This window comes from Bremia lactucae, linkage group LG7, assembly GCF_004359215.1.
Source record: "Bremia lactucae strain SF5 linkage group LG7, whole genome shotgun sequence".
NCBI classification, from domain to species: Eukaryota; Oomycota; class Peronosporomycetes; order Peronosporales; family Peronosporaceae; genus Bremia; species Bremia lactucae.
The window spans coordinates 525,587-594,065 of record NC_090616.1 but is presented as its reverse complement, the minus strand read 5'-3'; the positions used below and the strand labels follow the sequence as shown (position 1 = coordinate 594,065).

Here is a 68,479-nt window from a genome sequence, read left to right as displayed (position 1 = left end):
TCTTGCTATATATATGCTAGTGATTAGCGAGCCCTAGGAATTGGCGCAAATCCTTCACATGCCATGGGATTGGCGATTCCTTTACCGATTTTACCTGTCTGGGTCTGCTCGTACACCATGTGTACCTACGATGCAACCCAGCACAGGTAGTTCAAGGACTCCTATGACGCACTTTTGCAAGTTGACGTACAATTGGGTGTCCTTTAAAGTCTGCAACACAGCGTCTAAATGACGCTTGTGCGACTCTATTGCGCTGAGCCCGTCCTCGGTCCTACTATGCAAGAATACATCGTCAAAGTAATGAGGCGCGTAGGCACGGCGCTGACGCATCAAGTGAGCCACCACTCGGTTGAATGTCGCTGGTGCGTTTTTCAAACCTTGGGGCATCACTAGCCACTCCCAAAGCATACCCTTACTGCCGTTTAGGCTACATCATACTCTCTCATGAGTACCGGATAGTAGCCATCTTTTAAATCCAACTCGGAAAATATAGTTGACTTCCCCGTGCAGTTCAACAAAACATCTTTCCGCGGGATTTGCGTTTGAGCCGGTATGGTCGCCGTGTTCAGCTTATTGTAAGCATGACGCACACAAAAAGTCCGGCTGCAGTGAGGCGATTTGCTCTCACCCACATATCCCGATTTGACTCGTTTGTCGAAGAACTCATCGATATAATCGACTTGTTCTTTCGGCAACGGCCATTGCCTGTTACACAATACTTGGTGCCAGGTTCGAGGTCTATCTCGTGCGCAATGCCCCTATCTGCTGGTAGGCGGCTCGGCGCTTCTTCTGGGAACACATCACGATGTTTCCACAGAACCTCAAAGAACGGACTGTCACTCAAGGCATCCCAGCCTTGAGCAGCGTACCGCTTCTTTTTGTCCGTTTCTAGGACGCTCTCGTCCATTGTGGACGACGAGCAGCAGTCCACCAAGTTCTCCTCTGGAACTGTTGTGACTATTTCGTGGATCTTTACTTCCTTTAATTCGGCAAGGAACAAATCCCCCGACATCCTCGGGAGATTTTCTATCTCTTCGGCAGATTTAAAGACTTGCCGGAGCACCTCGACTGAGGATGCCTCCGCAATTTCGTCTTTGACGACCTCGAACACCTCGTTCGAAGGCCCGTCCTCTTCGATTGGGACCGATTCGAAGGTCACTCGTATTAAGGCGTCTTTGATCGTCCTAACTTGTCGGACACTCGTTTTTCGAGTCACCACGACATTTGACTAGGAAGCGGGTGCCGTTGCACTCCTGGATAACGCGCCCCTTCCTACCACACCAAGCGCTAGGCACTGTGCCAGTTCATGCGACGCTTGACTTCCTGTCAGCTCGCCGTCTACTGCCACAGGCTCTCGACTCTGTGCAGGACATTCGGACGCATGACTATTTGTCATCGTCCTTTTCACTACCTTAGTCTCCACGAGCTGGGTAGGAATTGGTGACGTTTGACATCCGTCAACGCACCTCAACTGTGTTCGATACGACATCAGTTGCATACGCCTCTCGCAGGAGCACATCCTTTCCGGTGTCCTCCTCCGTAGAGTTCACAGCTATGCGTGTACGCCAGTCTATCCATGGTTGGTACTTTGCCAACCATGGCATGCCTAGGATGAGGTCATACGAGCTCTCCATACCTAGCACTGTTAACTTTTCTTTACAAGAGAAGTCACTAAAGCTGAAGGCAAGTGCTACCTGAACTCCCTCAGACTTAACAAGCGCGCCGTTCGCTAAGCGAATGGTCCCCTCTTCTTGCTTGCCATCCTGGCAAAGCGACTCAAACACCGCCGGTCTCTTTCTCAGAGCCGCGAGTCTTACAAAATTTTGTGATGCACCCGAATCCACGAGGAGGGTGGTCACCACCTGGTCATAGCCTCTTACACTGACATGAGCGCTATAGACCAGCAGGGTTGAGGTCCGAAATTTCGAGACCTCAGAGACTATGCTACCAATTTGTTCCACAACTCTGAACTTAGGGGTAGCTTCAGAGTCCGTGTCAGAAGGTCAACCCGCCCTACTGCACTCCTGTATTTCCCGACCCCTCAGCGGTCGATGCAGAACTCATGTGTCTCGCGCGCTGGTTCTTGCCATCGCCCTTTGGGAAGGGAGTCCTCTTGCTGGGCATCTTTGCCCCAGCAGGGACCCTGGCATAGCAGCGAGCCCGCATTTGTAACAGACAACGTCTACTTTGCCCAACTCCATGGGAGTGGCATCTGTCCTCTCGCCGACGGCTTATACCAAGCTCTTGCCGAGGCACTGTTGAAGGATTGCTCCTCAACGAGAGCTATTTGGATTGCCTCTTCCATCGTCGACGGCTCCTTTCTAAAAAGGGCCTGCCGCAATGGGTCATGCCGTAGTCCGTTCATAAACGTGGACACCTTAATGTGCTCCGGAATCGGACCTACGGTAGTGTACGCCGACAGCGAGCGCATCTCATGCACATAATCTTGCAGAGATCGCTTCGCCTGTCGCGCTCCAAAGAAGCGCGCCTGAAGCAACACTTCGTTGTTCGGCGGCTGGTACATGGCGCGAATCTTTTTCTTAAAGATCGCCCATGAATGAAACGCCTTTGTATCCGCCATAAACGCCGAGTAAGCTCACTCTAAGGCCTTACCGCGCAGGTGCGACATTGCGTCCGACGCCATCCGGCTGTCGTCCTCGATGAGCTGCACGACACCGCATTGTTCCACGGATAAAAGCCAGTGGACAATTGTGTGCGCTGCAGTTCCATCGAACTTGGGCGGGTCCATTCGGATTGGCCTCGTCTGATGCGGCCGTGCAGAATTCATCTCAACAGTCATGTTGAGAGCCTTCTCCAAGCCTGCTCATGCTTTAGCTCATCCTGAGTCTGATTGACTGACTCCGCCGCAGCATGGCTCTGTGCCTCGGACGCTGCTCTCCGCTGTCCGAGCACGAATGCCACAACCTGCATCAACTGAGCAACGTTGCTCCAGAGGACTACCCAGGAGCCTGGCCAGGGCTTGTTCACCAAGATCCTGCGCCTTGTGCCCTGCCACCTCCCGATGATGTTCGGAGAGATGGGGAAAATGAGACCAATCAATATTGAGACTCATCCTCACGTACAAACGCAGAGATGCAGGTCGTTGGAAGGATTTCAAGTGCTACCAAGTGTAGGCGGGCACGTCGTAATGCGGCCACGCTCTACTTAGACACACACCATTGCTCAGCGAGGAAGCAATTTAACTAGCATCTCTTGCGTGCAGCGAGATAGTTGTGGTGGGTGCATTTAGCGACCTCACCCAATGCACTAAGTACTTTGGTTTAGTGTCTTCACGGGAACGGTAATCCGGCTCCTCGTGCGCACTTACTAAGTAAAAAGTAGTTTTCAGACTGATTTATATTATATCGCATTAAATATAAATACCTATTTTTACCAATCAGAATGCAACTCTGAAGATAACGCTAATATGTATTGCGAGCGTATCTTTCTAGATTCCTCGCGTAACGGATGACGCTAGGCGTCATCCCTCCTAATGTGAATGCACCTATGTGCATCACAAACACAAGGGTTGGTCACAAATATGAACCACACCCGAGTGGTGGGTTTAATTACTTTATTTAAGCAATTGGCCATCCTCTTAAGTACACCAAGTGTAATTAACGGGGCTGTGTAACATTAGAGCACCTTTAGCCCGTCACAAATATTATTAGCGTCGACTTCTGCAATGATGTTAGACTGGATCTTGTTGCAATTCGTGGTTGCGAAACAGGCGACGATGAATTCTCACGCTTGGCTAAGTACTTCAAGACAGATATCTCCAGACGTGTAATTCAACGTAAGATAGAGATATAAGTCGTTTTCGCACTTTAAAATTGGACACACGAGATCAACTTCATCTGCAGATGACGAGTGTAACGGGGTGTACGTTACATGAGATTGACAATTTAAGGTTGTTAATTCATACATTTTTTAAGAGGTAGATAATATTTTGAGAATATTACTTTACATTGTGATATCCATTAGCAGATATAGGCCATTAAATCTACTTGCTCCGCGGACCAGTCAGCACTGGACGCGCGCAAAGAGATAGATTTAGCATGCTTTATTACATGTTTTGTATTAGTTTTTAATTAAGTTAGTATTAAATAGATAGAATTAGAAGAACTTATTTATATTAAATAGAGTTTACTTTTAACCACTCTCTAAAGCAAGTGTTACAAAGAGAGTCTTTCTCTGCACATATTAGTGACGTGAAGCACCACTCGCACTGAAGCAGCAGTGCCCCGTTACACCTAGTAGCACTTAGTAGTCCGTTCAAGGACCACAATTCAATCATCTAACACGGACATGTTAGATGATAATGGAAATATGCATCACGTTCGCGTGATAGCTACTGCACTACACTCATGAGCGTAGTGACCTAACTTTTGACAGCGATTGCATTTCTGCAATCGCTTATTGTTCGAAAAGCGAGGTTTCTCGCTTTCGACATAAGAAAGGTCCATAGGTTCTGGCCTCCAAGCTCGTAGCGTCTTGGAGGACGATACGATGACGAACTAGCTTGATTATGTCTGAAGCTTAAGTCCTCATGTTCCGCTACGAATATTGCTTCTTAAAGCGTATCCAGTTCCAAGCGGAAAAGGTGAGTCTTTACGGGTCCATCCGCAAGACCTTCCATGAACACCGTAATCAACGTGTTTTCATGAACTGGGCTTTACGTGGACCAACTCGCTAAGGGTCGTATGTGCTGGGCAGAAGCGTGAACATCACCCTTGCCTTGCTTGAGTTTCAGAAGCTCAGATCGAGCTCTAAACTCAGCCCTAGGCAGTTCAAACGTCTGTTTGAGCCGGTCTTTAAAAGCATCTAGCGACTTAAAGACATATGGGTCGCGCAACTTAAGGCCTAGTGCCCAAATTTTGGCCCGACCTGCCAAGTTTGGCTGAGCAGATGCGACTTGCATTTGCTCGTCAACGATGTGACGAGCCCTTATGCCATCGTCCAATTCGACAACCTACCTCAAAACGGAACCCTCTTCGGCTCCCTAATAATTAGATATGTCTATCATTACGGTTTCTGGACGACACGTGTGCGTCATCTCAGGTACAGAACCTACCTTCTCCTTCGCCTCGTCAAATTCATGTTGTATGAACATGGCGATGGCTGAATGGAGGACATCTCTGTCCAAACCGGACAGCATGGCCAAGATGGCATCATTCCCTACGGTCGAACTCATTCGTTCGACTATACTCGTTTCTATGTCACTTAAAAAGGGGTACTGAACGTAATTATGGCCAGAATGCCAAAAAAGGCAACGGCCGCGGGTCCGACGTTGTGGCAAAATTGCAACAGGGAGGTGGACGCCAAAAAATCGTCGGGGTCAGTAGGGGCGCAACGCCCTAATATTCCAGCAACCTCAAGAGAATTTGCAAATCTCTTGACAAAAGTTGCTCCAGACACAGTCATTATGTGTCCTTGCACCTGGCGATGAGGTATCCCTCATCACCTTGAAGTTAAAAGTAACAAATGATTGGTTACTTAGAGCCCTAGTGGTTTGTGGGGCGTCGAATAACTTTATTTGTCGCCAGTCGCTAAAGGGTCGTAGGCTCAAATATGTTGAGCGCGACATCCTTCCAACGAGGATGACGGTGCGTGTGCATCTATAACACTGATAAACGCGTAGTGAAATTTCACTACACGTTATAAGACTCTCGGTATGATGATGATTTCATCGTACTGGATTTTTGTGACAAATTTGATTTCATCCTAGGTTAACCTTGGCTAAGAAAATATAAGCCAAGAATCATCTGGCAGAATCGATCCGTAAAGATGCCTGCCACTTGTTCATCAGATGGACATCTGATGAACGTCTTGTACCGTCCACAAGCGTGTGGATGTATTACGAGTGAGTGCGAGGCCTCACTTGTGGTACGGTCGTTAGTACGACTGCAAAAGATCACAGTAGTATTACTAATCCCACTGTGGAGTCAGCTGCCGGCGGCTGTGCAAATGCACAGGCAGCGCCGAAGTTCCACCGCTCGTATAAATCGATGGATTGAGACATGAATGTACGCCTAGCGGGCGACATTTAAGTAAAATATTGGTTGCTTGAAGGGACAACACGATGATCCTACGTCGAGTAGAGAGTCGACTGTAGAGGACCCGACTGTATTAGCGCAATCACAGTCGGAAGACGTTGAGAAAACTAGTACGCCGCTAGCCCAAGGAACTTTCTTAGTCTCTTGACATTGACCGGAAATGGCAAGTCAGTAATTGCCTTGATTTTTCGGGTCTAGGGCGCACGCCGTGTTTATCGACGATGCAGCCAAGTAAGTGGTATTTTGCTTGCAGCAAAAATACAGTTCTTGAGATTTGCGTACAACTTATGCTTTCGCATAAGCGTAAGAACCTGATGAACGTGAGTTTTATGAGCTTCCACGTCCGTCTTTTCGTCCATGGACCAGCTATGGACGAATACATCGTCAAAACAACTCGGTGCGAATTCTCGCACCGGTTTTGACATATTCATTACGCATCTGTTGAATGTTGCAGGAGCCTTACTAAGCTCCTGTGGCATTACAAGCCATTCCCAGAGCATCCCACAGGATGTGTTTACTGCGGTGTACGGGATGTGTAGCTCACGCATAAGGATCTGATAAAACCGATCCATCAGATCCATAGACAAAAAGATGGTATTCGTAGACGTATCTATGATTATGTCTTTTATAGGTATAGGCGTTTGAGCCGGTAACGTTGCAGCATCCAGTTTATTGAATGCGTGCACTATCCGCCACCCTCCTGTGGCCTTTCGAACACAGAAGGTCGGAGAGCTATGTGGGGAGGTTGACTCTCTTTCATGGCCCGTTTTTACCCGATCGGCAAAGAATTGTCGATCGCAGTACTTGTTCACGAGGCAGTGGCCACTGCTTCATGACGCAGTACTTCGAGCCCGGTTTGAGCTCGATCTCATGTCGAGTGCCTTTATCCTTAGGCAACTCGCATGGGACTACAACTACAGGGAATTTATGTCTGAACTCAATCAAATCCTTGTATAAAGGATTTGTCTTAAGCGACTCCCAGGATTGAGTAGTATCTCTCTCATGCCGAGTCTTCACATCGAGGACACTTTCGTATTTAATGTCTCGGTTTCAGGACTCCTTTTTTATCCTCACCGTCACTGCTGACGATATCGCGACGCTGTCCCTGCGTAAATACACCCTGACTAGTCTGAAAGACTTAGACCAACCCTGGAATCGAGCGGAAGAATACGGAAAGGAAGCGACGGCACGAGTAGTGACCAATGTACTATTGAATCTCCCACTTACTCAACTACTAGTGCTAGAAGCCCAAACCCAGCAACAACGGACCAAACTTGGCAAACTGTCCAATTTAGTCGTCGAACGGCTCTTCCACCCCAGCAGATTCCAAACCCGGTAATTGTGGACTCCACACGGAACCCAACGACCATTTTAGCACGGACGTCGAGCCTCGCTAAACCATGCAAAAGCACCCCCTCTTGAATCAACGGAGAAGAAGCCGACCACAGAGTTACCAGAGGAACCGGAAGAGCCACTAGCTATCAAGGACTAGACCCGGATAAAACGTAGCATTCGGTCTGGACCTACATAGCAAGCAGAGGCCTATCATGCAGGACAAAATGACCCGGTTTCAAAAGGAAGTGACCAACGCAAGCATGAATTTGGACACGATTGACCCGAATTTGAGGAAATGTACCGAGGATCAGCTCCTGGAACAATGTGGACTGAGTGAGGCGGGCTCCCCAACTGGAAACTGACAATACTACACTGTGGCTATGGCGCTGCTCCAGAAATAATGCAAAGGACCGACTGCTTAAAAAACGCTTACAGCACTGACCAATAGGCTCAAAAGAGGCATCGTTGCAGCTTCGAACCATTTCTTCGACGATGAATCCTCTCATAACAACAGCGCTTGGGCTCGACGACTACCCTGAAAATAATGTTAAAAAAATCTACCGTAAAATTTACGTAGCGAAAGCTAGTGAAGGATTTGAAAATGCAAGCTTCTCGATGATCACGGCGGCAGAAAAAGTAGCCAAGGGAAAAAAATTACGACTTATGACGGTCAAGGAAAGAGTTTACAGTCATGGCGAAGCCGCACCATGTGTAAACAACTTGCAACAAGAATGTGCGCTAAACCCTCAACTTAATGGGCTCCCGATCGTGCTACAATTTGACACTAACCATTATAATTGGTTAGGCTTCAAGACGCCAGTCGGAGCCTCGTCACCTCGTTCGAAGGTCCGTCCTTTTTAAAAGGAACTGATTCAAAGGTCACTCGTTTAGACGTGCATTTGATCGTCCAAATCTGTCGGGTACCCGTTCTCCAAGTCATGACGACCTTTGACTGGGAAGCGGGTGCCGTTGCTCTCCTGGCTAACGCACACCTTCCAACCGCATCAGGCTCTATGCACTGTGCCGGATCATGCGACGCTTGACTTCCTGTCACAACGCCGTCTACTGTCACAGGCTCTCGGCTCTGTGCAGGACTATGGGACACATGACTACTTTTTATTGCCCTTTTCACTACAGCTGTCTCCACGAGCTGGGTTGGAATTATTTACGGCTAACAGCCAGTATAAGTCGCGATTTACGGTGGAATAAGTTTTCCCACGTCCACGATGCCTACTTTGTTGGTGCATCGCAACACTCATACATGATGCTATATCGATCGGAAGACGATCGATATAAAGCTAATAAATCTTTCAAAGATCTTTGGATGGATACATCAAATGCTCCATTAAGTGCAGAAGATCTTTATCTTCTGTGTAGGCTTTTTTGATGTCATCAAACAAAGTTGATGAGGACACTTGGAATGAGTGTTGCAACAGTAGGATTATTACCACTGCCGGAGTGCGGAGCCGGCCCGAAATCGGGTCGGCGTGATAACGTTTCAGCGACGACATTAAGTAATCCTGGTTTATATTCCACAGGAAAATTATATTCCGCGAAGAAGGATAAGCCACCTCGCAATTTTTGCGAGAGGTGTGACGCATTGTCCGTATATACGATGAACGGTGTATCTCCTAGGAGATAGACCCTAAACTTAGCCAGTGCATATTTCAAGGTAAAATTTCCTTGTCATGCGCTGAGCAATTGCGTTCAGCTGGTTGCAGCTGACGCGATTGGTAACAGGCGCCACGCTCCGCACCGTCTGTATCGTATTGCACTAATGCACAGCCGATTACGAAATTGCTAGTGTCACAGACCACATGGAATGGTCTGTCTTGATCAGCAATCGCAAAAAAAGATGGGCGATTGCATCACGCTTTGCTTAATTCCTCAAAGGAACGCTGACAATCAGCGTTCTGTAACCAGTTCTCTCACTCGTCCATTCTACTTCCGGCGTGTTGCATATGTTGCGGATGTGACCGATGGAACCATGGGTAAGCGGCCCGTTGACCGACATGGTGAACAATGATTAAAGCCGTTCTAGTTGATGAATCTTTTTCAGCCAGGAAACTCGGACATTCCGGCAACTTGAAGAATATTTCCAAGTATCCGGAAGCAGGCTTACAATCTCCGTAGTCGGTTCCTGCCATGTAACGTACTTTCCGGCGAACTTACTGCGAATATACGCATCAATTGCAGCTTCAAACAGGCTTCGAGATGCATTGAGCAATCGCACATGGTATCTTCGCGAGGATTTTCATTCTTGATCCCATCCGCACCAAATTGACGGTTCATTCGGACTGCAGATCTGATTGATCTCTGGACTGGTCATTGTTGTCATCTGGGTGCTCATTGATAATAGGGAAAGCCCTGTGTCGAAAAATTAAGGTCCGAATTTCCCGACTCCATGTTGCTGTTCGTTCTCGCATCCAAAAGATTAGGCGTATCACGTGTGCTGTTCTATCAAATTATACTTGTTTGGTATCTTGTAGGATATGGATCACTTTCGCCTTGTCGTGATTGCCATTGTCTAGGGTCATTGTGAACATCCCTATCAGCTGCGCCCTGTTCAGGAATCAGCGCACTCTGGAAACTCATTATGTATCTTAATTATCAGGTCGCCTTCGACTTGAGTATGGATAGTATTTAAATCAACCGTAATGATTCATTAGTGCAGACCCGCTTCAGGAATTCAGGGAGTTTGGCGCAGAGGATAGATCCCTTTACCAACCCTTTAATATTCTTAGCTTCTGCTGCAGTCGGTTTCCTGAGTTGAGTTGGAAATCCGAACGGGGTTTGACATTGTCGTCTCAGTTCTTGACTCTCTTCTGGAGTGTATACACTGCTTTGGAACTTGTACGAGGAGGTGGGGTCGGCACTCATGTCAACATCTTGGCTTCCTGTTTTGGCCGATTGCTCGGCATTTTGCTGTTCGTTCTTGCATCCAAAAGATCAGGTGTATTACGTGTGCTCTTCTATCAAATTATACTTGTTTAATATCTTGTAGGATCTGGATCACTTTCGCCTTGTCGTGATTGCCATTGTCTAGGGTCATTGTGAACATCCCTATCAGCTGCGCCCTGTTCTGGAATCAGCGCACTCCGGAAACTCATTATGTATCTTAATTATCAGGGCGCCTTCGACTTGAGTATGGATAGTATTTGAATCAACCGTAATGATTCATTAGTGCAGATCCGCTTCAGGAATTCAAGGAGTTTGGCGCAGAGGATAGATCCCTTTACCAACCCTTTAATATTCTTAGTTTCTGCTGCAGTCGGTTTCCTGAGTTGAGTTGGAAATCCGAACGGGGTTTGACATTGTCGTCTCACTTCTTGACTCACTTCTGGAGTGTAGACACTGCTTTTGAACTTGTACGAGGAGGTGGGGTCGGCACTCATGTCAACATCTTGGCTTCCTGTTTTGGCCGATTGCTCCGCTGCATATTGGGTCCACATGTTGGCCATGAGCTGCGACGTAATCTCCATATTGGTGATTCGTTGTTTTACCAGGTTTGTCAGTTTTTTTTACTTGAAAATAGATCTCGTAATTACGTGCAGGCGCGTTCTCCACTTCCGGGCATCCACTCGACTAACTTTAGCACTTACCGCGTATAATTGGAGAAGCGCCTCCGTTCTTCATCGTTTAGTTGCGGGTAGTGACTCTTGCTGGCTTCGAGCCGTTTGTGCGGCTGCGTGTCGAAAGACTTCGACAATCATTCGCTGCGTGTACTTTCAAGCACACTATCGTGGTCAAGTTCAAGTTCTTGTTTTCCGAGTCTATAATTTCCTCGTGCAGATAAACGAACATATCTGGAAAGGTTAGTTCCTCTTCTTGACCGTGAACGATTTGCAGTGGTTGTACCAGGCTTTAAGTTACCCTGATGTTACACAGTCCCCGTTAAGTACACTTGGTATACTTAAGGGGATGGTCAATTACTTAAAAATAAGTAATGAGGCCCACCACTCGGGTGTGGTTCACATTTGTGACCAACCCTTGTGTATGTGATGCACATGGTTGCATTCACATTCGGAGGGATGAGGCCTAGCGTCATCCGTCACGCGACGTATCTAGAAAGATACGCTCGCAATACATATTAGTGTTATCTATAGAGATGACATTTTGATTGGTAAAAATAGGTATTTATATTTAATGCGATAAAATATAAATCAGTCTAAAAACTACTTTCTACTTGATAAGTGCGCAGGAGGAGCCGGATTACCGCTCCCGTGACGACTTTTGATCACAGTACTTAGTGTGTTGGGCGAGGTCGCTAACGCGCCCACCACAACTACCTCACAGCACGCAAGAGAAGCAGGTTAAACCGCTTTCTCGCTGTGCTAGGGTGTGTGTCTAAGTAGAGCGTGACCGCATTACAACGTGCCCGCCTACACTTGGTAGCACTTGAAATCCCTTCCACGACCCGCATCTCTGCGTGTCTAACGTGAGGATGAGTCTCAACATCGATTGGGCTCATTTTTTCCACCTGTCCGAACATCACCTGGAGGTAACAGGACACATGGCGCAGGAACTTGGTGAACAAGCCCTGGCCAGGCTCTTGGGCAGTCCTCTTGAGCAACATGTTGCTCAGTTGGAGCAGTTTGAGGCATTCGTGCTCGAACAGCGGAGAGCCGCGTCCGAGGCACAGAGCCATGCTGCGGCGGAGTCCGTCACTCAGACTCATGATGAGCTGAGGCATGAGCAGGCTCGGAGCAAGGCTCTCAACAGGACTTTTGAGATGCTCTCTGCCCGGCCGCATCAGCCGAGGACCATTTGGATGGACTCGCTCAAGTTCGATGGAACTGCAACGCGCACGATTGTCCACTGGCTTTAAGCCGTGGAGCAATACGGTGTCGCCCAGCTCATCGCTGGCGACAGCCTGATGGTGTCGTACGCCATGTCGCATCTGCGCGGTAAGGCCTCAGAGTGGGCTTACTTGGCACTTATGGCGGACAGAAAGGCGTTCCCTACATGGGCGATATTTAAGACAAATATTCGCGCCATGTACCAGCCGCCGAACAACGATGTGTTGCTTTAGGCACGCTTCTTTGGAGCGTGACAGGCGAAGCGATCTCTGCAAGATTATGTACAAGAGATGCGCTCGCTTCGGCATCTTTTACCTTAGGTTCGATTCCAGGAGAACATAAAAAGGTACCCACGTTTAAGAACGGACTCATCTCATGGCCCATCGCGACAGGCCCTTTTCAGAAAGGTGCCGTCGAAGATGAAAGAGGCAATCCAAATCGCCTTCGTTGAGGAGAAATCCTACAACAGTGCCTCGGGGACAGCTTGGTATATTTTGTCGGCCAAGAGGTCAGATGCCACTCCCATGGAGTTGGGCAATGCAGACGTTGGTTGCTATAAATGTGGCCCACGAGAGGATTGAGAGAGCGAGCCACGAGTGAGAAGAAGAGTAAGGAAACTCAAAACGTTTGGGTGAGAACTGCATGTAATAACGATAAATAGCGAAGTCACCTGAAAAATGCGATCGACAACGTGAGAAGAGAATGGCCGTCGCAAGAAAAAGTTTCAAGTAGCACGATTTAGCTCGGCAAGCGCGGCCACATTATAGCTCGCTGCTACGTCAGGGTCCCTGCCGGGGCAAAGATGCCTAGCAAGAGGTTTCCCTTCCCAAAGAGCGATGACAAGAATCAGCGCGCGAGACGCATGAATTCTGCATCGCCACTGAGGGGTCGAAAAATGCAGGAGAGCAGTAGGGGTGGAATGCCCTACTGACGCGGACTCTGAAGCTACCCCTATGTTCAGAATTGTGGAACAAATGGGTAGCATAGTCCCTGAAGTCTCGAAATTTTGGACCTCAACCCTGCTAGTCTATAGCGCTCAAGTAAGAGGCTATGACTAGGTGATGACTTTCCTAGTGGATTCGGGTGCATCATAAAATTTAGTAAAATCGCGGAATTAAGAAAGAGACCGGCGATGTTTGAGTCGCTTTGCCAGGATGGCAAGCGAGAAGAGGCGACCATTCGTTTAGCGAACGGCGCGCTCGTTAAGTAAGAGGGAGTTCAGATAGAACTCGCCTTGAGCTTTAGTGACTTCTCTTGTAACGAGAAATTTACAGTGCTAGGTATGGAGAGTTCGTATGACCTCATCCTAGGCATGCCAATGTTGCTAAAACACCAACTATGGATTGACTGGCGTACATGCACAGTTACGAACTCTACGCAGGACACCGGAAAAGATGTGCTCCTGCGAGAGGCGTGTGCAAGTGATGTCGTTTCGAATACAGTTGAGGGTGCGTTGACAAGATGTCAAACGTCACCAATTCCTACCCAGCTCGTGGAGACTGGGGTGTTGAAAAGGACGATGACAAGTAGTCATGCGTCCGAATGTCCTGCACAGAGCCGAGAGCCTGTGGCAGTAGACGGCAAGCTGACAGGAAGTTATGCGTCGCATAAACCGGCACAGTGCCTAGAAAAGAGCAAAGGCACCTGCTTCCCAGTCAAAGGTCGTGGTGACTCGAAGAACGAGTATTTGACCGATTAGGACGATCAAAGGTGCGTCTAAACGAGTGACTTTTGGATCAGTTTCTATTAAAGAGAACGGGCCTTTCAACGAGGTGTTCGAGGCTGTCAAAGACGAAAATGCGGAGGCATCCTCAAGTGAGCTGCTCCGACAAGTCTTTAAATCTGTCGAGGATATAGTAAATCTTCCGGAGATGTCGTGGTTTCTGTTCCTTTCCGAATTAAAGGAAGGAAAGATCCACGAAATAGTCACACCAGTTCCAGAAGAGGACTTGGTGGACTTTTGCTCGTCGTCCACAATGGACGAGAGCGTCCTAGAAACGGACAAAAAGAAACTGTTCGCTGCTCAAGGCTGAGCTGCCTTGAAATACAGTCCGTTCTTTGAGGCTTTGTGGAAACATCGCGATGTGTTCCTAGTAGAAGTGCCGAGCCGCCTATCACCAGATAGGGGCATCGGGTACGAGATCGACCTCGAACCTGGCACCAAGTACTGTGTGACCAGGCAATGGCCGTTGACGAAAGAACTAGTCGATTATATCGATAATTTGTTCGACAAGCGAGCCAAGCCGGGACATGTGCGTGAGAGCAAATCGCATCACTGCAGCCCGACCTTTTATGTGCGTAAATCCACAGGTGGATGGTGCGTGGTTCATGCTAACAATAAGCTGCACACGGCGACCATACCGGCGCAAACGCCAATCCCGCGGTGAGACAATTTGTTGAATTCCATGGGAACGTCGACTATCTTTTCCGCGTCAGATTTGAAGGATGGCTACTATCAGGTACTCATGAGAGAGTCCGATGTAGCCAAACGGCAGTAAGCACCCCACGCGGTATGCTTTGGGAGTGGCTTGTGATGGCGCGACGGTTCAAATACGCAACAGCGACATTCAATCGAGTGGTGGCTCAGGTGACGCGTCAGCACCGTGGCTACGCGCCCCATTACTTTGACGATGTATTCATGCAAAGTAGGGCTGAGGCCGAGCGCAATCGACTCGCGCAAGTGTCATTTAGACGCTGTGTTGTAGACTTTAAAGGACGCCCAATTGTACGTCAACTTGCAAAAATGCAGCATAGGGGTCCCTGAGATACCTGTGCTGGGTTACATCGTAGGTACCCATGGTGTACGAGCAAACCCAGACAAGGTATTATCGGTAAAGGAATGGCTTATCCTACGGCATGTGAAGGATTTGCGCCAATTACTAGGGCTCGCTAATTACTAGCATAAATATAGCAAGAATTATGCTGAGCAAACTAAAGCATTATATGACCTCCTTAAAAAGGACACAGAAATGGGTTTTGGTTAAATAACAAGATGATGCGTTCAAACCAGTGATGCAATCTCATGTTGAGGCACCAGTCTTGCCATTGCCAGACGCGAATAAGCCCTTTAGCGTCGTCTGCGATGCAAGTAATTTGCAATCGGCAGCACGCTCGTGCAGAAGGATGACGACGGTGTTGACCGTGTCATCTCTTATCAGTCCCGGTTTTTAAAATCCGCGGAACTAAATTACCCATGCATGACAAAGAGCTACTTTCAATAAAGTATGCTCTTGTCAAGTTTCGTGTGCACCCTACTAGGCACCGAGCTATTTGTGTTTTTTACGGATCACGCATCACTGCGGACCGACAACAAACTCACATCATTTCTCGCCTTGAATGGCAAGATGGCTTACATTCTTCTCTGAATTATATTTCAAAGTTTAATACAAGCTGGGTAAGTCAAATGTCTTGGCTGTCGCCTTATCGCTTAGACCAGACTTCGAGGTAAGACACCAGGAAAGTGTGTCTAGTGCGAAAGCACAATTTCAGCCGTCAGCGTTGGCAGCCATGAAGACATACCACGTGACGAGCTCATTAGCCTCTGAAATAAAAGAGAGCTACAGTCAGGACGACCATTGTCACCTGCTGTTAGATCGCATTGGTGGACAAAAGGTAATTCTTCCGTCGCACCTGAAAGCCATGCTTAATCGGTTTAGCTACAGCGATGGCCTGTTATGGCATCAGCTGTCACCTTGTGATCCCTTGAGAATCTATGTGCCTCATGACATAGAATACAAGCTGATGATCCTTCACAAGCTCCATTATGCGCCACCTAATGGGGATCTGAGCCGTGAAAAGATAATCTTACAAGTATCAGAGGAATTTTGGTGGCCACACCTATATAGATGGATGGCCAACTATATTCGCTCTTGCGAACAGTGTAAGCGCATTAAGCCTGCATCATTGATCAGGGTACCGCTGAAGCTGCTATTGATTCCAACCAACTGTTTTGGAAGTTTGTAAGCCTGGACTTCATGTTTGGCATGATGCCCCATCACTAGGGTCGGACAGGGCTTGTCGTCTTTGTAGACAGACTGAGCAATATGGTGCATTTGGCACCATGTAAAACATTGATCACAGGCAAGGAGGCAGCTCTCTTGTTCCTGGATCATGTTTACCGACTTCACGGATTGCTCGAGTCCATAGTATCGGATCGGGTCCACGTTTTACGTCTGGTTTTTGGCGACATGTGTTTCAGCTGCTACGTAGCAAGCTCCACATGTCGACCGCAGATCATCCCCAGACCGATGGCCAAACAGAACGTGCCAATCGGGTCGTGGTGGTTATCTTATGCACTATAGCAACTCCCAAAGAGCGGAGCAAGCAATTGCCCTTTGTGGAGTTCGCTATAAATAACAGTGTCCACGCCAGTACGGGTGAGACACCTTTTATATTAACGGACTGCACTATCCTCGGACGCCAGTCTCGTTTGTGCGCAGCCCGAGTCTAAGTGGAGGAGGGCCCCAGACTGTGCTCGGTGCGAAATAGGGAAACAGTTTCGTCAATATGACGATGACCCATGAGTGTATCATCTCAAAGACAAAACCTTGCCCTAGTGACCCTGCCAGTTTAGCAGTGGTCAATAAAACTACGCCTAATGACCGACCTCTCGGCGGTATCATAGGCGAGTTTGATGCTTAAAGCGTGAGCGAGGCTCAACGCTTTGTGGATCAGCGATTAGCCATCAGACGTTAAGTCCGTGACGCGATGGCAAGCGCTATGGACAAGCAAAAAGAATATGCGGACCGAAATGGTCGCAAGAATAATGAACGCTTTAGAGTGGGTGAAAAAGTACTATCAAGTACTGATACCCTACCTAAAAATGCAAATTATGTACTACCTGGAGGTGCTACGAAGTTGCTTCCGCGCTTCATTGGGCCCTTCACGGTGGTAGAAGAGGTTGAAGACCTAAATTATAGGCTCACGGTTCTCCCGTATATGAAGACGCACCCGTATTGTACATGGGTCGTCTGAAACGGTATGTAGACCCAAATAAGGTCACATATCCCCATCCGTCTAAGGAGACCGATGGTGATGCCGACTGTGAGTCGAGCGTCGTTCGAATGAGAAGGACGGTGAAGGTGAAAAACTATCGGGCCGACTCCTCCCACCACGAACAGGATTTGGAGAGCGGGATACATCACGCGAGTAACGCGGATCCCTCAGCATTATCCTTTAAAAGAGGTCCAAGCGAGTCTTCAGGAGTTCATAACCCTGACGAGCCTTCGCTCGGACATCAACGAGATCCGAGGTCAGTCGTGAGACTTGGCCCTCGAGATCCGCAATACGTTGTTCAGCAGCGCTTAACGCCGGTGACTTAACGGACGAAGGTAAGGCAGCCGCGAGTAGTTGGGCGAGATCGCCACTCCTATCGGGCCCGCCTGCACTAATGGATGCAAGTGGAAATCAACGCTTCCTTGTTGGAAGGATGCTTGCCCACCGCTCCATGAGGCAACGGTATCAGATCCTCGTCCAATGGAAAGGATACCGGAAGAGTTTTGACTCTTGGGAACCGATCGATACCCTACGTATTGATGTGCTCGGCTTGGTGGCTGCCTATGAAAGTAGAAGCACCAGTTCAAATCTCTTCGCTTGTCTCAAATGGACTAGCAGAAGTAGCGTTGTCAGAAGAAGCAGGGGTACAATAGCGCCTATGATTTCTTAGGGGGCGAAATTAACTCGCTGCGACCGCTGTTTCAGCGCATCGGAATGCGGATGAATGCGTGTAAAATTTCCGCCTCGAATTGGTTTGGCGTGTCATTTGTATGCAACACGACCGGGATCGGGAAAAACACCTAAGCGATTTTCCCTGAGCCCTCCATGATTTAAAGACGCCATAATAATTATGAGTGTCAAGAAGAGCACGCTTTAGGAGCGACGCTCTTGACCTGTTTAAACGACGTTATTTAGATGGAGGGGGCATCAGTAATATGCCACCCGTCACATAGCCACGTCTAAAACGACTGGCTTGTGACACCGACTGAGCACGTTCACGTGTCCGTCGGCGGAGCTTTAGACTCTGAATCCTCTATGTCCGAACCATTACGGATTATGGTCTGATCATAAGACGTTGAAGTTTCACCTAACGGTGAAGCGACTGCGCCTTCATGGGCAGCGTTCTCATTACCTGTCGCTGCGCTATCTAGCGTAGACGACGAGAAAGCATTCGTGAATGTTACTGTCTCCATGTTGTGAGCCATGCGAGAAGTATGGATGGAAAATAATGCGCCATCATCCTTCTTCATGTGCTCGTTGTCTGCATCACTAATATGAGGTGACGGCAACGGTGTCGACTCAACGTAGTCGACAATGAGCGACGGATGAACCCCTTCACTGTTAAAGTGGGATGGATTTTTAGCCCCGTTAACGCGACAGCAGCAGTAGCTGTCGGCGTGTTAACGCGGCGAGTGCGCTTAGCGCGAGGTCGAGTGGGCGTCTTCGCAGACGACCCACCAACGTGGCCCCTTTTAAGTGGCATCTTTGGCGCCGTGTATGAAAACGCAGGTCGCTAGAGTGAATAAGAGAACTAGCGGCGCGTAAAGGAGCTCGCAGTTCCTCCTTCCTCTTTAACGAATTTCATAATGTAAATTCGTTCTTAAAGAGGGAATATTGTAATGGGCTAAAGTTGCCCTAATTTACACAGGCCCCGTTAAGTTATGTAAAAACTGCCAATAGGTATATTACATAATGGTAAAGCATTACCTATTTTTAAATCGGCATTTGACGAACTTTTTATATATTGGTTAATTTTTAATCCGTCGGGTGCTAAATGTAGATATATAAGAGATTATAGCTGAACGGTATAGGTGCATTTACATAAGGAGGGATGATGGCTAGCGTCACCCGTTACGCGAGGTATCTCGGAGAGACGCTCGCAATACATATTAGTGTTATCTACAGTGATGACATTTTTGATTGGTAAAAATAGGTATTTATATTTAATGCGATTAAATATAAATCATTCTGATAACTTGTAGGCGACTTAGACACACACCCTAGCACAGCGGGAGGAAGCGGTTAAACCAGCTTCTCTTGCGTGCAGCGAGGTAGTTGTGGTAAGTGCATTAGCGACCTCACCCAACGTACGAAGTACTCTAGTAAAGTGTCGTCACGGGAGCGGTAATCCGGCTCCTCGTGCGCACTTACCAAGTAGAGAGTAGTTTTTAGACTGATTTATATTCAATCGCATTAAATATAAATACCTATTTTTACCAATCAGAATGCAACTCTGAAGATAACGCTAATATGTATTGCGAGTGTATCTTTCTAGATACCTCGCGTAACGGATGACGCTAGGCGTCATCCCTCCTAATGTGAATGCACCAATGTGCATCACAAACACAAGGGTTGGTCACAAATATGAACCACACCCGAGTGGTGGGTTTAATTACTTTATTTAAGTAATTGGCCATCCTCTTAAGTACACCAAGTGTAATTAACGGGGCTGTGTAACATTAGAGCACCTTTAGCCCGTCACAAATATTATTAGCGTCGACTTCTGCAATGATGTTAGACTGGATCTTGTTGCAATTTGTGGTTGCGAAACAGGCGACGATGAATTCTCACGCTTGGCTAAGTACTTCAAGACAGATATCTCCAGACGTGTAATTCAACGTAAGATAGAGATATAAGTCGTTTTCGCACTTTAAAATTGGACACACGAGATCAACTTCATCTACAGATGACGAGTGTAACGGGGTGTACGTTACATGAGATTGACAATTTAAGGTTGTTAATTCATACATTTTTAAGAGGTAGATAATATTTTGAGAATATTACTTTACATTGTGATATCCATTAGTAGATATAGGCCATTAAATCTACTTGCTCCGCGGACCAGTCAGCACTGGACGCGCGCAAAGAGATAGATTTATCATGCTTTATTACATGTTTTGTATTAGTTTATAATTAAGTTAGTATTAAATAGATAGAATTAGAAGAACTTATTTATATTAAATAGAGTTTACTTTCAACCACTCTCTAAAGCAAGTGTTACAAAGAGAGTCTTTCTCTGCACGTATTAGTGACGTGAAGCACCACTCGCACTGAAGCAGCAGTGCCCCGTTACACCTGGTAGCACTTAGTAGTCCGTTCAAGGACCACAATTCAATCATCTAACATGTCCATGTTAGATGATAATGGAAATATGCATCACGTTCGCGTGATAGCTACTGCACTACACTCATGAGCGTAGTGACCTAACTTTTGACAGCGATTGCATTTCTGCAATCGCTTATTGTTCGAAAAGCGAGGTTTCTCGCTTTCGACATAAGAAAGGTCCATAGGTTCTGGCCTCCAAGCTCGTAGCGTCTTGGAGGACGATACGATGACGAACTAGCTTGAGTATGTCTGAAGCTTAAGTCCTCATGTTCCGCTACGAATATTGTTTCTTAAAGCGTATCCAGTTCCAAGCGGAAAAGGTGGGTCTTTACGGGTCCATCCGTAAGACCTTCCATGAACACCGTTATCAACGTGTTTTCATGAAGTGGGCTTTACGTGGACCAACTCGCAAAGGGTCGTATGTGCTGGGCAGAAGCGTGAACATCACCCTTGCCTTGCTTGAGTTTCAGAAGCTCAGATCGAGCTCTAAACTCAGCCCGAGGCAGTTCAAACGTCTGTTTGAGCCGGTCTTTAAAAGCATCTAGCGACTCAAAGACATATGGGTCGCGCAACTTAAGGCCTAGTGCCCAAATTTTGGCCCGACCTGCCAAGTTTGGCTGAGCAGATGCGACTTGCATTTGCTCGTCAACGATGTGACGAGCCCTTATGCCATCGTCCAATTCGACAACCCACCTCAAAACGGAACCCTTTTCGGATCCCTAATAATTAGATATGTCTATCATTGCGGTTTCTGGACGACACGTGTGCGTCATCTCAGGTACAGAACCTACCTTCTCCTTCGCCTCGTCAAATTCATGTTGTATGAACATGGCGATGGCTGAATGGAGGACATCTCTGTCCAAACCGGATAGCATGGCCAAGATGGCATCATTCCCTACGGTCGAAACTCATTCGTTCGACTATACTCGTTTCTATGTCACTTAAAAAGGGGTACTGAACGTAATTATGGCCAGAATGCCAAAAAAGGCAACGGCCGCGGGTCCGACGTTGTGGCAAAATTGCAACAGGGAGGTGGACGCCAAAAAATCGTCGGGGTCAGTAGGGGCGCAACGCCCTAATATTCCAGCAACCTCAAGAGAATTTGCAAATCTCTTGACAAAAGTTGCTCCAGACACAGTCATTATGTGTCCTTGCACCTGGCGATGAGGTATCCCTCATCACCTTGAAGTTAAAAGTAACAAATGATTGGTTACTTAGAGCCCTAGTGGTTTGTGGGGCGTCGAATAACTTTATTTGTCGCCAGTCGCTAAAGGGTCGTAGGCTCAAATATGTTGAGCGCGACATCCTTCCAACGAGGATGACGGTGCGTGTGCATCTATAACACTGATAAACGCGTAGTGAAATTTCACTACACGTTATAAGACTCTCGGTATGATGATGATTTCATCGTACTGGATTTTTGTGACAAATTTGATTTCATCCTAGGTTAACCTTGGCTAAGAAAATATAAGCCAAGAATCATCTGGCAGAATCGATCCGTAAAGATGCCTGCCACTTGTTCATCAGATGGACATCTGATGAACGTCTTGTACCGTCCACAAGCGTGTGGATGTATTACGAGTGAGTGCGAGGCCTCACTTGTGGTACGGTCGTTAGTACGACTGCAAAAGATCACAGTAGTATTACTAATCCCACTGTGGAGTCAGCTGCCGGCGGCTGTGCAAATGCACAGGCAGCGCCGAAGTTCCACCGCTCGTATAAATCGATGGATTGAGACATGAATGTACGCCTAGCGGGCGACATTTAAGTAAAATATTGGTTGCTTGAAGGGACAACACGATGATCCTACGTCGAGTAGAGAGTCGACTGTAGAGGACCCGACTGTATTAGCGCAATCACAGTCGGAAGACGTTGAGAAAACTAGTACGCCGCTAGCCCAAGGAACTTTCTTAGTCTCTTGACATTGACCGGAAATGGCAAGTCAGTAATTGCCTTGATTTTTCGGGTCTAGGGCGCACGCCGTGTTTATCGACGATGCAGCCAAGTAAGTGGTATTTTGCTTGCAGCAAAAATACAGTTCTTGAGATTTGCGTACAACTTATGCTTTCGCATAAGCGTAAGAACCTGATGAACGTGAGTTTTATGAGCTTCCACGTCCGTCTTTTCGTCCATGGACCAGCTATGGACGAATACATCGTCAAAACAACTCGGTGCGAATTCTCGCACCGGTTTTGACATATTCATTACGCATCTGTTGAATGTTGCAGGAGCCTTACTAAGCTCCTGTGGCATTACAAGCCATTCCCAGAGCATCCCACAGGATGTGTTTACTGCGGTGTACGGGATGTGTAGCTCACGCATAAGGATCTGATAAAACCGATCCATCAGATCCATAGACAAAAAGATGGTATTCGTAGACGTATCTATGATTATGTCTTTTATAGGTATAGGCGTTTGAGCCGGTAACGTTGCAGCATCCAGTTTATTGAATGCGTGCACTATCCGCCACCCTCCTGTGGCCTTTCGAACACAGAAGGTCGGAGAGCTATGTGGGGAGGTTGACTCTCTTTCATGGCCCGTTTTGACTCGATCGATAAAGAATTATCGATCGCAGTATTTGTTCACAAGACAGTGGCCACTGCTTCATGACGCAGTACTTCGAGCCCGTTTGAGCTCGATCTCATGTCGAGTGCCTTTATCCTTAGGCAACTCGCATGGGACTACAACTACAGGGAATTTATGTCTGAACTCAATCAAATCCTTGTATAAAGGATTTGTCTTAAGCGACTCCCAGGATTGAGTAGTATCTCTCTCATGCCGAGTCTTCACATCGAGGACACTTTCGTATTTAATGTCTCGGTTTCAGGACTCCTTTTTTATCCTCACCGTCACTGCTGACGATATCGCGACGCTGTCCCTGCGTAAATACACCCTGACTAGTCTGAAAGACTTAGACCAACCCTGGAATCGAGCGGAAGAATACGGAAAGGAAGCGACGGCACGAGTAGTGACCAATGTACTATTGAATCTCCCACTTACTCAACTACTAGTGCTAGAAGCCCAAACCCAGCAACAACGGACCAAACTTGGCAAACTGTCCAATTTAGTCGTCGAACGGCTCTTCCACCCCAGCAGATTCCAAACCCGGTAATTGTGGACTCCACACGGAACCCAACGACCATTTTAGCACGGACGTCGAGCCTCGCTAAACCATGCAAAAGCACCCCCTCTTGAATCAACGGAGAAGAAGCCGACCACAGAGTTACCAGAGGAACCGGAAGAGCCACTAGCTATCAAGGACTAGACCCGGATAAAACGTAGCATTCGGTCTGGACCTACATAGCAAGCAGAGGCCTATCATGCAGGACAAAATGACCCGGTTTCAAAAGGAAGTGACCAACGCAAGCATGAATTTGGACACGATTGACCCGAATTTGAGGAAATGTACCGAGGATCAGCTCCTGGAACAATGTGGACTGAGTGAGGCGGGCTCCCCAACTGGAAACTGACAATACTACACTGTGGCTATGGCGCTGCTCCAGAAATAATGCAAAGGACCGACTGCTTAAAAAACGCTTACAGCACTGACCAATAGGCTCAAAAGAGGCATCGTTGCAGCTTCGAACCATTTCTTCGACGATGAATCCTCTCATAACAACAGCGCTTGGGCTCGACGACTACCCTGAAAATAATGTTAAAAAAATCTACCGTAAAATTTACGTAGCGAAAGCTAGTGAAGGATTTGAAAATGCAAGCTTCTCGATGATCACGGCGGCAGAAAAAGTAGCCAAGGGAAAAAAATTACGACTTATGACGGTCAAGGAAAGAGTTTACAGTCATGGCGAAGCCGCACCATGTGTAAACAACTTGCAACAAGAATGTGCGCTAAACCCTCAACTTAATGGGCTCCCGATCGTGCTACAATTTGACACTAACCATTATAATTGGTTAGGCTTCAAGACGCCAGTCGGAGCCTCGTCACCTCGTTCGAAGGTCCGTCCTTTTTAAAAGGAACTGATTCAAAGGTCACTCGTTTAGACGTGCATTTGATCGTCCAAATCTGTCGGGTACCCGTTCTCCAAGTCATGACGACCTTTGACTGGGAAGCGGGTGCCGTTGCTCTCCTGGCTAACGCACACCTTCCAACCGCATCAGGCTCTATGCACTGTGCCGGATCATGCGACGCTTGACTTCCTGTCACAACGCCGTCTACTGTCACAGGCTCTCGGCTCTGTGCAGGACTATGGGACACATGACTACTTTTTATTGCCCTTTTCACTACAGCTGTCTCCACGAGCTGGGTTGGAATTATTTACGGCTAACAGCCAGTATAAGTCGCGATTTACGGTGGAATAAGTTTTCCCACGTCCACGATGCCTACTTTGTTGGTGCATCGCAACACTCATACATGATGCTATATCGATCGGAAGACGATCGATATAAAGCTAATAAATCTTTCAAAGATCTTTGGATGGATACATCAAATGCTCCATTAAGTGCAGAAGATCTTTATCTTCTGTGTAGGCTTTTTTTGATGTCATCAAACAAAGTTGATGAGGACACTTGGAATGAGTGTTGCAACAGTAGGATTATTACCACTGCTGGAGTGCGGAGCCGGCCCGAAATCGGGTCGGCGTGATAACGTTTCAGCGACGACATTAAGTAATCCTGGTTTATATTCCACAGGAAAATTATATTCCGCGAAGAAGGATAAGCCATCTCGCAATTTTTGCGAGAGGTGTGACGCATTGTCCGTATATACGATGAACGGTGTATCTCCTAGGAGATGGACCCTAAACTTAGCCAGTGCATATTTCATGGTAAAATTTCCTTGTCATGCGCTGAGCAATTGCGTTCAGCTGGTTGCAGCTGACGCGATTGGTAACAGGCGCCACGCTCCGCACCGTCTGTATCGTATTGCACTGATGCACAGCCGATTACGAAATTGCTAGTGTCACAGACCACATGGAATGGTCTGTCTTGATCAGCAATCGCAAAAAAAGATGGGCGATTGCATCACGCTTTGCTTAATTCCTCAAAGGAACGCTGACAATCAGCGTTCTGTAACCAGTTCTCTCACTCGTCCATTCTACTTCCGGCGTGTTGCATTTGTTGCGGATGTGACCGATGGAACCACAACTAAAACATGGGTAAGCGGCCCGTTGACCGACATGGTGAACAATGATTAAAGCCGTTCTAGTTGATGAATCTTTTTCAGCCAGGAAATTCGGACATTCCGGCCACTTGAAGAATATTTCCAAGTATCCGTAAGCAGGCTTACAATCTCCGTAGTCGGTTCCTGCCGTGTAACGTACTTTCCGGCGAACTTACTGCGAATCTACGCATCAATTGCAGCTTCAAACAGGCTTCGAGATGCATTGAGCAATCGCACATGGTATCTTCGCGAGGATTTTCATTCTTGATCCCATCCGCACCAAATTGACGGTTCCATTCGGACTGCAGATCTGATTGATCTCTGGACTGGTCATTGTTGTCATCTGGGTGCTCATTGATAATAGGGAAAGCCCTGTGTCGAAAAATTAAGGTCCGAATTTCCCGACTCCATGTTGCTGTTCGTTCTCGCATCCAAAAGATTAGGCGTATCACGTGTGCTGTTCTATCAAATTATACTTGTTTGGTATCTTGTAGGATATGGATCACTTTCGCCTTGTCGTGATTGCCATTGTCTAGGGTCATTGTGAACATCCCTATCAGCTGCGCCCTGTTCAGGAATCAGCGCACTCTGGAAACTCATTATGTATCTTAATTATCAGGTCGCCTTCGACTTGAGTATGGATAGTATTTAAATCAACCGTAATGATTCATTAGTGCAGACCCGCTTCAGGAATTCAGGGAGTTTGGCGCAGAGGATAGATCCCTTTACCAACCCTTTAATATTCTTAGCTTCTGCTGCAGTCGGTTTCCTGAGTTGAGTTGGAAATCCGAACGGGGTTTGACATTGTCGTCTCAGTTCTTGACTCTCTTCTGGAGTGTATACACTGCTTTGGAACTTGTACGAGGAGGTGGGGTCGGCACTCATGTCAACATCTTGGCTTCCTGTTTTGGCCGATTGCTCGGCATTTTGCTGTTCGTTCTTGCATCCAAAAGATCAGGTGTATTACGTGTGCTCTTCTATCAAATTATACTTGTTTAATATCTTGTAGGATCTGGATCACTTTCGCCTTGTCGTGATTGCCATTGTCTAGGGTCATTGTGAACATCCCTATCAGCTGCGCCCTGTTCTGGAATCAGCGCACTCCGGAAACTCATTATGTATCTTAATTATCAGGGCGCCTTCGACTTGAGTATGGATAGTATTTGAATCAACCGTAATGATTCATTAGTGCAGATCCGCTTCAGGAATTCAAGGAGTTTGGCGCAGAGGATAGATCCCTTTACCAACCCTTTAATATTCTTAGTTTCTGCTGCAGTCGGTTTCCTGAGTTGAGTTGGAAATCCGAACGGGGTTTGACATTGTCGTCTCACTTCTTGACTCACTTCTGGAGTGTAGACACTGCTTTTGAACTTGTACGAGGAGGTGGGGTCGGCACTCATGTCAACATCTTGGCTTCCTGTTTTGGCCGATTGCTCCGCTGCATATTGGGTCCACATGTTGGCCATGAGCTGCGACGTAATCTCCATATTGGTGATTCGTTGTTTTACCAGGTTTGTCAGTTTTTTTTACTTGAAAATAGATCTCGTAATTACGTGCAGGCGCGTTCTCCACTTCCGGGCATCCACTCGACTAACTTTAGCACTTACCGCGTATAATTGGAGAAGCGCCTCCGTTCTTCATCGTTTAGTTGCGGGTAGTGACTCTTGCTGGCTTCGAGCCGTTTGTGCGGCTGCGTGTCGAAAGACTTCGACAATCATTCGCTGCGTGTACTTTCAAGCACACTATCGTGGTCAAGTTCAAGTTCTTGTTTTCCGAGTCTATAATTTCCTCGTGCAGATAAACGAACATATCTGGAAAGGTTAGTTCCTCTTCTTGACCGTGAACGATTTGCAGTGGTTGTACCAGGCTTTAAGTTACCCTGATGTTACACAGTCCCCGTTAAGTACACTTGGTATACTTAAGGGGATGGTCAATTACTTAAAAATAAGTAATGAGGCCCACCACTCGGGTGTGGTTCACATTTGTGACCAACCCTTGTGTATGTGATGCACATGGTTGCATTCACATTCGGAGGGATGGCGGCTAGCGTCATCGTTACGCGAGGTATCTAGAAAGATACGCTCGCAATACATTTTAGTGTTATCTACAGAGATGACATTTTTGATTGGTAAAAATAGGTATTTGTATATATACGATTTAATATTAATCAGTCTGAAACTACTTCCGCCTTAGTAAATGCGCACAAGAAGCAGGTTTAGCGCTCCCGTGACGACACTTTACTAGAGTACTTAGTGCGTTGGGAGAGGTCGCTAAGGCGCCCATCACAACTACCTCACTGCACGCAAGAGAAGACGGTCTGACCGCTTCCTCGCTGTGCTAGGGTGTGTGTCTAAGTAGAGCGTGGCCGCATTAAGACCTGCCCGCCTACACTTGGTAGCACTTGAAATCCTCCCCACGTCCTGCGTCTTTGCGTGTGTACGTGATGATGAGCCTCAACATCGATTGGGTTTTATTCGCCACCTCTCCGATCATCATTGGGAGACGGCAGGGCACAAGGCGCAGGGTCTTGGTGAACAAGCCCTCGCCAGGCTCCTGGGCAGTCCTCCTGAGCAACATGTTGCTCAGTTGATGCAGTTTGTGGCATTCGTGCTCGGACAGCGGAGAGCCGCGTCCGAGGCACAGAGTCATGCTGCGGCAGAGTCCGACAATCAGACTCAGGATGAGCTGAGGCATGAGCAGGCTCGGAGTGAGGCTCTCAACAGGACTGTTAAGACGCTCTCTGCCCGACCGCATCAGCTGAGGCCCATTCGGATGGACCCGCCCAAGTTCGATGGAACTGCAGCGCACACAGATTTTCTACTAACTGTTAGCTGTGGAGCAATACGGTGTCGCTCGGCTCATCGAGGACGACAGCCGGATGGTGTCGTACGGCCTCAGAGTGGGCTTACTCGGCGCTTATGGCGGACGTTAAGGCATTCCCTTCATGGGCGATCATTAAGACAGAGATTCGCGCCATGTACCAACCGCCGAACAACGAAATGTTGCTTCAGGCGCGCTTCTTTGGACCGCGACAGGCGAAGCGATCTCTGCAAGATTATGTGCAAGAGATGCGCTCGCTGTCGGCGTCCACTACCGTAGGTCCGATTCCGGAGCGCATTAAGGTGCCCACATTTATGAGCGAACTGCGGCATGGCCCATCGCTACAGGCTCTTTTCAGTAAGGTGCCGTCGACGATGGAAGAGGCAATCCAAATTGCCCTCGTTGAGGAGCAATCCTAGAACAGTGCCTCGGCGACAGCTTGGTATAAGCCGTTGGCCGAAAGGTCAGATGCCACTCCCATGGAGTTGGGCATTGCAGACGTTGTCTGCTATAAAGAAGGCTCGCTGCTATGCCAGGGTTCCTTCTGGGGCAAAGATGCCCAGCAAGAGGGCTCCCTTCCCAAAGGGCGATGGCAAGTACCAGCGTGCGAGACGCATGAGTTCTGCATCGACCAATGAGGGGTCGGGAAATGCAGGAGCGCAGAATCTGCTTTCTCATGGGTCTCATAAATGCGTTCTGGGAGTGGAGCAAGCGACGTGATGAAGACCGAGTATTAATACTGGAGGAGTTGTAGCGATGCACAACTTGGAATAAACGCAAAAATAGTTTGCACTGTAAGAACGGGGGTGGCAATACCTTTCCTACTATAATTATTTATTTTGCTTTTGGAGGGGTGTGACTATACCGAAAGATTTGTGTCGTTAAACCACTTCCCTAAACCTTAACCAAATTTTCTTGAGACGACACTGCCGAACACCACCTTTAACATAATTTCTATTGGCCAATTAAAATGCAACAAGCGCTTTTTTTCGGCTAATACAGTAGAACCCCTCTAAAGTAATACGCTCTAAAGTAATAATACGTCCTAAGTAATAAAATTTCGTGGTCCCGAGTTGGGACTTAAGGTTAAAGTAATATTTTGCCAAAGTAATAAAGTAATATTTTTTAAAGTCCCACTATTAGTAGACACATGCCCCAAAAGTAATATATTAAGTTGTATCTAAAAAAAAAATTTTTCAAATAACTATACTTCTTTTGCCGCTTTTGAGAGAAATCGATGGAGAGTGACTTGCTTCTTTCCAGTAATCTGTATCCTTTCAAAATCGTCCAAAACTTCATTCAGTTTCCTGTGAGTCGTGGAAGTATCACACTCCCTCTGCATGAAGTACAGTTTACACAACCTTATTGCATCAAGGACGTCCTTGGCTTTCACGGGGGCTGGCACTTCGCTATCATCCGCATCGGGAATCCCTCCTTCCACTTCTACAGGCAAAGACAATCCATGTTCTTCCATTGTTACTGCCACAATGTCTTCTACGTCAGGACTATAGGCGACCTCTCTCTCCAAGGGGTTGTTGAGGATGGCGTTGATGTCCATTGGATTGCGGTACAGTTGATCATTCTGTAACATCAGGTCATCTGCAACATTTGCGGGGGGTTCGGTCGCCCTAGCAGGAACTTGGATGTTCAAGCTTGATGTCCGAATTTTGCAGTGATTAAAACAATTACGAATAGTTTCCTTGGTCACCATATTCCAGGCCTCCACAGCCCACACCATCGCCTTCAAAACATCCACTTTTTTATGCGCTTCCACATTGTCAAGTGTTTCATCCAGCTCCAATGCTCTTAGCAAGTTGCGATTGAAAATTTTCCTGTAAAAGGCCTTCAAAGTTCGAATAATGCCTGCATCACAAGGCTGAATTCGGGAAGTTGTGTTGGGCGGCAGGTAAAGGATTTTAACATTGGCCAGCTCCGGCAAGCTGTCAATTGGAACATGAGCAGGACAATTGTCCATATCAGCAGCACCTGTCTTCTCCCCATCCTCCGATTAAACCATTGTAGCCATTCCAAAAACAATACACTGTTCATCCAAGCCTTCGGGTTTGCCCTGTAGTGGCAGCCAAGGTTCTGACGATTGATATTTTTGAGACAACGGGGATTCAAGTATTTCCCAATCACCCAAAGTGGGACACGATCTGAGCCATCTCCGTTGGCACAAACAACAAAAGTTAGCCGTTCCTTGTGCTGCTTGCGGCCCTCCAGTTGCTTCGTTGCAAGTGAACGATCAGCCTAAAGTGAGGAGGCAATAAATTTTAGTATTTGAAGTTGCTTCCAAAGTGATTTCAACTGGCCCCGACATACCTGAAGTCGGTAAAACAAACCCGTTTCATCCATATTGTAGATATCCTTCCATTCATACTGATCCAAAACTTCTCGAATTGCGAGTAAGGATTGCTCGAGTATCTCCATGTTAACCGAACCGCTCTCTCCATGTCTCACTCGCTCTTTGATTCCATATCGAGCTTTGAACCTGTTCAACCAGCCATTGGAGAATTGAAAAGTATTTGTGTCTTGATCGGGGTACAGTCTCTCCAAAAAAATCCTCCCCTTTTCTTTACAAAGTTCACCCGAGAGATCCATGACATCTTCGTAAGTTCGCACAAATTTGTAAAGTGCCTCTTCCATGAGAGGGTATTCTACAGTCTTCTGACGCTTCGCATCCATACTAATTTTTGCTCCGTCTCCTGCACCAGCTTTTTCACCTTGGGAGATCCAGTGCTCCTGCTGCTTGAGAAATCTTGGAAATCGCAGCTTGACTGACAGTCATGCCAAATTTCTCTACCACCCATTGTGCAATATCCTTCTGTGTTCCACTGGTATCACGCTTCCTTTTACTGATAGCTATGCGGATTTCATTAGTGATAGGAGCATGAGCAACCTTCAGGTGTGCTTTCGCCATTTTTTGTGTTAAGTTTGCAGTTCTTGCTTAGACGTTTAGATTTGCCGTTCCCGTTCTGTACTTCTTATAAATATTTTAGTTTAGTTAAAGTGTCAAAGTTGAAGCTTCACATCGAGGTTAGGGTTAGGTAATGCGTCAGCTGCACATTGAGCTTCCTAAACGAAAATTTTCTGGAGAGAAGAGGTTGGCATCTAAAGTAATAAAACGCATAAAGTAATATTACTTTTCGGTCCTAAGAGTATTACTTTAGAGGGGTTCTACTGTATAAAGAACTTAAACTTCGGGGGGAATCCAGACATACCCGATAAAAAACAATTTTCAATAATCATTTTTTTTCTCGTCAGGTAAGACCTTCGATTTTCTCATGATTGGCCATTCCTGATTGTAATGCAAAACGTAGAAGAACGACAGGGGTTGTGCCAAAAACAGACGAGAAAGAAACGAGGAGACGTAAACATGCGAAAACCCGCACAAGCTGTCACTCTACATTTGTTTGTGTTTAGCACTGCAGGTTTAAGGACGTAGCATGAAGAATTTGTCTCTATTCGCTGCTGCTGCCGTGGCTGTTCGTGGAGAGAGTTATGATGAATTAGACCAAGCGATCTGGCTCGATCGCCACAATTATTTTCGAACGACGGGATTGCCATGGTCTGCGAGCAACATGCGTCGCATTGGTTGGGACGCAGGGCTGGCGAGCAAAGCTGCGTCAACTGCAACCACATGCTCCGCTACAACTGATAAAGGTGTCAATGTGTACTTGGCGTCATCAAACGATGCGACTTCGGCCATTGACGATGCCATTGAGGACTGGGTCGTGGAAACAGCCTTCTCTACTCTTAATGTAATGCCACAACCCGGCTTTAGCGGGCTGGATGTGGGCGTAGGCTATTATAATTCGTATTCACAGGTCGTATGGGCCGAAACGACCAGTGTTGGTTGTGCCTCAGCGACATGCTCGGATGGAATATTGGTAGTTTGTGAGTACTCTCCAGCAGGTAATAATGAAAACTCGCGTTGGTACAAACACGCGCTGCAAGCGTCCGAGTGTCCAGCTGGAACAATGGCGTCACATGGCCTATGTGTTAAAGAGGGGGACGATGCTGCTGCTGGCATTGCATCGATTCCTGCGGACAAATTGACGTACCAGGTATACCCGAGTTTTGTTGGGACGATTCATACCCTTTTGCTTAAATCTGCGCGTGATATTGCCAACGGGGTCCGGCCTGCGATAATTGTACCCAAAAAGTCATCAGAAACGCCTTCGGTTCGTAAGGGGACAAATGGTACAAGCTCTTCGGTGTCGAACGAAGACGAGTCGGTAATGTCGAATCATAAGACGATCACAGTACCGTCAAATACCGACTATTCATTTGAGGAAGTCTTAAGAAACGAAGACGGACAGGACAATGAAGGAGCCGGTAATGGCTTCTCCTTGGAAGGCGAGCCTGAAAATTCATTGTCACTTAAAGCGATAACTGCAGTAACTAAGAATTCGAATGCGGCCACTAGTATGGAAGCTGAAGAGCCACCGGCAGAGCTGACGACGTCAGGTTTGATAGGGATGTTTGTGATAGGTATTGGAGCAGTTGCTGGTGTTCTCATCTTAGTGCACGTTCGCAAGCCAGCTCAGCATTAGCGGGAAGCTCGCCCTCTTTTTGCACTGGACCTTGTAGACACCTAATTCCTCAATTGCAGCATTACCGAATCGGATATAAATAAACTGTGGGTTATTCATACAAAGTTTGACCGTCGTAACGCAATTAACTTGAATAAAAGTGGCTTCTACGATCAACGATCTAACAATTGGACTATGAGGTCCAACTAATTAGAAGCCAGAACGCTCATGCCTTGAAATGTGCAAATTATCCGTGTAAAAAAACTTTTATGCTACTATCTCAGCACGTATCACGTTGCAATTGACAAGAATACACTTAACACGGAAAGATTGACGAATTTTAAAGCTTTTGTATTTTTCAAAACGCCGTCACATATTTTTAATAAAAGCTGTTCTACTAATATTTTGCGTCGATCTTAATTCCCACCACCACTCCGGCGCAGTGGTGATTGCATCAGATCGATCACATGCCCTAATAGAGCCCCTCATATTACTGTTAAAATCGATTGTTATTCCTCTGATAGATAAAAATAATTATGCAACCAAATTTAGGTCATGTTTGCAGACTGAACTTATTTACATGCAATCGCTCTCAATTAGTTTCTATTTGCAATCAAGAACATAGTTTCACGATGTGCTAAGGTTGCGATTAAAGGACTGCAAGCTATGTAAAATTGATAAAATGTCCGGCTTCTTGATAATTTATGTAACGGGGCACTACCGACTTGTACTGCTTTAGTACAAGTCCACTCCTCACTATTTCAGTGCGAATGGTACCTCACGTCACTTCACGTACACTTTTACATGCAGAGAAAAACTTTTATAACACTTGCTTTAAAGAGGGTTAAAAGTAAACTGTCCTTAATATGATTAAGTTTTTCTGTTTCTATCTATTTAATACTAACTAAATGATACAGTAATACACAACTTATAATAAAGTCTTATTTGTCTCTCTCTTTGCGCGCGTCCAGCCCTGATTGGGCCGCGGAGAAGGTAGATACAATGGCCTATATCTACCAATGGATAAGCTTCCCGAATACTACTATGTAAAGAAATATTCTCATATATAATCTACCTTTCAGATAATATGTTAACTAACAACCTTATAGTGTTAACTTTCAAAGACTCTTTTTATAACACTTGCTTTTGAAGAGGATTAAAAGTAAATTGTCCTTAATATGATTAAGTTTTTCTGTTTCTATCTATTTAATACTAGCTAAATAATAGAGTAATACACAACACATAATAAAGTCTTATCTGTCTCTCTCTTTGCGCGCGTCCAGTCCTGACTGCACCGCGGAGCAAGTAGATATAATGGCCTTTATCTACCAATGGATAAGCTTCCCGGATATTACTTTGTAAAGTAATATTCTCATATATTATCTACCTTTCAGATAATATGTAAACTAACAACCTTATAAGTGTTAATTTTATGTAACGATACACTCCGTTACATTACCCCTCCTTTAAACGACAATCACTCTAAATGTCATTGTATAGAGTGTTCACTACAAGACCACTTGAGTAAAAACGATGTGGATTGGTCAGAACCATCTTTTTCAATTCTATCGCATGGTTAACAAGTTCATGCGGTGTGCGAATAGTGCGGCGTCTTCGGCTGCGGTATATGCAGCCGCGGCGACGCACTATTGTATCTCGCGGCAGACATTTCGTCTGCCGAAGTATCATCTTCTCTTGCAACACAAAACGTTGCAAGTGCACCTAGTGAGTCACCACGTGAGCGCGACTCTTCTTTGGTGGTCGACTATGAATGCGAGTCGGACGAAATGGCCGACACGGGGAAAGTGAAAGAGTCGCCTGCACTTCGTCAGGCGGCGGTCTATGAGCCTTCAAACGAGGGGGCTCCATCGGGTAGTCGTGCTAGTAGCATTCGCCATAGCATATTCCGTTCCGACGATGAGGATGGCTCCTCATCGCCAGCCCCATCTCCCGTGCCGTCACCCGTATTTATTTCTGTGCGTGGTGATGACGATAGCGTAAGCCATCGTAATAAAAGTTTTTTTGGTACCATTGCTTCAGTGTATACCACTCAGGGGAGTGCAGACAATGAAATCTCTCGTCATCCCTTGAGAAAAAGCCGTGGCTTTTGCCCGAACGGCTAGCTAGTAGCTTCTCTGGAGAGACTACTCCTCAAAATCAATATCACTAATTTATTGCGACAAAGCTACATGGCCTTGAACCCAGCGCGAGATTTTCGCGCTGAAAAACATTTCTATCTCGATGCTTTTCTTAAGCATCGATGGTATACTGGTAGCAACAAGCGAAATTAAAGCTCGTTGATGCAAGCCTGGAACGCGTTTATTCGCATGTCAAAGACACTGGACACGAAGCCTGGCTTCAAAGACTTAACGCGATTCGCTTTGAGTTTGATAAACGAACTCCAACCGGTGCAAGGTCTAAATTCCATCGGTTGTCTCGTGAGGCAGGACTTCCATGCATTGCGTGGGGTGATTCCTGTCCGTGTTGTGTTGACAACACGACACGAGTAAAAGGGGATGTTTATTCCCTTCTTCGCCTTGACGAGGCTCGCATCTCTATCGAGATGCGCGATCCGATTGACGTTTTGCAATCAATTTAGATGCGCCAGGGGCGCGTGTTTTTTGATAGACCTTCTGATCCATCGGATATGGGTCTCGTCTTACTGACGGACGAGGCCCTCAACGTCATCAACCAGCTGGGAACGAGGTGCCCTGCTGGATATGGGTCTCGTCATACTGACGGACGAGGCCCTCAACGTCATCAACCAGCTGGGAACGAGGTGCCCTGCTGTGTTATGCGAAGGTGGATAACCGCGCCAGCGAACAAGATAACTTGTTCGCTGCCTCTTCACATCACAATGGTTTAGATTACATTCGACAAGGAAACGTTGATCACCGTGAGAACCACCAATGGTTGTGGCAGAGGAGGAAAAATTAGATCCGACCTGTGCGTCGGATCCGGTCAAAGATCGACAAACTCGACCAATTCATCCATGTATTAGAGAAGATTTTAATCACGAGCGCGGTAAACGTCACTCGTTGGAGCAGACGGTGCAGGCTCACTATATCGACGCTTAGAAGACCGTTCGAAGAGTGCGTATTCGATGTTGAAGTAAGAACGGAAGTATTACGCTCTTCGTGACAAACTGTCGTCAGCTCATCGCGGTTTCGACAGTCTTTATACCCGACGTGAGAATCTATAGAAACAGCATGAAAATCTGATTCGTGATCACAAAATTGTTTAGGGATTTTTGAAAAAGGTGGTCAGGTCCGTCCGCGGTAGAAACCGCGCACTGATGGTACGGGTGGAGCCGACCAACGTTAAACGTAGCATATATTCGCATACTTCGTGGCAATTTTATCGTGTATGGACTGCCTCTGCGATGCAGTACACGGAATGGACCAATGAACTTGGGTAGTAGTTTACTACTGCCCATGTTAGTGACTACACGCTTAGGTGGGTTTACCGTAGACAGTAGTACTAGATCATTAATTTTGATTATAAGAATATATGCTCTTCTATGTTTGTCTGCGTTCCGTTGCTGCCGGTCCACTGCGCTAGCAATGGAATCCTGTAAGAAACGGACTTCTGATTCTCGAGCCAGCAGAAATTCCTATGCCGACTCATTTGTTTTGTCTTTTCCAGTCCGCTTTGTGCGCACTGCCATGAGATCATTATCTTCTTCGATGACGATTGCTTCAATTTCGCATCATTCGGGTCATTGGTAAGCTCGACGCGTGATGAGCATGATCCAAAGTTGGTTTTGCTCGTGCGAGTCCACCCCACCTCCTTAAACTAGAGAATCCCTCATATTAGGTGGGTATGCGTGGATGGCGTAAGCCATTCACGAAGAACGGTGTATGCGTTGTAAAAGCATGCTCCGAATTGTTGATGGCGAATTTAACCATCGGTAAAACTCGCTCCAATTCGGATACGATGGATGTAACCTCGGAGTATTTTTTCGAGGACGCGATTGACGCGTTCCGTCCGTCCATCTGTCTACGGATGATCAGAAATTGACATTGTCAGCCGTGTTCCGAGAGATCGGAACACGGTTCGCCTAAGTTTCGCCGTGAACCGTGAATCTCTATCGGAGACCGATTCACGGGGTAAACATTTAGTCTGAATACCGTGTCGATAAAAAACACAGCCCGGAGCCGTGATTGACTCTGGTACTGCAGCATGATGTACCATTTTGCTGAATCTGTCTACAAAAACAAGGAATCCGCTGTTTTTGTGATCGCCTTTTCGGGAAATCCGAAGCCGAAGTCCATAGATACGGACTGCTAACATTCTGCCGATAGTGGTAGAGGTTGGAGAGGTGCACGGAATGAAGGGCTAGGCTTCACCCGTTGACACACTCGCGAGCACGAATGTACTTGCGGATGAACTGATACTGGCGGGGCCAGTAAAAGTCGCGACTTACTGTGGAATAGGTTTTCCCACATCCACGATGCCCACTTGTTCGTGCATGGCGACACTCATACATGATGCGCAAACGCAAATTATTGTGAGTTGGGACGACGACACATGGATTATCGCCGGCAACGGCTGTGTAGTACTGTAAGCCGTTGCGTGTTGTGTATTTATCTGATGACGATCAATATAAAGACGGTAAATCATTAACAGATTTTTTGAATGGATTCATCAGATGATTCTTTCAAAGCAGAAGGTCTTTATTTTCGTGTAAGTTTTCCTTATGTCATCCAACAAAGTTTACGACGGAACACTTATATTGTATGTTGCAACAGTCCACTGTTGGAGTGCGCAGCCGACTCGAAATCGGGTTGGCGTGATAACGCATCAGCGGCGACATTAAGTCGTCCCGGGTTACATTCTACTGAGAAATTATACTTCGCAAAGAAGGATAGCCACCACGCCATTCTTTGCGAAAGGTGTGGGGTGTTTCCGGTCGTGCGTAATGACGCATGGTCCGTATATACGATGAACGCTCTTTCTCTGAGGAGATAGACCCTTAATTAGCCAGTGCATTTTTCATGACAGAAGTTCCTTGTCATGCGCTGGGTAATTGCGTTCAGCTAGTTGCAGCTGACGCAATTGGTAACAGGTGACGCGCTCCGCGCCGTCTATATCGTATTGCACTAACGCACAGCCGATTGCAAAAGGGCTGGTGTCACAGACGACATGGAATGGTCTGTCTTGATCTGCAATCACCAAGATGGGCGATTATATAAAGCTTTGCTCGATACCTTCAAAGAAACGCTGCCAATCAGAGAGACGAGAGAGATGTACTGTCATCTCGGCACAATTGCGTGGCTACTTGTGCAAGTACACCGCTAGCCCAAGGAACTTTCCAAGTCCTTCACATCGGCCGGAACTGACAAGTCAGTAATTGCCTTGATATTTTCGGGTTCAGGGCGCACGCCGTGTTTACCGACGATGCTGCGAAGAAGTGGTATGTCAACTACTGATTAAACGGAGATAGATGGTCAGACAGAACGCATTCATCGCGTCCTCGAGAGATTTTTCTTCGAGGTTGCGTCCAATCGTATCCGAATTAGGGCGAGGTTTAACCGATGGTCGAATTCGACATCAACAATTCGGTGCATACGTCTAAAACGCATACCCACCCAACAAGAGAGACTCTAATTTAAGGGGGTGGGCTCGCACGAGCAAAACTATCTCGGGATCATGCTTTTTACGCGTCGAACTTACCGACGGCGCGAATGATGTCGATGTCGAAGCAATGATATCGAAAGAGAGAAACTCAGCAATAGTGATGACACAATTGTTTCCAGAATAATAAATAGTTCCAGCAAGATATCCCTCGTTGAAGAAGAGAAAGATCGCACAAGGCGCACTGAAAAAGACAAATCAAATCAGTCAGCAGAGGAATTTCTGCTGGCTCGAGAATCATTAGTACGTTTCGTACAGGATTCCTTTGCTAATGCAGTTGACCGGCAGAAACGGAACGCAGACAAACATGGAAGAGCAAATGTTCTTTTATTTAACATTAATGATCAAGTTCTACTGTATACGGTAGACTTACCTAAGCATGTAGTCACTAATGTGGTAGGAGTAAACTTCTACCCATGTTCATTAGGCAATTCCGTGTACTGCATCGCAGAGGCAATGCGTACACGGTAGAATTGTCACGAAGGATGCGAACGTATCCTACGCTTTTCGTTGGTCGGCTCCGCCCGTACCCTCAGTACGCGGTTTCTTGCGCATCCTCGCGAGGATGCGAACGTACCTACGCTTTACATTGGTCGGCTCCGCCCGTACCCTCACTACGCGGCTTCTTCCGCGGACGGATCTGACTACCCCTTCCAAAAAAAACCAAAGCGATTCTTGTGATCACGAACTAGACTCTCATGTTGAGACTGGAGATTCTCATGCCGAACTGAAGTTCCTCGAAATCGCGATGAGCTGACGACAGCTCGTCACAAAAAGCGTCATACTTCCGTTCGTACTCCAACATTGAGTACGCACTTTTCGAACGGTCATCCAACCGTTCGATACGGTGAGTCTGCACCGTCTGTTCCAACGAGTGACGCTTGCTGCGCTTATAACCAAGACCCTCCTCCAATACATGGAGGAAGTGGTCGTGTTTGACGATCTTCAACTCAAATCCGAATCATAGGTCAGATCTAATTTTTCCTTCTCCACCACAATCATAAGTGGATTCCTACGGTGGCCAACGTTTCCTTGTTGAACGCAGCTCACATACGAGGGTTGCATCTTTGCAATCACGACAATACCAGTGAGAATCCAGTTTTAATATCATCACTTTCAAGCCTGAACCTTATCGTGATCACCATTAGGCTATCACAACGGTAATTGAAGTGGGCTAGTATGAAAGGCTAAATGGGAATTTGCATCTAGTTCCAAAATTTTACCATAAGGGAATTTTTGATGCCAAAATTCCGATTTTGGATCCAAGGTCCCCTGTGTTTAAATGAAAGATTTGACACACTGACAGATCTTGCATTACAGAACACTCTTTTGTGGACCCACTTGAACAGTAAACCATACGAATCCTGCTTAAGACGTAATATACGTCTTCTCCCAGCGCAGGCAATTGCTGCATGAAGGATTGTAAAATTCCTACAATTACGAGTCTCGAGCGGCAGGAAGATACAATAAATATTGTGAACGTCAATCTAATATATCCACAATTTGTTGCTAAGCCATATGGCGAGCATGATGCGCACGTGTTGAGGTGACCAACTTCGTTTCACAAGCCGGATAGCTGGCTTAGATTCGACACCAGTGCTGCATAGAAAGCATTGAGCTTGTAGGTATTAGTAATTGATGCAGGAACAGGTTTAGCGTAATTGTGAACGTATTGATCGAATTTCGACATCGGCTTCCGCGGTGACGTGCCGCAGAGTATCGATGCAAGGACCACACGCTATATGCCGCGACCATGCACCAACCATGCCAATCATCTAGCTACATTGGCACGACGAATTTATATTCGACGAAAAGCTCAACCATCGCGCCATGCGATGGCAGAGATGCGAGCTTCTCTCCTTGTTTCAAAAACAAATTGGTCAGTGTATTTGTGTCATGTCTGCTCTCCAGCAGACTGTGGCTGAATTGTCCAGCGCACATTGTTATGGGGCATACATTGGTTGGAGAATCGTTGTGGTGGTTCATTTACTCTATGGGTAAAATATACTTTTATTCAATTCAATTCTAAAAAAAAATTAATTACTTAGATCATATTATGGGTAACAAATGTAGTAGTCGCCAGATATAAATCTGGCGGCCGAAACCTAATTTAAATTAGCTAGGATAAGGTTTTAGATTAACAAATTTAATATAGTGCAGCTCCTCTTTTGATCTTAACGCATTAAGTGCCTTCCTAAGGCTTGCGCATTGATCTATCAAAGATAAAGGCCTTTCTAAGGTACATTCGGGCACTAGTTGTTACTTGGTTTTACGAACTCTTGAATCCCTTAAGCTAGGATTTATTAAGCTTTAATAGCTTGTTCGACTCCCTGAGTTGTTAAACCCACTAGTTCTATAGAACTTAGAGACTCTCTGGGTCTAACAAGTCTCCCTCTGAGCTTAGGAGCGAGGTAGCTCCGCTACACACATTGCATCGCGAGCAACTTCTATCTTGGTTAAAGATTTAAGTAGCACCGGCTAATACCGACGCTAGTGCAAGCTGACCAAGCTCGCGGTTGTCGTCGTCAAACGGCATCAGTGTGCATCTTGAAATCGTGCATCGCATATGACGTGGAAGGCGTGTTGTGGTTAGTAATAAACATTACGTGAGCGGTAAGAGGCTGTCATCGCGGCCTTGGTAGTTGTTTTGACTGCAGCTCTGACAGACTCTTTTTTTCAACAGTTGAGATAACGAGTGCACAAGCACCGCCAAGCTCTTCGCGGAATGATGCAAGTAATTTGCTAGGCAAAGCAATGTCAATTCTAGTTTTAACCTCGAGAGGTGAGCAAGTTCTTGGGCATGCGTGTTGTGCATTGATGGTACCTATATGTTAGACCAGCAAGCCACAATCAAAGAAATTCTGATTCGGCATGAACTTGTCAACGCGAACGGCGCACACTCGCCCATTTGCGACAACGGCAACGCTACAGACGAAAACCCTGATTTTTAAAGGCGCACCGGGGAACGAAAAACGAGCCATTGATTCGCGATTTACAGTCGCTCGTGGGAAGTCTTCTGTGGCTACCCGACCCGATGTGAGCTTCACTGACCACAAGGCGACACGATGCACACATCAGCCCACTGTCAGCGATTGGAAGCTAGCCAAAAGAATTGTGCGATACCTGAAGACAACAAAGCAACTCAAGTTAGAGATGAAGACCATCAAACAGAAAAACAAGGTTACCATAGCGAGATGGAGCGACTCCGACTTCGCCGCCAACATGGCAGACAAACGTCGATATCTGGAGGAGTGGTCACGCTTGACGGGGCAGCTATCTAATGGATCTGCAAAAAGCAGACTGGAGTGTCGTTGTCAACCATGGAGACCGATTGTACATCGGCCTCACATGTTGGGCGCGAGCTCTTGGGCATACGGGAGCTGCTGTAAGAAATCGAACAACCGACGGACGAGCCTATTGTCATCTTCATGGACAATCAAGCAGCTATTTAACAGCTCGAAGCCGAAGACAGCATGTATAGCGCCAAGCATGTGGACGTCCGCGTTAAGTTTATATGTGATTAAGCGAAACGAGACATTGTTAAACCGCAGTACATCGAACCAAACCACATGTTGGCTGACCCTTTTGACCAAAGCATTGCCCGCTCCACGGATGCTGGAGCTGAGAAAATTGTTTCAGCTGCAGTAAGATATTTGCCGACAGAGAGCGCGGCGGGTGCAACAGCCGAGGAAGAGAAAGAGTGTTTATTGCACTAGTTTCATAATGGTGGTTTCGGCCGCAAAACCCACGAGTCGCACGAAGGACTTTACTGGACGGGGAGTGGGCTTGCATAGTACGGCCTGTATAGGAAACCAAGAGAAGGTTAGGAACGGACAGGAAACGTAGCGAAGGTAAGCAGCACATAAAGCACATTAACATCACCTTTAATCTCACTTCTAATTTCGCCCCTCATCATCAGACACGTGCACGCACCTGCTGTCGTACAATCGATCAACCGCACTGCGTGACCGTTGGTGGCCGAGCACCAGCTTTCAATATCATCCGTCGTCATCGAGCAGAGCTAACGCGGCAAGCCTGGTGGCGCGTGCCAGCCCAGTCTTCGAGAACTTTTCTTCCGCCACATTAAATAAAATTGCAACAGTTGATGTACAAGGATAACACCATCGAGCTGTGTGTCATTGTTGTCAAGTGCAGAAACTTTCGCTGTACAAGCTGTATTGTTGAATTTTCCGTTTTAATATAAAATACGGTCTCGATTTGTTAGAAATGTGTTATGTGCATCGATGAATTCATTGAAGTTAAGTCACATACAAGAAACTCGAAGCAATAAAACGATTAATACTTTACGGATTATCAAGCTATTCTGTAATTACTACCTAAGAATGCGCATATTAATATGTAACGAAACTTAAACAGGAAGAGCAACTTTATAATGCCGCGACTTGACGTAATGTCACTCCAAATTATTTACACCAATATACACATATAAGTGTTTTCATAGAATCCATTGTTCGGCCGAGCTAACTTTTTTGCCTTGATCAACTTAAAACACTAAGTACCGTCAACAATTTCATATGCAAACGCTTTATATTCAGATGACTGCATCTCTTAATCTTTCCTAATACAGTCATAATCACGCTAATAGCGAAAAACGGTATCAAATCAGTATACACACTTTTCGTTAGCACATAAAAAAGGGTGCGACTATTGCCACAGACGTTTTGACTAGTGCCACAGACAAAAAAATCCGTGTCATTGAACCTGCTTTTTGCCATTATGTATATTCGCATTTACTATGGCGGACGCATTATTGCGTGCTAAGAATGCGGAATTAAGCAGACGCAGCGCGCGCTTACCCCGCGTTGGATGTTCTGCATCCGCAGCCACGCGCTAATTTGGGTAAATATATTACGCAAGACGTCGTGTACACACTTCTTCACGCCTACAGAGGTCGACGAGCTGAAGCGGCCTCTTGACGGCTTTGACATGCTAAACGGTGCTTCCTCTCTCGATTGACCCATGCACCAAAGTGTGTATATCAACTGTATGTTTTGTCTGTGTTGTCCCTAAGTAAAGAAGCGACGGTCGTGGGCTCCATATTCACACAGGAAAGGGATTTTTGGGATCGCAGACGCGTGCGGATTTGCTGCTAGAAAAAGGGAAATTCGCCATCAAGACGTGACGGTGCTGCAAATCAGTCGGCCTTATGAAGGTGGTTTTGAAATGCGATCTTAGCAAAATTGACGTAGTGACATTGCGCCAGTATACCGCGATTATACATGCGTTCCCGGAGAATGAGCTCGCTTTACATCAACTAGATGCAACAATTCGCCAAGTGCGATTTCATTCGATGCCTTTTCAATGGCTTCGCAATAATCATAAATGACTTAAACAAGTCCGATTGGTGGCTGCAGGGAGTTTTTCTCTGAACATTGACAGCAGATTCTTTCGTGTTATTTGATCCATTATGTGCTTCGAAGCTGTTTTCATTTTGCGACTGACTTGGAGGCGGGCAGGTCTTAATACAACCACGCTCTACTTAGGCACACACTTTAGCACAGCGAGGAAGCGGTTAGACCGTCTACTCTTGTGCGCCAAAGTGGTAGTTGTGGTGAACGCATTAGCGACCTCACCCATGGCGCTAAGTACTCTAGTAAAGTGTCGTCACGGGAGCGGTAATCCAACTCCTCGTGCGCACTTAACCGAGTAGGAAGTAGTTTTCGGACTGATTATATTTAATCGTATTAGATATAAATACCTATTTTTACGAATCATAAAATGTCATCTCTGTAGATAGCACTAATATGTATTGCGAGCGTATCTTTCTGGATGCCTCGCGTAACGGATGACGCTAGCCGTCATCACGGACGCTAGGCGTCATCCTTCCTAATGTGAATGCATGCATGTGCATCACATACACAAGGGTGGGTCACAATGTGAAACACACCCAAGTGGTGGGTCTAATTACTTTATTTAAGTAATTGACCATCCCCTTAAGTGCACAAAGTGTACTTAAACGGACTGTGTAACATTAGGGCAACTTTAGCCCGTTACACCACCCCCCCTTTAAATTTTATAATTCGTCAAAGTGGAAGGAGGAACTGCGAGCTGCTTAATGCGCCGCTAGTTCTCTCATTCACTCTAGCGACCTGTGTTTCATACACGGCGCCAAAGATGCCACCTAAAAGGGGTTACAATGGTGGGTCGTCTGCGAAGACGCCCACTCAACCTCGCACTAAGCGCACGAGCCGCGTTAAACACGCCGGCAGCTTACAATGTCTAAGTCGAAACCGACAGCTACTGCTGCTGTCGCGTTAATTGGGCTTAAGGATTCATCCCACTTTAACAGTGAGGATGCCGTTCCGTCGTTCATTGTCGACTACAATGAGTCGACACCGTCTCCGTCACCTTATAGTAGAGATGCGGACAACGAGCTAATGAGGAAGAATGATGGCGCATTATTGCCCATCCAAACTTATTAAATTGCTCCAAACATGGAGGCAGCAAAGTTATGTAATGCTGTCTCGTCGTCTGCGCTGGCTAGCGCAGCGACCATTAATAAGAGCGCTGCCCATAAAGGCGCAACCACTTTTCCAATGGGTAAAATTACAACGTCTATTGCTCAGACCATTATCCATAATGGTTCTGACATAGAGGATTCTGAGCCGAAAGCTCCTCCGACGACACATGGACGTGCTCAGTCGGTGTTACAAGCCAGTCATTTTGGACGTGGCTATGTGACGGGTGGCATACCAAAGATGCCCCTCCATCTAAATGGCCTTGTTCAAACGGGCCAAGAGAGTCGCCTCAAGCGTCTGCTCTTCTAGACGCTCATATAAATTATGGCGTCTTTAAAACATGGATGGGTTAAGGAAAATCGCTAGGGCTTATTTTTCCGATTTCGGTCGTGTTGCGTTCAAATGAAACGCCCGACCAGTACGAGGCGGAATTCACGCACCGCATTTATCCGCAATCCGACGCGATGAAACAGCCGTCGCAGTGAATTAATTTTGCCCACTTGCGTGTGAAAGAAATCGTAGACGGTATTGTACCTCCTTTTTTTCTCACAAAAAAACGCTGCTTCTGCTAGTCTATTTGAGACCAGCGAAGAGGCTCAGCTGGTGCTCCTTTTCATAGGTAGCCACCAAGCCGGGCGCATCAAGACGTGGGGAATCATTTTGGTTTCCAAGAGTCAAAATTCTTCGGGTAACCTTTCCATTGGATGAGGATCTGAAACCTTTCCCTCACGGAGTGGTGGGCAAGCAACCTTTCAATATGGAAGCGTTGATTCCCACCCGCATCCATCAGTGCAGGCGGCGCTCGATAGGAGTGGCGAATTCGCTCACCTACTCGCGGCTGCCATACCTTCGTCCGTTCAGTCGCAGGCGTTAAGCGCTGCCGAACGACGTATTGTCGATCTCGAGGGTCACGTCTTGCGACAGACCTTGGATCTTTGTGATGTCCGAGCGAAGGCTCGTCAGTGTTATGAACGCCTGAAAACTCGCTTGGACCTTACAGAAAAAAATATCCTGGGATCGGCGTTACTTGCGTGATGTCCCTCGTTCACCGAGTCCTTTTCGTGGTGGGAGGAGTCGATCAGCTGAAAGTTTTTCGCCTTCTCCGTCCCCCTGACCCGAACGACGCTCGACTCACAGTCGGCGACACCATCGGTCCCCTTAGACTGATGGGGGTATGTGACCTCATTTGGGTCTACAACCGTTTCAGACGACCCACGTAAAATACGGGGTGCAACTTCATATACGAGGAAGAATGAGCCTATAATTTAGGTCTTCAACTTTTACTACCACCGTAAAGAGCCCAATGAAACGCCGCAAAAACTTCGTAGTACCTCCAGATTGAACAGAAATTGCATTTTAGGTAGGGCAGCAGTACTTAATAGTACATTTTCACCCACTCTAAAGCGTTCATTATTTTTGCGACCATTTCGGTCAGCATATTCTTTTTGTTAACCTGTGCACTTCGTCATATTGACAAAACTATGTCCCTCTTTTGAACCGAGCATAGTGAAGAACCCTCCCCCACTAAGACTCAGGCTGCGCACAAAAAAGACGGGCGTCCAAGGATGGCGCAGTCCGTTAATATAAAACGGTGTCTCACCCATACTGGCGTGGATACTATTACTTATAGCGAACTCCACAAAGGGCAATTGCTTACTCCACTCTTTGGGATCTGCTATAGTGCAGAAGACATTCGCCACGACCCGATTGGCACGTTCTGTTTGGCCATCGATCTGGGGATGATCTGCGGTCGACATGTGGAGCTTGCTACCTAGCAGCTCGAACACATGTCGCCAGAAACCAGACGTAAAACGTGGATCCCGGTCCGATACTATGGACTCGGGCATCCCGTGTAGTCGGTACACATCATCCAGGGACAAGAGAGCTGCCTTCTTGCCTGTGATCGATGTTTTACACGGTGCTAAATGCACCATTTTGCTTAGTCTGTCTACAAAGACGACTAGCCCCGTCCGACCCTTATGATCGGGCGGCATGCCAAACATGAATTCCACACTTTCTGTCGTCTAAAATCTGGTTGGAATCGGTAGCGGCTTCAGTGGCGCACTGCTGAACGGTGCAGGCTTAATGTGCTGACACTGTTCGCAAGAGCAAATATAGTTGGCCACCCATCTATATAGATGTGGCCACCAAAATTCCTCTGACACTCGTAAGAATGTCTTTTAACGGCCCAGATGCCCACTAGATGGCGCATCATGGAGCTCGTGAAGGATCATCAGCTTGAGATCTGTGTCATGAGGCATATAGATTCTCAAGGGATCACAAGACGACAGCTGATGCCATAACAGGCCATCGTTGTTACCAAGCGATTTAGCTTAGCTTTCAGGTTCGACGGAAGGGTTACCTTTCGTCCACCAAAGTGATTCAACAGCAGGCGACAATGGTTGTCCTGACTGTAGCTCTCTTTTATCCCAGAGGCCAGTGAGCTTATCACGTGGTATGCCTTTATGGTTCCCAACGTTGACGGATCAGATTGTGATTTAGCACAAGACACACTTTCCTAGTGTCTTACCTCGAAGTCTGGTCGCGTGATAAAGCGTTAGTCGAGACATTCGACTTACCCGTCTTGTATACAACTATGAAATTCTATTCAGAGAAGAATGTAATCCATCTTGCCATTCTAGGCGAGAGGTGCGGTGAGTTTGTTGCGGTCCGCAGTGATGCGTGATCCGTAAAAACCAATCATGGTTCGGTGCTTAAGCCAATATCTGGCCTCCTACAAAAGGACGCAGAATGGGCTTATTAAAAGATCAAGATGATGCGTAACATCAGTGTAGTAATCTCTTGTAGAGGCACCGGTCTTGGCATTGCCAGACGCGGATAAGCCTTATAGCGTCGTCTGCGATGCAAGTAATTTTTGCAATCGGCAGCACGCTCATGCAGAAGGATGACGACGGCGTTGACCGCGTCATCTCTTATCAGTCACGGCTAAAAAAAAGCCGCGGAACTGAATTACCCTGTGCATGACAAAGAGCCACTTTCAATAGAGTATGCTCTTGTCAGGTTTCGTGTGCATATATTAATTTGCTCAGCGTAATTCTTAATATTTATAAGCAAGTAATTAACAATGCCTAGGATTGACGCAAATCCTTCACATGCCATGGGATTGGCCATTCCATTACCGATTTTACTATGCTCGTACACCATGTGTCCTTACGATGCAGTCTAGCACAGGTATATCGGGGACCCCTATGACACACTTTTGTAAGTTGACGTACAATTAGGCGTCCTTCGAAGTCTACACAGCATCTAAATGACACTTGTGCGCCGTCCTCGGCCCTACTATGCACGAATACATCGTCAAAGTAGTGGGGCGCGTAGCCAAGGTGCTGACGCTCACGTGACCCCTCCTCGATTGAATGCCGCTGGTGCATTTTTTAAACCTTGGAGGCACCGCAAGCCACTCCCAAAGCATACCTCTTGGGGTGCTTACAGCTCTTTTAACTACATCGTACTCTATCCTGATAGTAGCCATCCTTTAAATCCAACGCGGAAAAGATAGTTGACTTTAACATGGAGTTCAACAAAACATCTTTACACGGGATTGGCGTTTGCGCCGGTATGGTCGCGGTGTTCAGCTTATTGTAAGCATGAACCACGCGCCATCCGTTTATGAATGGACTACGGCATGGCCCATCCCGACAGGTCCTTTTCGAAAGGTGCCGTCGACGATGGAAGAGGCAATCCAAATTGCCTCAGTTGAGGAGCAATCCTACAACAGTGCCTCGGCGACAGCTTGGTATAAGCTGTCGGCCGAGAGGACAGACGCCACTCCCATGGAGTTGGGCAATGCAGACGTTGTCTGCTTTAAATGCCGCAAGCGCGGCCATATGATGGCTCGCTGCTATGCCAGGGTCCCTTCTGGGGCAAAGGTGCCTAGCAAGAGGACTCCCTTCTTAAAGGGCGATGGCAAGAAGCAACGTGCGAGACGCATGAGCTCTGCATCGACCACTGAGGGGTCGGGAAATGCAGGAGCGCAGTAGGGACGGGATGCCCTACTGACGCGGACTCTGAAGCACCCCTAAGTTCAGAGTTGGCAAACAAATGGGTTGCATTATCCCTGAGGTTTCGTAATTTCGGACCTCAACCCTGCTGGTCTAAAGCGCTCAAGTACGAGGTTATGACCAGGTGATGACCCTCCTAGTGGATTCGGGTGCATCACAAAATTTTGTAAAACTTGCGGCTCTAAGACCCAGACCGGCGATGTTTGAGTCGGGGTAGAGAGCATCTCAACAGTCCTGTTGGGAGCCTCGCTCCGAGCCTGCTCACGCCTCAGCTCATCCTGAGTCTGAGTGACGGACCCCGCCGCAGCATGGCTCCGTGCCTCGGATGCGGATCTCCGCTATCTAAGCACGAATGCCTCAAATTGCTGCAGCATGTTGCTCAGGAGGATTTCCAAGAGCCTGGTCAGGGCTTGTTCACCAAGTCCCTGCGCCAAGTGCCCTGCCACCTAAGTAGTTTTCAGACTGATTATATTTAATCGTATTAGATATAAATACCTATTTTTTACGAATCATAAAATGTCATCTCTGTAGATAACACTAATATGTATTGCGAGTGTGTCTTTCTAGATGCCTCGCGTAACGGATGACGCTAGCCGTCATCACGGACGCTAGGCGTCATCCTTCCTATAATGTGAATGCATGCATGTGCATCACATACACAAGGGTGGGTCACAATGTGAAACACACCCAAGTGGTGGGTCTAATTACTTTATTTAAGTAATTGACCATCCTCTTTTAGTACACAAAGTGTACTAACGGACTGTGTAACATTAGGGCAACTTTAGCCCGTTTCAGACTCGTTGAAATTTCAGGGAGGAATATCAAAATGAGTAGGGTATTATTTAGGGATAACAAGAAACGATTTAGTTAATCAGAGGTGTTTTGTCTGTGGCAATAGTCAAAACGTCTGTGGCAATAGTCAAAAAGTCTGTGGCAATAGTCGCACCCAAAAAAAATGTCCTATAGTTTGACTTCATATATGTCTCACATGTTAGAGCAAATAGGAGGAAAAGAAGAGCGTCATGCCGCCAAAGCCCGGCAAAGCTGGGTACCGACGAAAGAGATTGTGGAGCATGCAAACGTAGCAAAATCAGAAAACAATAAGCACAACAAAGAGCTGCAAGAGAAGAGCTACGATTGGACTCGTACCTACAAGAGATGGGATGCGTGGGAGGATCCCGAAGAGCTCGCAAGGCAAGAACTAGAAGCTAGAGAGCGCAGTGTGCGAGCCACCAAGACTCAAATGAGCTGCAATCACGACCATTCGGCTGTACGATATCATGTCCACGTAGGATGGTTCGCAAGAGTTTTTATCTCATTCTTGCAACTGTGATTCGCAGGAAAAAAAGGTGATGGATATGACGACCTACGAGAAACTAAGCGCATGTGGCGAATTCCGGGTGCTTGGAAATCTCTTTTTTCAGCATGGTCAGTACCAGAGAGCAGCATACCACTACAACAAGGCACTCGTGTATTTTGAGTATATGTTTCCCGATACCGATGCCGAAGAGGCACAAGCTGATGCATTAAAGCTTAAGATGCTACTAAATTTTACAGCCTGTCGACTCAAGACAATGCATTTGGATGATGCCATACGCCATGCGACTCAAGCGCTGGAGATTGACCAGGAAAGCGTGAAGACGCTATACCGACGAGCCCAGGCGTACCGTTTAAAGGATGAGTTTGAGCTAGCACAAAACGATATTGACCATGCTATTAAGCTTTCAACGAGTACTGAAACCACACAGTCGGTGCATGCGACTCTACTGCAAGAATTGAAATTACTACAAGCGAAAAAGCTTGCGTATAAGCTGCGAACAAAACAATTGTCGGCTTCGATGTTCGGCACTGCCGATAAAGCGAAAAACCCTGAAAAAAATGAAATTGTATCTTCTAGCCAACGTGCTTTTGAACAAAACCCAATGACGCTGCATTTAATTTCAAATTTAAGCGCTTCCATGCCCTCGATGGATACTTGGCAGCCTTGTATACGAGGTCTTAAAGAACTTCAGGCATTAAATAAAATGTAAATAATGTTTTGACAAAAATATGTTCTATTTCGTAAAGTCGTGCAGTTTAGTCTTCGAATTTAAACGAATTCGAAGCCATGCTGATAGCCCCACACATGTATGTCGAGCGCTTAAGTTTATTCTTGCCCTTGGTAAAGTCTTTTCCCCGCGTCTTTAAAAGTTTGTTGTTGGCTTTTACACCAACACCATCCACGCCAAACGTGCCTTCGTAGCTGTTGTCTCGAAGGGTGTCGTCGACAATCTTTTGCGACCAAAATTCGCCGTCCACACGCTGAAATGGAGTGCCTGTCATTTTCTCTTTGGACCCGACCTGTTCAATCTTCTTTGGCTGCCACTCTAAAGCAGCTTTGGTAGCCAATTCACGGCGTGCAGCCTCTTTCTTTTGAGCCTCTTCATCATCTGAAGAGTCTGAGCTGGAGTCAGAAGAGTCCGATGAGTCACTGTCCGAGGATGAAGTGTCCTCGGAAGTTGATTCTGCATTCTCTTTGAACTTTTTACTATTGATTGGAGTACTATGAGCCTCAGCCTTACGCTTGATGGACGTGGGCTTCTTCTTCTGATCATCCGAAGAGTCCGAATCATCAGAACTGGACGAGTCGCTTTCTTTTCTCTGAGTCGAATTTTTATTGATAGATGCAGCTTTCTTAGTTTTAATCTTTTCTTCGTCATCTGACGAGTCCGACGAGTCTGATGAGTCGTCCGAGCTTGATGAATCATCCGAACTCGCCTTCTTGACAACAGCTATTTTATTAACCGGATGAGAAGTTTTTTTCTTTTTCTTAGAATCCGTTTTTGCAGCTAATGTTTTTGTTTCTGACTTAGATTTTGATTCCGGCAAAGCAGACTTGACTTTCTTCTCGGCTTGTTTTGCTACTACTTTTCCCTTCTTGGCAATTGTCTTCTCCTCCTTTATTGATTTGACGCGATCACTACTACTACTTCTTTCTGCCATTTTCTTTTTTGACTTTTTAGCTGCATCTTTTAGTTTTTCAGCCTGCCCTTTAGCCGTCTGGATGGTATTCACGTTGTGCGTCAAGTAAAACTGGTAAACGTCCAGCAGATCATGCTCACTTTCAAATGCTTTCGGTTGTAGCTTGGCTTCCTTAGCCAACGCATTTGCCGACCTCTTAAACCCGACGCCAATAAGAAGCGCATGCATGAGCGGGAAGACATCGCTAGCCACCACCATTTGTCGTAAATATTAATTTTATGCCAATGACTGCCAACCAATATCAAATCACCTAAATCACAAGTCACATATTTATGGATCTAATAAAACAAAAATATATTAAACTCTTTCCCCCCAATCATGGCGATGGCGATGGGAATGAAGAGTATCGCCGGCGACGCACACTTTTTTGAGGAAAGCATGAATTTGGACCGTATTCGAAAGCTGCTCGACAACAAATTGGGCGTCGCAGGTCACAGTGAGAAGCTCGAGGCAATGAAAGCTCTGCTCGCGAGTATTTCCAAGGGGGAAGACGTGTCTCCATTCTTTGCTGATGTGGTCAAGAATGTAATTGTAGCGAGCGTCGAAGTGAAGAAACTGGTGTACATGTATTTAGTTCACTATGCAGACGCTAATGCCCAGTGCCGCGAGCTGGCACTCCTCAGTATCAATAGCTTCCAAAAGGACCTCGCAGACCCAAATCAACTGATCCGAGCGTTGGCGTTACGAGTCATGACCAGTATACGGGTGCGAGACATTGTGCAAATTCAGCTTATTGCTATTCGCAAGTGTGCTGCAGACAGCTCGGCGTATGTGAGAAAGTGTGCGACGAATGCGATAAGTAAAGTATTTGTCTTGGATCCGGAGCAAAAGGACGTATTGGCGGAAATTATTGGAGAGCTACTCAATGATCCTAGTACAATGGTGCTAGGAAGTGCTGTGCAAGCTCTAAATGAGGTCTGTCCGGATCGACTTGACCTCCTCCATCGTCCGTTTCGAAAGTTGTGCCATCTCTTGGCCGATGTGGACGAGTGGGGACAGACCGTGATGCTCCATGTATTGTTGCGATATTGTCGTCAACAATTTCAAGCTCCAGTATACGAGAAGAAGGAGGTCGAGTCATCTAAAAAGAGTAAAAAGGGATTTTATGCCGATGAAGGTTCTGGATCCGAGGACGAAAGCAAGCCACGGCGAAATAAACAAGCGCCCTTTATGCTCGGGAAAAGAGATGCGCTGCCGTCCGTTGGCTCGGTATTTAGTAATTCTTTTGCCAATAGCATTGGAGACGAGTTGGAAGAGGACCATCGACTCGTGTTGCGGTCATCGATTCCACTGCTAAAATCGAGAAATAGCGCCGTGGTGCTCGCTGTGGCAACCCTGCATTACTACTGTGGAACGCACAGCTTGGCAACGTCTACTCTCATTGGCAAGTCGCTTGTACGAATCATGCGCAATCAGCGCGAAATTCAGTACGTAGTCTTAACTGTCATCTCGTCCATGGCTACGTCCCGTCCCGACATGTTTTGTCCATTCTTGCCTGAGTTTTTCGTGCGTGCGACCGATCCAGCGTACGCGCGAAAGCTAAAGCTTGAAATCCTGACGTCATTAGTCACACGCGAGAATGTTAGCATCATTTTGCGCGAATTTCAAGCTTATGTGCAGCATGTTGACAAGTCCTTTGTCACAACAACGGTCCAAGCTTTAGGCCGTGTAGCGGATACGATGCCATCTGTAGCGGAGCGTAGCTTGAATGGTCTGATGCGACTCGTGCGGTCGTCTAATGACCAGGTCGTGGCTGAAAGTGTTGTGGTGATCCGCCAATTGCTGCACCGACAGACGATTGAGATGGATCGATTGCTGATTGTGCGCTCATTGGCTGCCATGATGGTCAGCGGCCGAATCTCGAGCCCTTCTGCTCGCGCTTCGATTCTGTGGATGCTTGGTGAGTTTAACGACAATGGTAACGGCACGACTTGTGCTGCCGAATCACTTCGGATGCTTGTAAAGGACTTTTCCAATGAAGCGACTCAAGTGCGTCTTCAGCTTTTAAATCTGTCCGTAAAACTTGGTCTTCGAGAGCCACAGGCACGCACCATTCAGCTGCTCCTTCAGTATGTGATTGAGCTGTGTAAATTTGACATTGACTACGACGTTCGTGACCGTGCTCGCTTGATACGAGCTGCGCTTTCGGGAGACGCCAACCTCGTTAATCCACACAAACTATTTGCTAGCAAGAAATTAGCGCCTTTGATTGGATATGATGACGATGCCAAGACGCGCTTTATGCTCGGCTCGCTATCGAATGTGGTACACCACAGTGTCCCTGGATATCTTCCGTTGCCGGAATGGCGTTCGACTAAGCCAGATCGTTCGCTGCGTGAAGAATCTTCGTTTGTTGTTAACACGAACCGAAGCAGCTCTGTCCGTTCTGGGTCCAAAGCTGCACGCAAGAAGACGAAAGAGAAAAATTCCAAAGGCTTTTATAGTGACGAGAGCTCAAGTAGCTCGAAGTCGTCTGAGTCCGGATCGGAGTCCGACTCAGATGCTAGTTCTGAAAGTGGCAGCAGTGAAGCAAGCGAGTCTAAGTCTGATTTGCATTCGTCAAATGCTGAATCAGAGAAGAATGTGTCGTCTTCCGAGGAAAGCGAATCAGAAGCATCTTCGAAAGAAAGTGAGTCTGATGCATCGTCTGAGAATGATGCACAGATCCATCGACGTGAAAAAGGGCGCAAAGCGTTAAAGCACTCGCAGTCGAAAGCGACCAAGTCAGTGCATGCTTTCGATCCACTTCATGTATTAAACTCGCAAGGCGTCGCTCCAGCTGATTCGCAAGCGGCTACGCCAATGGCTTCGACTACAAACCTCTTGGATGATCTAATGGGCCTATGCGTATCTTCTTCAACGATGTCACCGCGACGTTACGAGCTGTTGACGTCGCTCGCTGGTAATGGATTGGACATACAGTACGCCTTTCTCCGCCAGCCATCGAGTCATTCTCCTGAAATGAATGCGATTCAGTTGTGGCTCGCAAATCATTCAAAAGAGCCAATTGCCCGTGTTCATATCATTGGAACAATTAATTTAAATCAGGTTGTTTCATTTCCGGAATTGCCTGTGTTGTTTCCTGGTGGTTCAACCTCGATAGCTCAACTTCAAGTGGATTTTCACGGTCGACTTGATACTGTTCCGCTAGAGGTTATTACGAGTACTGAAAAGTTTCGTGTGGACCTCTGCCCTCTTATCGGGGAGCTCCTGCTGCCTCAACAGCTCAGTCTGGACGACTTTGAGCGTCGTATCTCCCAAACCGACTCGACATGTCTCCACACGTGTGAAATCACATTACCAGCTCCGGTAGAAATGAATGCGGCTGTGCAAGCGGTCCAAAAAGAGTGCAACATGGCGCAAGTCTATGAAATTAATTATATGAATGGGGTGATGGGCAAGTGCAAGTTTGCAGGTCGATTCCGCAGTGGGAACGATAATGCAGAAATTGTCTTGATGGCCGTGGAAGTGCAGCTTCAAAGCGGCAAGGGGCAGCTTTTAGTTGTTATGCGTGACTCGGTGCTTGCTCAAAGACTTAGCACAGCCATTACGCAAGCCTTGTCTACAAGTGTCTCTTCCTAAAGCAAGCAATACGTCACCGATCCTCGTCTCTTTTGATGTGTCACACACTTTTCGCTCATTACAACGTTTTAGTTTAAACTTTCTTCCTATTAATCGCAATAATTACCTAGGACAGAACAAGAGCCTACCTTCGAAATCTTGCGCGAAAATGCTGCTCAACACTTTCATGTTCTGGATGATGGTCACCGAGGCCATCATTTGTGTCGTGCTAAGTCTTCCATTCGGCCAGCGGGTATCGCACGCTGTCGTTTCCTTTCTCTCGAAGCACCTGGGCGGCAAGGACTCTACAGCTAATATGGTCGCCACTGTGATCCTCGCGCTAATTTCGATCCATTTCCTTTGTATGTACTTGTATGATGCCTTTATTATGATAGCAAGACAAGCTTTTTCAATTATAGTGGTAGAGAACCTTGTTTCTTTAATAACTGTTTGCCTTGCTATGCTATAATGACAGCGGACGTTTCGACACTATACAGACACCACTCGTCGGAAGAAGTCCTAAGTGATGGCATGCGGATTCGCTTGCTTACAGCCCAGCGAGACATGTATATTACAGGATTTTGCCTCTTTTTGTTCTTGTTGCTACGTCTTGTGTACATCGCGTTAGTGACCAACCTTCGCCTGGAAAAGAGTCTTGAAGCGATGACAAAGCAAGCCGAGGGGGCTGCAGCTGGCTACAAGTCGCTTTTGGCCGAGAACGAGACGTTCAAGATACAGACGGACAAGCTTCACCAGCTTCTTGGCGATGAAGAGGGTGTGGACAAGAAGAAGAAAGTGGACGCTTTGGCCAGATTGGTGCAGGAGAATGCGGATCTTGAAGCCAAAGTCAAGGCATCAAGTGAAAAGCTGCAGAAGACGGAAAGTCAAATTGCTGCTGTGACGAAGCAAGCAGAAGGACAGAGCTCAGCATTTATGAAACTCATGGATGAGAAGAGCGAGTCGGACAAGCAGCTGGAAGCAGCCAAGGCCCACGAGGAAGAGATCAAGCGCCAACGCGAAAAGATTGTCAAGCTGACGGAAGAACGTGATGCCTTGAGAATTCAAATCCAAGACTATGACTTTATGTTTGCCGAAGCCAAGAAGAAAGCCGAATAAAGATCTACAGAGAAAGTCTTAGTACTCGAAACGACGCGTAATTAAATAGGATTCTTTTTCACTTTCGTGTTACCCATTGTTATGTAAATACTGTAAACGCTCTTGAATAATTTGACGTCTTGATCGTGCGGAACTCGACGACGAGGAAACGGATGATGCTGGAGACGTAGGCGCTAAAGGACTCGGTGGACCGTGGAAATTCAATTTCTGTAGAACAGGGTGGGTCGTTTGTTTCTTAACAGCACTTTGAACATGTATTCGCATCGCCCACTGTTTCTTCGTATTATCAAAATCGTCATTAGCACGGTCGTTACACTTTATAATTGCAGTCTCGTAGTCTGCAATAAAGCGAGTGAACACACGCACATGTAGTGCTCGATTCTGCTTTAATATTGGAATTAGCAGTAAAAGAAATGCGTCTTTCACTTCAAGTGTCATTTCTTCCAAGTCAAGAGTGCATCCTTCCGACGGTAGCTCCAGGGCATGATTGGGAGAAGCTCCTCTAAGAGGGGGTACACCTGGGTACGCTTCCATTCGTGCAAGCCATCGTCTTACTCGAAGCTGCATAGTTCGGTCACTAGTCCAATTCTGCAAGATAAGTGCAGTCTCACGGGACGTAATGGTAAAAGTGGGCACGGGAATCGAATTAGTTTCAATCTGAACGCCATTATCAGCGTCGCACTCGACCCATTGAGCAAGTGCATCTACTAAACGTCTACGAAGCGTTTGGACGGCATCAAAAGTCACAAAAGCTTTTTCGTGTTCAATGCGAGTTTTCCACGTGACTGCAAATTGAAGAATTTTCCTCAGCAACGTTAAAATTGGAATATCGCAGGTTTCTTTGCCTTCAAGTCGATCACACAGCACATGTAATTCATTGACGTGGCTTCCACACAATTCTAGCGTACCATGTACCGCTGCAATCAATTTCTGAAATTGTGGGAAGAAATCGTGCATCTCGTCGATTTTTGAACGCCAATGTGCCCAAGATTTGTAAGAAGATGACGCATGAATTGCAGACTCGCTAAGACTATAGAAAGCCTCAGGCGGGTTTGAAAAAGCATCCATTTTTGTCAGCTTATAAACATCTTCACTTGCTAAAAATTGCGTCTCCAGCGACTCGCATTGCTGAACAGAATTCGCATGATCTTGAGTCTTCTGTTCCAGCAATAACTGGAACTTAAGACGCTCTTCATCCATATATTTCAATGCTTTCCTTGCTTCGCTGACTTCATGCTGTAGAACCCCGATTTCTAAGGTAAACGCTTGCACCGATTTCTCATAGTGGTCTTCAGCATCGGAAAATCGTGCTCCCTGGAGTGCAAAATCATTCGATTTCGATAGCAATTCGGCCTCTGTATTCACGAGCTGTTTTGTAACTTGTTGTAATTTTGTTTCCAGATGATGCAAAGAATTTGTGTATCGCTCATGTTCCACCTCGTGATTACGAACCTTCTTCCTCGCTTTGGCAAGCTCATTCTCATACTTTGTAGCATCTTCCGCCAGCTGAGTTGTAACCTTGGCAAGGTGCGACTGAGCGTATACAATTTTGTTTTCCAACTCATCAAGCTGATGTTGCTTTTCTTCTAAAGCACTTTCAAGCTCCTTCACTTTTGGTTCGCGTTCTGCTTGCATTTGTGCGACTTGGAATTCCCGATGCTTTGCCTCACAAGCCTGAGAAGCGTGAGATTCTTTCCACTTCGTCAGCTCGCATACCTTCGTTTCTAATTTACCGTTATGCTCCTCTTGGGCTTGACTTTTTTCTTCTCTTTCACGACTCAGTACCAATTCAAGCAGCACACACTTTCGCTGCAAATTCATGCTTTCTTGCTGACGCTTTTCATTCTCTTGCTGCAATTTTAAGCTCAACGACTGAATTACTTCTTGATGCTCGAACTGAAGGTGCTCTACGCGCTCTTTGTGCTCAATCTCCCATTTTCGCCGCTCTTCATCCTTTTCTTGAAGCTTCTGCTTCAATAAAGTATTAGTATGTACATGAGCCGCCAGCTCAGCATCAATTTTCTCTTTCTCCTGCGCAATTGTCTCCTTCTCCGACTGAAGAATTTCAATTTGAGTCTTTAAAAAGTCGTAATTTTCATTCGCTGCCTGCTGTTCTAGAAGCGCGTCTGCTACTCGAGCTTTTTCCAACTGCAGCTGGTTTAGCGTCACCTCCAGCGTCGTCTCGAGCTCGTCCTTCTGCAGAGCGAATGCCGCCTGCTGAGCTTGTATGGTCTCCATCTGCTGCTCCACGGTGGCTGTGAGGCTGTGAAGCTTGTTTAGCAGCGCCAAATTCTCGAGTCTAACAATTTCTTCATCGCATTGATTGTCATCGATTTCAGGCAAAAGTTCTTTCTTCGGGCAACTATATTGCAATATTTGCAATTCCAAATTCGCCAGTCGATTTTCAAAAAATGTGGCCTGACGCCATAATTGTGCTTCGAAGTCCTCGTGCTGCATCTGGAGCGTCTCACGACTTTTACAAGTCTTTTCAATATGTAGAGGTGGATTTAGTGGCTGTGGAGCTGATAGTAATGTCTCCAGTGCTTGCTTTTCGCGTCGAGTTCTTACCAAGTCCGCACGTACCAGTCTCAGCGTTGCGTACGCGTCGCGAAGGTCTTTGTCCATAACTGTCACAACTGATAATAAACACAAATTTGTGGAAAATCTAACTTTCTCCCACTGGCATCCATCGTTGAGATAATTTAAGGTTCACACGGTTACTGATTGCTAAAGGCAACCAAACTAGGTGACATTTTTTTATAAGCTTCGAATGCAGATAATGCAGGCCATTACGTATTGCAACCTCACTTGTCAATTAAAGCCCGATTTATAGCACCACATGCTCATTTTATTTCGGTCGTTTTGTATCGAACAAAATATGACACTTAGTTCGTTGGCGCAACTTTAACTGAAGCAACATCCGACCAATTGATCTTCACGCCGAGTCCGCGTCCCCTTCGACAACAACGTCCCAATCATGAGCTCACCAGTAGAATTTTCTTCGTCGCCGGCAGCGCTACGCCAGATCCCAATCGTGTGTCCAGGTCACTCCCGTCCTTTGACTGAATTGTACTACAGCCGCAGTAATCTCCTGGTCTCTGCATGTCACGACAAGCTGCCGATGCTGCGGCACGGCGACTCGGGGGACTGGATCGGTACATTTGAGGGTCATAAGGGCGCTGTATGGAGCGCCAAACTCGACAATGAAGCCGAATTTTGTGCAACGGGAAGTGCGGACTTTTCCGTCAAGATATGGGATGCGCTGACGGGAGATGTTGTCACGACACTCGAGCACAAGCACGTGGTCAAAAGCGTGGCTTTCACAACGGATGGAGCACGATTGCTGACTGCAGGCCATGAGAAGCAGCTTCGCGTTTTTGACGTACTCTGTGTAAAAGAACAGTTGCACGCTTACAAGGCGGAGGGCCGCACTGGCATCGTAGTGCTACCACCGTCGCCACTGGTAGAGATGCAAACAGCCCAACAGATCCGGAAGGTTGTTGTGCTCAATGACCTTCTAGCAGCCACAGGCGAAGTTGATGGCACGGTCACGATTTGGGACTTGGATACATTCACGCAGACGCGGCAATTTAAGGTCGATGCGGACGTTATGGACATGGAAGCATCTAGGAACGGACAAGTGCTTACAATTGCAGCAGGCAAACAGGTAGATACGAGATGCTGGCAAGCATTTTTATTGTTCTAGAGGCTAATTAATGCAATGTGATATGTAGGTCTATTTTTTCGACGTGCAAAACGAGTTTGCGTTGTTGCACGCATTTCCGATGCCGATTTCATTTGCCGAAGAAGGCGGTGCATCACTGCATCCGACCGAGAGCAAGTTTGTAGCGGGGGGATCCGACACATGGGTGCGCGTCTTTGACTACAAGACAGGAGAAATTCTCGAGTTGCACAAGGGACACCACGGGCCCGTGCGATGTCTGCGATACTCGCCTAATGGTGACTCGTTTGCGACGGGCTCCGAAGATGGCACCATTCGCATCTGGCAAAATGACTCCACGTCCGCTGCGGCAACGTCTGTTGCGGACATGGCTACAAGTTCAAGTTAAGACATCATGCATACAGTCCCAAGACAACATGAAATAACTACCACAACAAATATAGCGAGAAAGAATCCATTGTACTTTGGCAGTATGTCAGTTTTTTAAGTGTCAACGTTGTTGGACCACTGAGACAGTAGCGCAGCTCAATAAAGCCCAAATTGTTCGGTTCCACCTCCATTACTAGGTCTCCCAGTGCTCAGACGGATAGCCTTCTTCAAGCCGAGATCGTCGTTAAAGAGCTTGCCCCGTTTTTCAACTTCCATGCGGCCTTGACCGTCTACACGTGAATTTCGCACAAGAGCTGCAATCGTTGCATCCGGTCTTCAAATGCCTTTAATCACCGAAATTAAGACATTTCCCTGGAAGTCTTGCTGCGAAACACCAACACGTCGGTAGGATATGCCAACATCATCGCGGCCTTATTTGGCCTTTAAACAAGTACGGAAAATCAGGTGGCGCTGCAGGATGTTCGGCCGAGGAGACACGATTCACATCCATTGCTGTGTCGCGGTCTCGCCTCCTAAAATTCTTTGATTGATGTTTTGAACGACGATGTAAAGGTGAGTGTCTTCACCGGCCCCGCAAAGCATCCACGCCGCCAAGTAGAATTTTATACGAGTGCGTCGCTGCTACAAAGGCATCTACTCGCTTTCCAAAGTTTCCAGCTTCAACGTTCTTCGCAGCTTCAGCGACTGTCGACTCTAACGACGCACATGCATCAGAAGCTTTGTCTGGGTGCAACTTTAGCGCAAGCTTACGGTACTGACGCTTGATCTGCTGAGTGGTAGCGTCGCGCGGCAGTCCAAGTACACCATAAAAGTCCCGGCGCTCCCACATGATCTGAATTCGTTCCGGCTGCCACAATTGCTCGCCATCCAAACACTCCAAGCCCGATGACAGTCCCAATGTCGTTGAAAATGTCGAGCGTACAAGCTTCATTCGAACACGAGCTGCACGAAACAGATCCTCTTGCTCGTTTTTATCGGATGGTGCCGGTCGCCACGTGCGACACTGTCCGTGTTGATTCGCCGAGTCAAGCCCGAAAGCGCCTTCAATGCCATAGTCAAACGTTGGCAGCGGAGCACGCCCCTGGCGCGCGGGAAAAGCCCGAGAACGTTGAGGTTGCTGCTTGCTGTGTCCGCCTGATGCTGCTGAATGTGGAATGGTTCTGTCCTCTTCACCATTCGTAGTCGTATTGAGACCTCGGCGTTGACATGCTTCTTGATTGATTTTAAAGCGCCGTTCTCTCCGAGATGGTGCTTTCGTGATTCTTCTTCTTCCTGAAGCGTTACGTGCTTCGCGATTAGGCGTCATAGAGACGGTCGCACCGGCAGATTCCGAGTTCGGGTTTGCCAAAAAGCATGAGCAATGATTTCCACAGCATTGACACAGCTGACAGTAGACAACCATACCACAATACTCAGTTCCAATTCCTTCTGACACGCAACCTTCCTTCGACTCAATAAGGTCCAGCATCTGTGCCATAGTCTTCTGAACAGCCGCAAGTCGAGACGAACAGCACATGCGGCACCCACATCGTACGCACACACAGTGAAGGCAGCAGCCCGAGCAACCTGTGCAACGGCGACGCAAATTCCGGCACCCTGAGCAACCCATCCGTAAAGGAGAACTGTCATCACAACGCTGACTTCGGGTTGTGCCAATACTGCGCACGGATGCCGCGTTTAATGGAGACGTTTTTGACTTAGACGATCGAGAGCTAGATAGTAAACCATCAACATTCATCGCAGCAAGTGCTTTTGCAACACGTATCGATTCAACTCGACGACTTCTAATTTTTGAGCTGCGTTTTGTACCTGCTTTCTTTAGTGTGAGTCGCTGTCCAGACGATAACGTTTGCCTTGACGCTTTTACTCCATGTAAAACTGAGGCAGCCCGCCTCTCTAACAGATCTGGTCTTGTTGCGGCACACGATTGCCTGGATGATGCCTGTTGTCCTGCAATCGCATCCTCAGCTTCATCCGTGCCCAGATATTTACCTAGCGCTTGCATACAAGAGGCTGCAAGTCCTTTACATTCGTCGATAAGAAGCTTTTGATCACCATCAAGCGGCAGTATTGTACCCACTTTAGCGTCACATCCGCTGATATCACGCAATAAATTTTCTTTTGCTAAAATGATCTCCTGTCGAAGCCTTTTCATCTCGATGACGTCAGGAGAGTCGGCAGGATCTAATGTACTACTCGTATCCGTAGTTATCGGTGGTGCATTGCCGACACATGCAGAGGCACATTCGGCTTGTGATTGATTATCGCCTGAAGCCATTCCTTCACTTGGAATGCTTGAATTATGTGCTTGCAATTGCACGAGTGCATCGTCCTCGTACTTTGTATAGTATCGCGCCCACTGGTGCATAAGAAGCTTCTCCTGAATTGCTGCTTGTACGGCTTGCTCGCGTTGCAATGTTTGCGAATTCTTCACGTGTTTACGCCATGGCCCAGCGCGTCCCAATTCTTTCAGTACATCTCGCATGATCGCTACTGACTCTTCTAATTGACAGCGCGCTTTCTCAACCATCAATGCTGTCATAATACACTTTTCTGTCTCATCACGCGTTTTTAACCTGTTCCGTATATCATTTCGCATGTTTGGTGGGGTTAATCGAAGAAGAGCAGTCAATTCCTCTTCCTTTGTCATGGGGAGACAATTAATTTCCTTTGCTATACCACTGTAAGACGGAGTGCAAGTATCATCATTACGATACAGTGAGGTTTCTTCTTTGCGTTTTGGGTCCACAAAATTATCTTTTGTTGAATACAAAAGCGCCTCATTATGCCATACGTACAAGGCGTCTTGAAGACACGTAAATTTATCATACGACCTGTCTTCCATTCTAATAACATCGTCCGGATGAAACCACGCACACGAATTATTAGCAAAGAGGACCCACCATTTGTGCAATTGCAATTTTGTATTCTCCACGATCACCTGGGTCGTCACGGATTTTAATCGATTTACGTGTTCAATGATGTGTTGGCGCCGATTGCCAACGCTTTGGGCCTTCTCTATCGAGACTTCCGGTCGCTTCTCGTTAAATGCGGCCACCAAATCTTTTATTAGTCCATCCAATTTCCGCGTTGCGGTAGTAAGTCTCCCCAATAAACAACGCAAAAAGTAGCTGCTGCTATAAATTTGGCCCTGAATCAGAGAAGGTTTTCCATCGTTAATTTGAGAGTCACAACTATCGACTTGACGAAGGAAACTTGGCACGTCGCCCTTGCTTTGCCATTGCAAAACATGATTGACGACCTCAGGACATTGCTCTATGGTTTCACGCACGAGCGAAATCGGCAGCGAATCAAATAGGCTTGACTCAATTGCAGAGGATCGAATTGGTCGAAGGATGTACGTAAAGAGATCAGACTCTAAGGTGTCTTGATTTAAAATATTATCGTGCTCAATGTCTCCAAGGGCATTACAATTTCGTAATTGTCTGGCAACATAATGCTTACCCATCATGTGCATAACCAAAGCGAGAGAATGCAACACAACAATCTTATTTTGCAATTCGCTCCACACAATATGTCGTGACGTTTGAAAAACATTTAGCTCGCTGCTAAGTGGATTAGTGTTAGTTGTAAACGACACGGGCGGCACCAAGTATCCAAGCGCGCGGACTCGTTCAGTATATAATACAAGCTCATGTCCAGCATCAGCATGGTCCAGTAAATATTGATGCAAAATATGGTGGTCATGAGGCGTTAATAACCACCTCTCTGCATCATGGGAGTACGAGCTGCTGCTTTCAAGTGGTTCCAGGTAGAAATACTGCCGTTCACCTGCCAAAAAGCGCAGTAATTTGCATTTGGTTTCTGAAGTATAGTCTTGGATTAAATTTAGATCTCGCGATAGACCGGGAAGGTTCCACGTCGAGCGGAATGAGTCGTGCAAAGATTGATGTTTTTCTCCACTCTCATCAACCCGAACGTTCGTAGACGCATCCATTGCTGTTAAACCATTGTATAACGTCGATATTCTTGAACTAGACTCTTTGTCTGATGCATCGGTGTCATTCTCATGATTTGAATTTGACTCGACAGTAGTTTCTAATCCAGCACACAGCTCATCGGTCCCTGACATGATCATCTTTTCAAATGCTTGCACTTTTTTAACTAAGCGCATCATGGCGTCATCTGCAACTGAACAAGCCTTACTTGCCTCCCACCGCTTCGACTTAAAGGCATATGTACGCGCTTTGCAGGCAAGATCACGCCTGGGCATCGATAAACACGCATCGTGAGCAATCCCAAACTGTTCAATTTCACGCAAACATTGTCGCTTCTTGCTAGGCGACGATGTCGCGACCGACGCAGTCATCGCATTACACTGCCTTTTAACCACGAATTCTGCAACATTTTTGCGATGCTTTATCTCGTGAAATTCGCGACGCAATCGCATATATTTAGCCCGTTCCACCATTTCCTGCGCCCGCGCACGCTTTGCCTCAGCTTCCAAGCGGCGCTGAATTTTAACAGTGCGTACTAATCGTATCCGATATGCCTCCCTCTCATCACGTAAGCGCTGTTCGCTCTCCGTTTTAGCCTTGCTATCATGTACCTTTACGGATGGATCTGTTTTCTTCTTTTTTTCTTGGTTTTTCACATTATGACATAGAGACTTTGAAACACTTTTGTGGCTTGTTCCTCGCTTTGACGCACACTGAACTATATGGTCTATCTCTCGATTGACTATAAATATTCGATGCCACAAGAAATGATCAGTAATCTCCGGAATTTCTGTTTCGCTACCACGTACGTTTGCAATACCGCACGTCTTCACGTGGAGCGCTTCGACTTCGCCTGGTAGAATCGCTGATATTCATCGCGTATCGTTGTGTTGACTGCTGAGATGTGAGACGATGGTTGCGCTTCTCCTGCCTACTGCTTCCCTCGGTCATATCCTGCAGGCAATCGTCTCTTTGCCCACCTTTCGTATTTTCTTTCTCAATTTTGCGCAGCTTCTGCTCGGTGCTCACGACAAGTGAATGTAATAACTGTGCTCCATCGTCTACATGCTTTGCTGTTTTACCTGATACCATGAAAGCCATAGCAAACCTTCCATCGTGCGACTTGCGATGGGTGATGCTACAATGCAAAAAAGTCATGATGCGGCTAAGTTCCACGCCTTCCACGTACGAAGCGAGGATTTGTGGGTCCATCGTCGTCCCCACATGGATCATGCGCTCCACAAGATCCGAAGAATTTATGAGCGATGGTACCACGCTCTGTGCTTGGCCGGGCACGGCATCATGTATATATGGACTAGGACTTCTACTAGATACTGGTTGCATTGCAATCGTTTCGCGCTCGTTCTGGCTAGTGCTGTGGTTACGCTTTTTAGCGCAGGGCGCGGTCGCGCGTTTCCTTGGCACAATTTTGCAGCTACTGAGCGCCGAAGAAGACGTTCCCGAGGAAAAAGGATTGCGGCGGGTGGATGCGATCGATGCAGACGCTGGAATAACTATTGCTGACGTCTGCGCCTCTCGAACGCCGAGAGACGCTCCGACCGCAATGACGCCCATAGCGAACGAGGTGGTTGTATGGCGCGAAATGCGGGTTGTGAAACCAAAGGGAAACCTATGATCTATCATATTGCACATGTGAGTTTTTGGTTTCAAGGTTGACTCTACAATGCAAGTTGCTACGTGCTCCGCGCCTACAAATATCGCGGTGATCAAGTATTGGGGAAAGGACAATGTCGCGCTTAACACTCCCATCAGTTCGTCGCTAAGTGTGACGCTACAGCAGGATCAACTGCGCACAACGACGTCAGTGGTTGGCGGCTCGGCGTTGCAGACCACGCGACTGTGGCTTAATGGCCAGGAGCAGCCAATAAATCACCGCGTCGCCGTGGTGCTTCACGAGATGAAGCAACTAGCGCAGCGCGTGCACGGAAAGAATGAGGAGAAGTTGAATACGCACTTGCATATCGTCTCGACGAATTCGTTCCCGACGGCAGCAGGACTTGCTTCGTCTGCCGCGGGCTACGCATGTCTGGTAGCAACGTTGGCTGAGTTTTACGGCATATCCGAGACCGACGAAGAGTTTCCCGGTCACCTCTCAGCGATTGCGCGTCAGGGCTCTGGATCAGCTTGTAGAAGTCTTTCTGGAGGGTTTGTAGCCTGGCAAAAAGGAGAGCGGCCCGACGGACATGATTCCATCGCTGTCCAGGTCGCAGACGAACGGCATTGGCCTGAACTATGTGCTGTCGTGTGTGTGGCGGATGATGCGCAAAAGGACACGAGCAGCTGTATTGGCATGCAATTGACCAAGGCTACAAGTCCATTACTGACGTACCGTGCCAAGACTGTGGTGCCAGAGCGAATGAAGCGTATGGAAATGGCAATTTTAGCTCGAGACTTTGAAGCCTTTGGTACACTTACGATGCAAGAAAGCAATCAGTTTCATGCTGTGTGCCTCGACACTTTGCCGCCAATTTTCTATTTAAACGACACGTCGCGTCAGATTATCGCCCTTGTACACCGCTACAATGAGCAGGCTGGTCGTGTACAAGCCGCATACACGTTCGACGCGGGTCCAAATGCTGTGCTTTTTACTGAGGGACCGCATGTGCAGGAAGTTGTGTCACTTGTGCACCACTACTTCCCACCATCGTCCGAGATGCTGATTCGGTCGTCCACGTTGATTGATCGCACGCTATCGACAGCACTGCTTGCCAAGATAGAGGCGTTGTCTAAATGCAATAAGTCGCTTCAAGTTTCGCATGTACTGGACAGTGTTAAAATGATATATGTAACTCGTGTCGGTGGGGGCACGCAAGTTTTGTCCACTGGGGAAGCGCTTGTGGATATAAGCACTGGCGAACCACTGCCATAAAGTGTGTATCTATATTCAAGCATTTGGCTGGAGACCATGTCTGTGCTGGTTGAAATTCGTCATTGACTGCGATAGACAGTTAAGTTATCGACAATCTTGCTTGTTACTTTTCGCTAGTTTTTCTTTTTAGTTGCTTCTGCACCATGTTGATGAGCTTGTCGTCCGATAGGTTATAGGCTTCCGCCCATGGCGGCGGACGCAGCTTTAGCTGCTGCATGCTTTGCATAATAAACGCTCGCTGGTCCACCTGAATGTTTGTTTCATTCTTTTTTTTAGTAATATGCTCTTCAAGAATATCTTCCTTCCTATCGTCAAGAAGAGTATCGTCGCTATGGCAAGGAGATGAAGGCAATAACACGTAGTTTTCGCCAACGCCTTGATCTTCTTCGCTGTCGCAATTGACATCCTTCGCCTGAGGTAATTGAGATGATATTTCGTTAAGTGTTAGATTTCCTAAGACTTTAGCGTACTCGGCCTCGAGCGCCGCAAGCGAATCTTGATCAGCATTGATGTCTTTCTCCATTTTACAAGGTTACAAGGGCTAATAAGCTTCCAGATGAAATTGAGCTTTCTAGCTTTAAATATTTCATATTATTCTTTACGCAACATATTTCTAAGTTAGAATGTCGGATATTACTTATGGTCGCGTGCTTTATTGTTCCAATACTTATAAAATGCGCCAATTTACAGTATTGTGCAGTATTATCCTAGTCGGATTTGTAAGTGGCACGCAATAATTAGTCATTATTTCGAAGACGATTGCTATGGAACATCACGCCTGGCTGTTCCTTTCAGCTGAAAGCGATAGGACTTCTCTAGGCAAAATTTATCTCGTAAGCAGCTTTGTTACAAAGCTGTTGAAGCTAGTTAATCTATTGTTTCTGTTTCTTGTTGTGGTAATGTGGTCGGAGTTCCGGTGTGCGTTAACCAGCGTCGACACGTGTGCACTAGCTTCTATTTG

The 68,479-nt window shown here is 46.8% G+C and overlaps 13 protein-coding genes across 13 annotated transcripts; 5 read left to right on the top strand and 8 right to left on the bottom strand.

The window, feature by feature from the left end:
- Positions 1–9,417: 9,417 nt before the first annotated feature.
- Positions 9,418–9,928, bottom strand: CCR75_007018 (uncharacterized protein; the record flags this gene model as incomplete). Its single annotated transcript, XM_067965082.1, is given in 3 exon segments — positions 9,418–9,631; positions 9,793–9,848; positions 9,863–9,928. 3 exon segments carry the CDS (start codon positions 9,926–9,928, stop codon positions 9,418–9,420), a joined length of 336 nt encoding a protein of 111 aa, XP_067815933.1.
- Positions 9,929–10,516: 588 nt separating this feature from the next.
- Positions 10,517–10,873, bottom strand: CCR75_007017 (uncharacterized protein; the record flags this gene model as incomplete). Its single annotated transcript, XM_067965081.1, has 1 exon — positions 10,517–10,873. The coding sequence occupies one exon, from the start codon at positions 10,871–10,873 to the stop codon at positions 10,517–10,519; it is 357 nt and encodes a 118-aa protein (XP_067816003.1).
- A 14,563-nt stretch (positions 10,874–25,436) lies between these two features.
- CCR75_007016 (uncharacterized protein) lies at positions 25,437–25,948 on the bottom strand (the record flags this gene model as incomplete). The annotated part of the gene is made up of 2 exons (XM_067965080.1): positions 25,437–25,589; positions 25,883–25,948. 2 exons carry the CDS (start codon positions 25,946–25,948, stop codon positions 25,437–25,439), a joined length of 219 nt encoding a protein of 72 aa, XP_067816004.1.
- Positions 25,949–26,536: 588 nt separating this feature from the next.
- CCR75_007015 (uncharacterized protein) lies at positions 26,537–26,893 on the bottom strand (the record flags this gene model as incomplete). Its single annotated transcript, XM_067965079.1, has 1 exon — positions 26,537–26,893. The coding sequence occupies one exon, from the start codon at positions 26,891–26,893 to the stop codon at positions 26,537–26,539; it is 357 nt and encodes a 118-aa protein (XP_067816001.1).
- Positions 26,894–31,672: 4,779 nt separating this feature from the next.
- Positions 31,673–32,782, top strand: CCR75_007014 (uncharacterized protein; the record flags this gene model as incomplete). Its single annotated transcript, XM_067965078.1, has 1 exon — positions 31,673–32,782. One exon carries the CDS (start codon positions 31,673–31,675, stop codon positions 32,780–32,782), a length of 1,110 nt encoding a protein of 369 aa, XP_067816002.1.
- A 17,096-nt stretch (positions 32,783–49,878) lies between these two features.
- Positions 49,879–52,124, top strand: CCR75_007012 (uncharacterized protein; the record flags this gene model as incomplete). The annotated part of the gene is made up of 2 exons (XM_067965076.1): positions 49,879–50,169; positions 50,240–52,124. 2 exons carry the CDS (start codon positions 49,879–49,881, stop codon positions 50,927–50,929), a joined length of 981 nt encoding a protein of 326 aa, XP_067816019.1. The 3' UTR covers positions 50,930–52,124.
- On the bottom strand, positions 50,976–52,118 carry CCR75_007013 (uncharacterized protein; the record flags this gene model as incomplete). Its single annotated transcript, XM_067965077.1, has 1 exon — positions 50,976–52,118. The coding sequence occupies one exon, from the start codon at positions 52,116–52,118 to the stop codon at positions 50,976–50,978; it is 1,143 nt and encodes a 380-aa protein (XP_067815998.1).
- Positions 52,125–52,238: 114 nt separating the features above from the next.
- On the top strand, positions 52,239–56,597 carry CCR75_007011 (uncharacterized protein; the record flags this gene model as incomplete). The annotated part of the gene is made up of 3 exons (XM_067965075.1): positions 52,239–55,480; positions 55,716–55,847; positions 55,907–56,597. The coding sequence occupies 3 exons, from the start codon at positions 52,239–52,241 to the stop codon at positions 56,595–56,597; spliced, it is 4,065 nt and encodes a 1,354-aa protein (XP_067815995.1).
- Positions 56,598–56,666: 69 nt separating this feature from the next.
- Positions 56,667–59,222, bottom strand: CCR75_007010 (uncharacterized protein; the record flags this gene model as incomplete). The annotated part of the gene is made up of 1 exon (XM_067965074.1): positions 56,667–59,222. The coding sequence occupies one exon, from the start codon at positions 59,220–59,222 to the stop codon at positions 56,667–56,669; it is 2,556 nt and encodes an 851-aa protein (XP_067815997.1).
- Positions 59,223–59,518: 296 nt separating this feature from the next.
- CCR75_007009 (uncharacterized protein) lies at positions 59,519–62,449 on the top strand. Its single transcript, XM_067965073.1, has 2 exons — positions 59,519–60,264; positions 60,332–62,449. The coding sequence occupies exons 1-2, from the start codon at positions 59,575–59,577 to the stop codon at positions 60,665–60,667; spliced, it is 1,026 nt and encodes a 341-aa protein (XP_067816018.1). The 5' UTR covers positions 59,519–59,574; the 3' UTR covers positions 60,668–62,449.
- CCR75_007008 (uncharacterized protein) lies at positions 61,232–66,203 on the bottom strand (the record flags this gene model as incomplete). Its single annotated transcript, XM_067965072.1, has 2 exons — positions 61,232–65,370; positions 65,438–66,203. 2 exons carry the CDS (start codon positions 66,201–66,203, stop codon positions 61,232–61,234), a joined length of 4,905 nt encoding a protein of 1,634 aa, XP_067816017.1.
- Positions 66,204–66,312: 109 nt separating this feature from the next.
- On the top strand, positions 66,313–67,518 carry CCR75_007007 (uncharacterized protein; the record flags this gene model as incomplete). Its single annotated transcript, XM_067965071.1, has 1 exon — positions 66,313–67,518. One exon carries the CDS (start codon positions 66,313–66,315, stop codon positions 67,516–67,518), a length of 1,206 nt encoding a protein of 401 aa, XP_067816015.1.
- Positions 67,519–67,621: 103 nt separating this feature from the next.
- Positions 67,622–68,041, bottom strand: CCR75_007006 (uncharacterized protein; the record flags this gene model as incomplete). Its single annotated transcript, XM_067965070.1, has 1 exon — positions 67,622–68,041. The coding sequence occupies one exon, from the start codon at positions 68,039–68,041 to the stop codon at positions 67,622–67,624; it is 420 nt and encodes a 139-aa protein (XP_067816014.1).
- Between the last annotated feature and the right edge of the window lie 438 nt (positions 68,042–68,479).

Bases quoted from the DNA above. Each gene is read 5' to 3' on its own strand.
- CCR75_007009 (XM_067965073.1), top strand. From the start codon at position 59,575: ATGAGCTCACCAGTAGAATTTTCTTCGTCGCCGGCAGCGCTACGCCAG. The intron at 60,265-60,331 runs GTAGATACGAGA...TGTGATATGTAG, and splicing joins CAATTGCAGCAGGCAAACAG to GTCTATTTTTTCGACGTGCA.